The 71,516-nt window shown below is 36.3% G+C and overlaps 4 protein-coding genes and 1 long non-coding RNA gene across 13 annotated transcripts; 3 read left to right on the top strand and 2 right to left on the bottom strand.

Annotated features, from left to right (window-relative positions):
* Positions 1 to 13,685: 13,685 nt before the first annotated feature.
* On the top strand, positions 13,686 to 29,666 carry LOC18428782 (uncharacterized). 8 transcript variants are annotated; one of them, XM_088856445.1, is made up of 7 exons: positions 13,686 to 14,622; positions 18,571 to 18,650; positions 19,023 to 19,124; positions 19,924 to 19,966; positions 27,599 to 28,720; positions 28,826 to 28,903; positions 29,048 to 29,666. In XM_088856445.1, exons 4-7 carry the CDS (start codon positions 19,952 to 19,954, stop codon positions 29,393 to 29,395), a joined length of 1,563 nt encoding a protein of 520 aa, XP_088712571.1. In that variant the 5' UTR covers positions 13,686 to 14,622; positions 18,571 to 18,650; positions 19,023 to 19,124; positions 19,924 to 19,951; the 3' UTR covers positions 29,396 to 29,666. The 8 variants fall into 8 exon arrangements, with proteins under 8 accessions (XP_088712571.1, XP_088712572.1, XP_088712574.1 ...); XM_088856446.1 differs by having other exon boundaries at positions 18,568 to 18,650; XM_088856448.1 differs by lacking the exon at positions 19,023 to 19,124 and having other exon boundaries at positions 28,841 to 28,903.
* Positions 29,667 to 33,701: 4,035 nt separating this feature from the next.
* On the top strand, positions 33,702 to 39,005 carry LOC18428783 (peroxisome biogenesis protein 19-2). The gene is made up of 5 exons (XM_011623057.3): positions 33,702 to 33,878; positions 34,006 to 34,051; positions 36,645 to 36,939; positions 38,200 to 38,513; positions 38,862 to 39,005. The coding sequence occupies exons 1-5, from the start codon at positions 33,839 to 33,841 to the stop codon at positions 38,905 to 38,907; spliced, it is 741 nt and encodes a 246-aa protein (XP_011621359.1). The 5' UTR covers positions 33,702 to 33,838; the 3' UTR covers positions 38,908 to 39,005.
* A 3,159-nt stretch (positions 39,006 to 42,164) lies between these two features.
* PME5 (Pectin lyase-like superfamily protein) lies at positions 42,165 to 47,658 on the bottom strand. Of its 2 annotated transcripts, XR_016048087.1 has the most exons (6): positions 47,185 to 47,583; positions 46,839 to 47,028; positions 45,248 to 45,454; positions 44,704 to 44,787; positions 42,798 to 43,036; positions 42,165 to 42,570 (listed from the first exon to the last, which is right to left on the bottom strand). XR_016048087.1 is itself a non-coding variant. In XM_011623092.3 (5 exons), the coding sequence occupies exons 1-5, from the start codon at positions 47,430 to 47,432 to the stop codon at positions 42,414 to 42,416; spliced, it is 1,041 nt and encodes a 346-aa protein (XP_011621394.1). In that variant the 5' UTR covers positions 47,433 to 47,658; the 3' UTR covers positions 42,165 to 42,413. The 2 variants fall into 2 exon arrangements, 1 of the variants encoding a protein (XP_011621394.1); XM_011623092.3 differs by lacking the exon at positions 44,704 to 44,787 and having other exon boundaries at positions 47,185 to 47,658.
* Positions 47,659 to 54,412: 6,754 nt separating this feature from the next.
* LOC18428785 (L-ascorbate oxidase homolog) lies at positions 54,413 to 57,113 on the bottom strand. Its single transcript, XM_006838083.4, has 4 exons — positions 56,993 to 57,113; positions 56,585 to 56,825; positions 56,168 to 56,277; positions 54,413 to 56,074 (listed from the first exon to the last, which is right to left on the bottom strand). The coding sequence occupies exons 2-4, from the start codon at positions 56,711 to 56,713 to the stop codon at positions 54,673 to 54,675; spliced, it is 1,641 nt and encodes a 546-aa protein (XP_006838146.1). The 5' UTR covers positions 56,714 to 56,825; positions 56,993 to 57,113; the 3' UTR covers positions 54,413 to 54,672.
* Positions 57,114 to 57,322: 209 nt separating this feature from the next.
* LOC105420240 (uncharacterized) lies at positions 57,323 to 68,133 on the top strand. Its single transcript, XR_966490.3, has 5 exons — positions 57,323 to 58,014; positions 66,540 to 66,598; positions 66,689 to 66,750; positions 66,856 to 67,149; positions 67,800 to 68,133. It is a non-coding gene; the product is annotated as an uncharacterized LOC105420240 (long non-coding RNA).
* Positions 68,134 to 71,516: the final 3,383 nt, after the last annotated feature.

Here is a 71,516-nt window from a genome sequence, read left to right as displayed (position 1 = left end):
CCTTCTCAAGAGATATATATCCATCTTGATATACATATATATTGATATATATCCATTCTAACAAAAAGTTGACTTTAAGCACTCTATATCTCAAGTTCGAATCCTACCATTGATCTATTTGGGACCTGGCGAATCAATTAGAAACCCTAAATTCTTAGTCTAAAGACTCTAAACTGTGTTTTTCAGCTGCTGATATCAAGTGTTCCAACCAGTTCTATTTTGAATTTTTGGATCTGCCATGGAAGTTATCCGACATATTTCTAACGATTTCGAGCTCTCCACCCATCAAAGGGCACATTCACGGGCTCGACATCAGAATCAGCCACTCCTCTTCTATGACAATGGCCAATGATTGCATTAACTGAGCAAGTGTTGTTTCCCGCTAAAAAAAACAGTTGCGAAGAACTTGACCTAAACAGAGCACCATGGCCTAGTGCAAGAACAGTAGGCCGATTTTTAATGATTTGCAATCAATGTCGCCTCTTTTTCAAAGCTCCTTAAATCAAGGTTAAAAAACTCGGCTCGGGCTTGGCCCGTAGATCCTGCCCGAGCCAAGTAACTTGGGGGAGTCCAAGTGGATCACGCATACATTTCAAAAAAGGGTTAGAAATGAAAAGATAAAACATTTGTTAGAATAAAGAACAAGAAAAGGTAAAAACCAACTAAACAATAAAAACATTAAAACTCCGACAAAAAATGAAAAGATTTATATAAGATTGAAATTTGGAATAAATTGATTTATAGCTGGAAACAATTCACTAAAATCTGAAAACAGCGAAAATAGAAAAGTATGACAAATGACTAAAGATTCACAAATCATCTTTAAGAACATCAAAGTTATATATAAAATATTATATAATTTTTATATATTTTTATATATTCGGCCTGGTATTTGAACGTTGCTCTAAATTGATAGCGCCTTCAAGAAGGTGTTAATTTTCAGTAAATTTCTCACCAATCAAGAAAAAACTGAACGTTTTTCATTCTCTTAATTTGTTTAGAAGTTGGACTATTGAAAACCATGAAAGCGTAATCAATTAAATAGCAATGGAAATTTAAAAAGGTGTGTTCAAGTACATTGACACTTAATTCAGTCATAAATAGGATCAGTGGTGAGGATGTAAGCGCAGAAATATGGGCATCAAACATGTTGATTTATGCTATGGCCCCTCTGTTAGAAAGTATTTCAAAACCCAAATTATAATAATTCAAATTATTGACTTAAATTTTGACATTCATTTTAAAGAAGCCTGCGGTTTGTATAAATCCGAGGCTCTAAACAACCAAAGTAAAGCACACTTTCAAATAGTGTCGTGAATTTGGTTTCAATATTAGAAATCTCAGTGATAGCTTTAAAATATATTTCATCTCTAGTTATAAAATTTCAACCTTAAAAAACAGTGTAGGTCGAGCAGATCTATGAAAACATGAAAATTTTAAAAATTGACCATCCAAAAGTTCATCACATGACGCACTATTTTCAAAAGCTGAAATCCTTTTTTTTTTTTCTCATGTTCATGCATCATGATGTCGAAATGATCAATTTATGGATATCTGGGCATCAAAACAACCTCTTATAGTGAAATTTTTGATGTGCACCTTAATTTGATTGTTTAGAGCCTCATACTTATATAAACTTTTTTCTTTAAAAAAAGTTCAAAATAATTTAATGAATTGTCTACAAAGAAACCATTTATATCTTGTAGCATGCACAAAGGTTTTTGGCTTCGGCCTAGTGGAGAAGTGAGTTGTGGGCGATGGGGTGCGTGAGGCTGGCAATGGGCCGGTTGGCTTGGCCCTAAAAAACTAGGGCATTGGCCACAAAATGTGGCCTTGGGGCCGGGCTAGGGCCATGGCCACCATGGCCCAAGGAAAGGGTTGAGTCGGGCCTGAGCCAAGTCCAGCCTTGTTCGGCCTGGCCTGACCCTGTTCAATCCGGCACATCCCCTTTCTCTTATTGTTCTTTCTATTACTTTTATTGTATTTGGCCCTAGCCGGATTGGTCCTCATAGGACTAGGGCCTGGCTTGGGCTAGGACCTCTTTGGCCTTGTAAAGGCTGGGCCAGGCTAGGGCTAGGCTAGGGCGGAGGACTACCCGACCCAAGTCTGGCCCATTGCTACCCCTACACTACTTAACTCACCTGGCCCTAAAAACAAGCAAAAAAATATATATATAAAAAAAAAAACTAAAAAATATAAAAATTAGAAAACACCAATATGTTAGTAAATGTTTCAAGATGATTTTTATAGTTTTTAATATTATTTTTGAAACATTCTTTCTTTTCTTTTTTTTTCCTGTTTTACTTTTTGAGATATTCAATGATGCGTCAAGTTTTTCAACAAGCGATCTTTCATAAATTTTCTCTATTTTCTTTAGTAATACACTATCACCTCTTTTGAATTTATTTTTTTTGGGTACTAATTTTTACAACTATTTTATTTTTAATTTTTTTTTATAATATTTTTGGATGATTTCACTCGAACTAAGCTGAGTTACTTGCCTCAAGAGTACCTGGGAACCGATTTCCTAAACATTGGTCATGCATATGCATAAACGGTCTTTTCAACTTACTTGCCTCAGCAGAGGCTGAGTAGCTTGGGCTAGGCGGGCGATTTTCTTGACATTGGTGAGGCATATGAATAAACAGTCTTTTGAGTGACCATCTAGCGTTAAAATTTCTAATGGAATAGGCTATGGGCTGAGAAGATGAATGAACCTAGACTTTACTCGTTATGCTTAGCATTCTCTCATTACCACTCTTCAGGCTGACATGAAAGCAAGGGTTCATGTCACCAAATAAATGTGGGGGGAATTAGATAATTCAGCATTTCGTGGGTGAATGGTGGTTCTGAATCATTCCTCTCTTCTCTAAATAGGCAAGGCAGGCGGGTTAGAATAGAATGCTTCAGATTTGTTTTTGTGCCCCGTTCTTACCAATGGCACCTGGAGATTCTTCGCAGGTTGAGTTTTACTGGTTGAAGTTGAATCTTAGGGCTTAAATCTTGTTGGGGTGCAGGGGGAGACTTGCAAATGTCAAATTACTGTGGTTTTCAACCATCATTTAACAAAAATGGAGAAAGATTTTGAGGGTGTGGCAGAGGAAGCTTCCCCAAGTGTGAATAATATGCATAAATTTAGCCTATGTCAAGATTAGGGCACCCCTTATTAATAGATGTTTCTTTCTCATCTCTCTCCTCCTTTGTAACACACACCTGCATATGAGAGAGAGAGAGATGGTTCTAGAGAGAGAAATGGTACTGGAGAGTTTAATCCCTTCTGTGTCACGCGTACAAGGCATGTCGCAACAAAGAATAACAAAGAAAAGATGCGCATGCACATGTACATGAAAGAGAGAGGAGAGAGAAAGGAGAGAGAGGAGAGAGAGAGAAAGAGAGGAGAGAGAGAGAGATCCTGCTGAAGTGCTCACCTTTCTGTCACGCGTTGCAAATAATAATGGAGTTACAAACAAAAGAAATGCATGCGCATCTCTAAATTTAAATTCGGAGAAAGTGGAGTTTAATGAAAAGATGTGCACAGAACATTAAGAAAAAAAAGGAAGGAAAAAGATGTGCATGCACATGTTTAAATTTGAAGAGAGATATTCAAGCAATAACGGAAATAATTGGAGTTTAGAGAAAGGAAAATGTTTTGGTAAGGTTGCGCCTCTCCACAAAACTCATAAAAATTTATATTTTTGGCATTGGAAAACCTTCGATCATATCAGCCTTGGCTATTACGGTCCTAAAAAAATATTAGGATTTCAAGCCCAAAAAAAAGGTGATCTCTACCTTTTTATTGAGCTTCAAATTTCATATCTAGTGTTTGAAATTGATTTTAAAGCTATCTTAAAAATTTCCTATTACCCAAAGTGCTTTCCAACCGGAGATTCGAGATGAGACTTTGCTTTGTTTACATAAAGATAAAACCTAGTGCTTATAGAAACTGCATCCTTAAAAGAAAAGACATTCATTAAATATTAAAAAAAAAAAAAAAAAACAGAAGCCAGAAAATATGGGCGTTTAAATTTACAGAGATATTTCAAAGCAATAATGGAGTTGAAAGAAAAAGATATGCATGAAACAGTCATTAAAGGAAAGAAAAGATGTGCATGCACATGTTTATACTTAAAATTTGAGAGAGAGAGGGAGAGAGAGGAAGAGGGCAAAAGAAAACGATCTTGCATGTGGGCTTAGCTGTGGGCCTAGAGAGAAGCTTCATTTAGCCCATGGGCTATTATGTATTCGGAAAGTATGCAATAAGAATGTTCATTTTTAGTAGGAGAAAGTCCAGAACATTTGTAGTTGGGATTTGCCATGGATTCCTCAAGGTCTAAAAGAAATGCCTCAAACTTTGTAATATATCCATCCCTAGTTATCATGCCAAAAATGCTTTGTTATAGCATGAGTTTGATATGCCAAAAATGCTTTGTTATAGCATGAGTTTGATATGGCCATTAAGGGCGACCAATGGCCTATTGCGGCTGGCCTTGTTAAATATGATGATATCTAAAATCACCTTTATAAAAAAAGCTAATATTATTTGGATTGATATTGATATTAGTATTGATGAGTATCTATGTTTATTGAAATTCTTATTTTGTAGGAGGTAAAATATCTTGTTTTTTAGGTACCAAATAATACAACAAATAAATGTATTTTCTAATGACCTAGGGATTTTTATTTGTTATAAGACTTCAAACCTTTTATATATATATATATATATATATATATAATGATGGGATAAAATAATATGTGTGCAATACTTAGGTCACGTTATAGAAAAGCTAAGATTCCATCTAAGGACAAGGGCCTCCTCAAGGAGCTTTTAGAGAGAGAAATGTGCTTCTAGTAAGAAAAAGGGTTTGCATGCCTCACATGGATAGAGAAGTTTGTTTCTTATAGAGAAACAGTTCCCATAGAAATTATGGGTGGTATCCCCTTTGCAGAGAGAAAGTCGGTTTTTCATTGCTCTCACATCTCTATCTAATGTATTTGATATTAGTTGCATAAAGGTAAGAGAATGAAGACTTACATGTAATTTCAGTTGGGAGAGTGGTTTCAAAGGGTGTTTGGTTGGGTATTGTCGATAATTAGTAAGATGACTTTTGTTTCCTAAAATATGTGATGCACTCTCATTAATATAGTTGATTTCAATTTGTCATGCCATTAATGTAGTCCTCTTTAGAGTGAACTATATAAAATCCTAATGTTTTTTTGCACGGCCTATGCCAATGCCTCATGAAACCCATCCAATATATGCTATATTGGGACACGCAAGGCCCAAGCCCGGCCGATTGCCAACACTATGGTCATTTTACAAATTAAATCACACAATAATATTCAAGGATATCGATAATAAGACGAAAAGGAGGAAAAGCAAATGCCCCGTCATAACTAGATTAGATAATCATATTTTGTATTTTTTCGTTCTCACTCTTTTTAAATGCACCGTCACAACTAGACTTAGAGAATCATGTTTTGTCTTATTTTTCTCTTTTGTTGTCACATTTTCTCATTCTTATTCCTTCCTTTTTTTTATTTTGTTTCGACCATTATAAACTTTCCAAATTGTTACGTGCAATCATAGTTTCTTTTGTTTTTGATAGTTCATGAAATAAATAATAATGTGATCTTGTCGAGGTATATATATATATATATATATATATATATATATACTATTTTTTTTTTTTTTTCTGTTCTTTTGACAAAGATCACTTACAAGTAATCTTACTACAATGAACTATTGCTTCAAAGACTAAAACTAGCAAATTTAATATCTTAAAATCCGTGATACCACTAAACCAATTTTTTTTAAACAAACAAAATAACCACAATTCTTATGTTTGGGAAGATAAAGACGGTATAATTAAATATGACAAGAAACAAAAAGAAAGTGCCGGAGATTATCTCAACCGGCCTTATTACACCCCACACCGAGTCACCACCATCAGATGGATGGGGATCAACGATCAACCTTCAATCTCAACCGAGAAAGCAAATTTAGGTCAAACTCTCTAATGGAACTATGAGCTCCTTTTGATTACAAATCTCAAGCTTAGGTATAACCCAGAAAACCTAGTTTAAGAGAGATGGTATCTATTTACTACTACCCAAACCTTTTAGGATCAACATAACATAACATAAGAAAGATAATATCATCTAGATGGGGCGTGCCCCGCAGATCTACTTTAGAGAGAGAGAGAGAGAGAAAGATAATCAAAGTAGGGCGTCCCCCTTACCAAAATTGCTCCTAGGGTTGGGGCGTGCCCCATATTCTTACCAATAAGAGAGAAATATTTAGGAGAGAAGATAGATAATTTGGTGTAGAGATTTATGGATATGAAGTTCTCTATTTATAGTGCAAAAATGGGATTAGGGTTTCTTACGGTGTTTCATGGCTTGTCTCTTCTTGTGAGATTGGATATACACCATTAATCTTGGGTGACTTGTGGGGTGAGAGATTTGAGCCCATCAAAATCATATATAATGTGTTATAACATTTATCCCCTATTTCCTAAACTATTTTCCTATCATTGGAAATTAAATAAAATAATTTCCATCATAATATTGTGCTTACAAAAATTATATACAAGCATTATCATAATTTCCAATAATCCATTCAAAGGTTCCTTAAGGCAAATGCTTTCTAAAACATCACAAAGTTTTTTCTTCAAGCCAAAGCTTGATCCAACAAAATAAGGAAAGTCTTTGAAGTGGGGCATGCCACCCTAGGTGGCACTTATAAGCCCCACCTACATTGCAATGGTAGGCCCATATAGCTTATTGGGGCTTCTATGCAATAATCAAATTAATTAAAATATTATAAGATTTTTTAAAATTTATAAAAATCAATTTAAATAATTAAATCAATCTAAAATCAATATTTCTGTTTTTATAAATCTAAATTTTATAAATTAAAATGTTCAGAGATCTAAAACAATTTCAAATAAGAATTTTAAAAATTATATATCATTAAAACAAACATAATTAACTTCATTAGCTGGGAAAATGATCCATATGGTATACGAATTAATTAAATAAACACTAGAGCACACCACCTACAACTGCGGACTAAGGTCCATAGTTGCTTTCTCAAACCAACCTAATGTTGCCCATGACTAACAGTCGATGTCGGGGCTCATTAGCGGTCACCAAGGGGTTGTAATCCTAGTTTGTGGATTTCAGGTTCTCCCCTAGAGACCTATCAATATCACCTAGACCTGATGCGACTATAGCTCATATGGCACATAGGGATATCTCTTGCACATGCATAAGCTTCACCCTAAAACGTAATTCGCTTTTCTGAAACAACTATCATATATACATATCGTGCGATGATACGTGGATGAGGCTTTGACCCCTATCTCTGAAGGCCACCATCACAACAAGAGCTACACAATCGCTTGACTCACTCATCTGGGCATACTCCGACCTCATCAAGAGATGACCTATTAAAACTTTTATTGGTTAGTTTACTATGCCCAGGTAATATAGGTTTTCTCTACCGACTGACTCAGTTCGTGAAGCTCAGTTCGGTATCAGTGAATGCAATTTGCTTAGTATGGTTCACAAATGACCACATTCTCACTGAGTTTATATTTCATTATATCAAAATATTTATTACAAGCACTCACAATGCCTTTATTGGCCACCCCCACCCAACCGTTCAACAATAAGAATCAAACTTGATATGTAGTGCTGCTAAACATCACCTGCTCACCGCAATCAATAGTTTTGATATTACATTGACATCTTTTAATTTTCCCCATTTTGACTTTATTATATATTAGTTTGGCCTAAAATCATATTTACTTACCATCTCTTGGTTTGAATACACATTATTTAAAGGAAAAGCTTTCTATACTTATCTTTGGACCCAATCACAATATCACGCTTCTACACTATTTTATTTCAATTTTTCTATATAAAACATTCTGATATCAAATTTTGGGGGTCCACTCTTCTCTTGCATTCGCATCTACAAAAAAGCGAAAAAAAAATTCTTCATAAAATAAAATGATCAAAATACCCCTAAAAGTTTTAGAAGTATTTTGGTTATTTTATTTTTGAAACTTATTTTTGAATATTTTTTAGGTGTGCCTATTGAGATGATTGTGAGTACCAAATTTCATCATATGGTTTGTAGAAAATAAATTGAAAATAAAATACTTTGAGACGTCAGATCTAGATCAAATGGTAAGTAGCTCACTTGATCTAAATAATTTATATACAGTAGGAGAAGTATAAAAAGCTTTCCATTATTTAAAATCAACAGCAAAACTTAAAGTAAATGCCAACGAAATCAATTAAAAAAAAGTAATATTACATGAAACTCCCTAAAATACCTCTTAGTAATAGAGCTTTTCATACATGGAAAATTTTGAGTGGGATTTACTTTCTAATTTTTCTAAACCTCGTTCCAAATCAAATTAGAGTACTAATATATCATAAGAAACCTCCTAAACTTATTTAAATATTAATATAAAATAAGAGAAATTATTCTATAGGGCCCTCTCCCATCTATGTATGTAGGATCTCAAGGATCATCATTAAATTTGGCACAGATCTATTGAAAAGTCAAGTTCCACACCCATATGATAACTTTTTTAAAGATCTGTATCAACTTTAATAGTGATCCTTTGAAGTCCTACACACATAGATGGGGGAGAGTCCTATAGGATCATTACTCTAATAACAAATACCAAATTAACTTCGAATCCATGAAATCTTTATTGCGAAGAGTTATTGTGACTCTGTGAGAGGCAGCCATGGGAGAATTTTCATATGTATGTTAGTGATGTTTGGGATCAATTTTTAGTTGATCAAAGATTTCTCTTTTGGTTGTAAATTTTATTCAATGTGGACAAGAATAATTAATGATTGGAGCACTCTATTTCTCTCTCTTGATTGTTTGTGTGGTTATGTTGTAGTAAGTTCTTTTTGTTTTTATAGGTTGATGTTATGTATTATAATCCTCTTTTTTCTTTTTTTTGACAAATGATATTATGCAGTATAATCCTCTTTTATACTAGTGGTGTGACTATTGGGAAATCCATTGCCAATCTCATTTAGATAATTAAAAAATGGATATTAGGATTCCTTTAGTTGGAGAAACAAGACAATGCAATCAAATTTAGAAATTGATATCTAAATACTAATGTCAAGGTTGCATTGAAATAACTCTATATTGAGGTAAAACTAGTGCGGCATCACACGCCTTCCAGGAGGCAAACATGGCTGCTGATTGTTTGGCAAAGAGTGTGGCATCTATGGCTCAACCATAGTATGGTGGGCTCATCCCCCAGATTTTGTAATTTTTTTCATTATGCAGGACCTTGCCAACATCCTCTATGTAAGAGTCATGTAATGCAGGTATATAATAACCCTCCAGAATGTAATCTTTATCGGGAGTATTAATAAAAATTTAAAAATGGGTCGGAGCTCATCATCCCACTTATTTACCCGCAAAGTAAATAAATAAATAAATTGTAACTCCTCATGGTTCAGTATAATCAGTGGAAAAATGTTGGTAATAATAATTGCGTGCCTCTGTAAATAGATTCCTGGCTATCAGCAATATGAATCTCATCAGGGACATATGGGTAGGAAAAAAGGCACACATTTTATCATCATTTTTCAAGCTCCATTGTCATCAAATACCAAAGAACTTCTGGGAAAACTTTTTCAAATAAATTATTTATGGTGACTTGGAACATATTATGGTATAAATTTTGCAAATAAATTATTTGTGGTGACTTAGTATGTGTTCCATGTTCTAAAGTTACACTTTGAAATATTGGGTGAGTGAATTTTCATCAAAATACACATTGATGTCTATAAATGGCAAGGTGAATTATCTATTTTGAATGGCTATGTACGGAACAGACTACAAGTGGCAATAATATTTTCTCTACTACGATCAAACAGTTAAGACTTAAGAGCACATCCATTATTATTATTTTAATTTTAATTTTAATTTTTTTTGAAATCCAATAGAGCTGAAGTTTAGCATCCACACTTTGAGAAACTAAAAAAAAAGATACCACAATATACTTGAAAATTTAAGAGGTATTTTGGCCATTTTTAATTATTGAAAGTATTTTTAATATTTTAGAAAACGCACCGTGCTTGAAATGTGGATGAACATTTCAATTTAATCATGGTTGTATAAGCTAAATTATTAATAAAGTAGTCAATCACACTTTAAACAAATGCAAGGAATATAAAAATAAAAATAAATGAATAAAAACGTAAGGGAAAATATATCCTTTCTCAAGGTCTACATGGAGTTCATCCTAATTTTTTTTTCACAATATCAAAACACTTTCTTTCTTCTCAATTAACCAAGTTCTTCAAAAAACCATCTTCCCTTAAAATAAAAACTAAATTAACTAATAAAAAATTAAATTAAAAAATATAAAAATCCCTCTCTCACTGTCATGCTCTCTATCTGTCTATTTTCATGTGACCCATAAAGCTCTATCTAAATCTTTTACTCCTACGAATATAGGAGTGCCCCATTATTAACTGATGGCTACTCCATCCATTCCCTTTCTCCACACAAGCAAATCTAATAAATAGAAATCCTAAACAACTAAAGCTCATCAATCCTAAATTTTGGAGACTCTCATCCTATTCAATACTTAGAGCTAAAAATAGATAAATAAGAATATTAAAAATAAAATTCAAATTGCATTATCAACCATCAATCCAGGTTAGATGGTTTAGAGTGTATGAGTGCACTGTTAGGGTATGGTATTTGATAGAGCGGGATGGCATAGTTATGCACCCAATCCCAAATAGTTGGGACAAAGCTCGGATGATGATATACACAGTTACATATATTCTTACATACATGCATACGAAAAGGATGTGAAAGCCATTTCTTTATACACCTTTTCCATTGGGATGAACAATCTAAAAAAAATTGAAAATGCAAATTGGAAAGTGTTTTTTCTTTTTAACCCAGTGAATATTGGTAATTCATTTAATGAGATGACTAGATGTAGGCTTTATAAGGATTTTTTTTTAATCCCAGAAATTATAGATGGTCTTATCATTGTTAGATGGAAGATTTTAGGAAAGAAAAAAATTGATGTGAGTTCTCAAAGGCATAGATCTCAATGTCCACCAAATGGACTGTCTCAACCTAGATAGGAACTTAATTTACCCTTTGTTAAGAACAAATTCAATTTTTTTCCTATGGGGATTGATTGTAACGGTTTTTTTCCCATGGGGATTGATTGTCAGTGAAGAGTATGAGTCCAAAAATCTGGGATCATATAGATGCCATGAAGATGATTTTTTTTAAAGGGTGTGGTTTGCATAAAGTTGGAACCTCAAACCATCCCATTAAAGCACTCCTTTAAATTTTATCATAAATGTAATTTTGATATAAAAAAATATTGGGATGATTTGATAATCTATTTTGATCTCTAATTATAAAATTTTAAACTTTAAAAATGGTTCAAATCAAGTAGATCAATATATAGTATTTTGCGTATTCAAAATCTTTTTTTCATACATCTCGATATCGAGATGATCAATTTGAAGGTTTTCCATCATCCAAACAGCCTTTTATGATGGATTTTTTAGATTGCAACTTTATATAAATTTTATCATTTTTTAAATAGTTATTTTATTATCTTATGATATATTCATGACATGAAATTGCCCCAAAGTTTGAAGTTACATTCTTTCCATTCTAACAATAAATGTCAAAAAGAAAAAGAAAATAAATTTTCACCCTAGAAAATATCAAAATAAGTTAAACTCTAATAGTGAATCTTAGTTGTGCATTTTGTAGATAATGAGATCAACACCTTTAAGAATTCAAAATCAATTATTTGTTTTTTTTAGGATTGTTCATCTAATGTCCACAAGAGCATCTACAAAAATCAGGATAAAAAATGATCATTTTAAGGCGTATGTCTAATCATCCCATCAAATAGATGGCCTGTATTCATTTGGTAAAAAACAATTTTTATGACGCTTTTTGAAATTTTGTTTCTCTAACATTATTCGTCCTAGTTAATTGAGCGTAGGTTAAAAAATTGGAGACAAACATGTTCTCATAACACGGTTTTTGAAGGTGTGTTTCATTATTTATTAAAATCCAGTTGCATGAATTATAAATTAGGTGGTCAACCCATCCCAATTAAATTTGATAATGTTATTTTTAAATTTCATTTAACTCAAACACCTCTTTAGAAATTTCCCATGTTCAATGATTGAAACCTAAACGAGCACAATCATTTGGCAATTTAGCATCAATTAGCTAGCTTGATTCAAATGATGAAAATGCTATAAAGACAAAATTTCTAAATGATGAAGTGCCGCTGATTGTTTAGGGTTAGCAACATAAAACTTATATATATATATATATTAGTTTTTATTTTATAAACATTTGACCATTATTTTGCTAAAGAGTAATGATCCTATGAGACCTTCCCACACCCATGTGTGTAGCACGCCAAATGACCACCATTAAATTTGGCACATATCTCTAGAAAAGTTCTCACATGGGTGTAAGACTGACTTTTTTAGAGATATGTGACAAATTTAATGGTTATCCTTTGAGATCCTACACACATGGATATGTGAGGGTTCATAGGATCATTACTCTTTACTAAATAACCCATACTCCAACTTGCTAACTTTAATAATCGAATAATATTTTCATCATTTGGGCTGCTTAAGTGAACTTACATCACTAAATACATTCAAGTATTTCTAGAGCAATTAGTTATTTACAATATTTTTAAAAGAGCTATGTGAGTGAAATGAAACTTAAAAACAACTCTAATTTAAGACTTCATGATTTGCAAAAGGCGTTGGGGTATTTAATTGGGGAAAAAGTTTACCTTAAAATTTTCATTAGAAGAAGTTGTTTTGATGCTCAAATATCCTCAAATTGATCATCTCACCATCGAGATACATGGACATGAAAAAAAAAAGGATTTCAAGTTCTATTGTAATGCATTTTTGGATTGTCAATTTTCAATATTTTCAAAGTTTCATAGGTCTACTCGATCTACACTATTTTTAAAGCTTTAAATTATAATTAAAGATAAAAATATATTTTAAGGCTATCATAAAGATTTTCAATATTGAAATCACGTTTCTCTACATTATTTGAAGGTGGGCATTGTTTAGAGCATTGGCTCTATACAAACTGCACCCTTTGGAATATAATACCAATTAAAGCATGCGGTTTGTATAGAGCCGAGCTTCTAAACAATCAAAGTAAAGCATACCTTCAAATAGTATCGAGAAATATGGTTTCAATACTGAAAATCTTTGTGATAGCTTTAAAATATATATTCATCTTTAATTATAAAATTTAAGGCTTAAAACATAGTGTAGAACGAGTAGATCTATGAAAACTTGAAAATCTTGAAAATTGCCGATCCAAAAATGCGTTACAAGATGCATTATCTCGAAAACTTGAAATCAATTTTTTTTTTCATGTCCATACATGTTGATATCGAGATGATCAATTTGACGATATTTGAGCATCAAAATAGCATCTTCTAGTGAAAAATTTGAGGTTGGCTCTAATTTGATTGTTTAGAGTGAAGGCTCTACATAAACTTTTCCTTTTATGAATCGACCGAAAGAAAAGAAATAATGTGAAACATACTCCCCTCAAAGGCTAAAAGTAGGAGCAGATACCCAAAGCATTCGGTTTCCTCTTTCGTGTCACACGTTTTGTATTTCGCCTACGGAGATAAAGGGTAGGCCTAAATGTTGTCGTCCCGCCATTTCTCCACAATCGAAAACCCTAATTCCCCCTCGGCAACTCCAATAACAAAACCCTAATTGCTTCTTCCTTCTGCTCTCTCCCCTTCTTACAGCATGGAAAAACCCTAGTTCTTCTTCTGCAACCCCCGAAATCCTACTTATCCGATCTCCTCCACCTCTTTCCGCCACTTTTTCGAAGGGAAAAAAACACCTAACCCTAACCCTAAATTGAGCACGCTCCTTTGGTGCTCCATGGATTACTCCGCTGTTGGAGAACCCCAAGTTCCCGGTCAACCCCAAGCTCCACAACAGCAAGAGCAAAATCAAACCCTAGAACAACAACAACAACAATACTATGAGCAGCAGCAACAAACCCTTAATGAATACCAGAACCAGCAATACCTAGACCCTCAAGCTCAGCAAAACCAGGCATATTATGCATACTATGCCCAAAACCAACAATATTATCCCCAGCCCACAGAAACCTCTGAAACTTATCAGTATTACCAGCCTGAATATGGAAACCCTAATTCAAATTTACAGGCATGGCCTAGCCATGGTTATGGACAACCTGATCAAGCAAATTTACAGGCAAACCAAGCAAATTTACAGGCAAATCAGCCAAACTTACAGGGGAATCAGGCAAATCAGCCGAATTTACAGGCGGCAGCGGCTCTGGTTGGTTTGGCTGAGCTCTCTCAGATGGCAGCCATGGCTCAGGGTATGAACCAGGCTGCAGGGTCGAGTATGAACCAGGTGGGTGGGGATTTCTCTCAGATGTCCCCTTATAGGGAGCCACCGTGGAAGAGTGGGGCTTTTGTTCAGGGGTCGGTGCCTAGGCCTCCAGGAGTGGGATATGGGCACAGGCCCTTTGGACCAGTGAGTACACGCATACTCTCACTCTGTCTCTCGTCCCCTCTCTCTCGCTCTCTCTCTATATTCCTCCGTTTGTTTCATTCTCTATTTATCCCTTCTCCTTCCCGTCCATGTCTCTTTGTTTATGTCAATTTTTACCTTCTTCGTTGATTTAACTGTGTGGGTTTTCCTTCGGAATTGTAACCGGGTCATATCAATGTCAGTTGTACTAGTACTCTGTGTGTGTGTGTGTGTGTGTTTGCAACTATATTGGTCTTATCAATCTGCGTATTTGATTGTTTTCCGCTATTTCTCATTTACTTTTCGCTTTCCTGTTTTGTTCTATTGATTTGTTTTCTTTGGCATGAAGTATTGCAATTGTGTCTACCTCTTTTGTTACAGTATTTCAAGATGCTGGTAATTTTTCTTCTTGACTAATTATCTTTGCATAACTGGATACTTGCTCGTGAAATTTGAAGATTCTTTTTGTTGGATGGTCTGGGCAATGATATTACTTTTCTCTTTTGAGCTTAACTGAGGGAAACACATTGAATTATACCCCCCTATTTGCATTCTAGCATTTCCAAATTCCAATTGTTAGTTACATGTAGAATTACTATATTTGTTTTTATCTGAAATTTGGGAAGCTAGATGATATATGATGATGAAATTTTTTGTGATGACTTTGGCCCTGTGTTATGTGGAACTTCCACATCAAACATGCGAGCTCGAACAACTCCTATATTTGTCTTCTTAGACCATTGTTTGTGTTGAATGAGTTTCCTAGTTTGGTGGTGGTGGTTATATTATTCACTGAGGTGGATGCTTGTAAACATTAATTATGTATACTATTTTCTTGGTTTTAAAGAGAGTATATCATGAGAGGGTAAATTTTATGTTGGTATTCTTTTGCGGCCGTTAGAGGAGATGGGTTTTTGGCTTTTCATGATTTTCCCGTGGAGGAACATCTGTGAAGGCTAGATTTTACTCTCCCAGTCTGTCTTGTCATTTTTGTAAGAAAATGACACCCTCTCTTTATGATTGACTTATGAAGAGAATGATATTATATTGACTTAAATGAGTACTGAGATATATCTATTGTCATACTTGGTATGCTTTCTCTGTTATTTTTTATCTGTATATTGTATTATTTGAAGGGTTAAGATTAAAGATGTGGAAAGGCAAGATATGCATTGCAACAGACCCTTTTGTTTCACAAGTAATTAACATAGAGAACAGGTGAAGAATATAGAAATAATTGTTAGCCAAAAAGAAACAAAGGCAGTGACAATTTTGCTCGTCTTCTCATGTTTTCGTTCATGTACGTAAAGTCCCCATTTGTTTGCACATCTGCTTCTGCATGTGCGGCGGTTGAGGACATTATTGTGCATGCACATGTGTAATATTCATTTGCATGTGTTCATTGCACAACATGCAAAGATTCTGGTTCGCATGCAATGAAATAAAGAAATGAAAAATAAAATCTATTGGTCCAGTTTTTAAGCGATGTTATCAAATGCGGTATGCAGATTCTATGTGCTAGGGGTGTCTAAATTACTTTACAAGTACATAACGTCCAAACCAAAAAAATCCATGATGTTAAAAATGAATGTGGTTTCAATATGAAATTCAAAATCAAAAGAAATTCTGGTTTCTAATTTTATATCCTTGCCCCTTGAAACCAGTTATTACTCGATAAATCTTTGCTTGAATCCTTCAAAGCATAGCACAAAGTCTACTCGAAATTTTGCCCAAAAAAAATCTATAGTTTGTCGAATACTTAGTATATATAAAGGAATTCGATTTTCAATTATTGAGTTTAATCCCCTTGGAAGCAATGAGTATTGGTTCCATGGTGCTTTGTCCTCCCTCCTCCCCCTTGGTGGTTCCAGTTTTGCCCCTTCTCGTGGGCATCATTTCTGCTTGCGAGCTGGGGCTGAAAATGTGGGCACATCATAGTGTGTAACTACCATATGCAGCCGATGTGCCGCATATGTGGTGCATCTAGTTACGCATAGGTGGCTATATGCAGAATGGTCTTTGATGCAGCCACATAATGCTTTACCCCACTGCATCTCTTAACTATGATTTTAAGAGTACTTACTCATATGGAATATTTTTTCATTAGATCCATATGGTGATTCTATACAGATTCTCGTAAAAATTAGCTCCTTGTGCACATATTTTCCTATTATTATTTATTTTATTCTTTTTGATTAAGCTAAGAGAAATTGGATTACATCATGTTGTTCGCAAGGCAGAAAACCATTAACGTTCTTGGTTAGAGGGTGATGGGTGAGGCAGAAAGGCAGAGATGGTGGGAATAGAGAGAGTAGACTGAGAGTGTGGAAGAAAAATTAGGGGGAAAAGAATCAGGCATGACGTATAGTATATGACCTCTTTCAGTCTTTCCCATTTAGGCAAGTGGATTAATGGCATCTTTAGGCTCCTAGGTGTATTCACAAGGGTAACTGCCCTATCATGACAAATGTCCTTCATAATATATGTGAACCTGAAGGTAGTGGCTTTCTTCTGGGTTTATCTTATAATGTTTAGCTTTTAACCTGAACCATGGGAACTTAGGACACATTGGAACTCGACTGGGTCTTGAGCTCATGTCAGATCCGACAGACTTGGCTGAGTTTGTGAGAGACTTGGCTGTGTAGAAAAAGAAAAAGAAATATTGGAACCCGATCAGACTTGGCTGGTTCTGTTGTGTTTGGTTCTGGACCAGGCAGTCTGCCAACTTTTCATTCAGTGACCTGAACATTATTGGATTTGAAAAGTATGAAAATAAGGTTTTCAGTTTGTTGAGGAGGGCCTTGGCTTCAGCATATTAGTGTTTCTAAAACGTGCTGATCTTGCATAGATCAATACATGTGTTGTCTCTTCTACATCCCACAAACCCTGAGGAATCCAGGTCTCCTACAAATTTCCAACAAAGTTCGGCTTAATCATTACTTATGGAGGTGCCTGCCTTGAAATATGCTTGCAGTTTTAAGGTATCCAACTATTTGATTATTACTTCGCACTCCTCAACACTTATTGTGCATTCATATTAAAAGACTTCTTGTTCATTGGTGCTTATGAGTTCATCAAGTTCCTAACCCTCTCCCCAATCTTTAAGACTCTCGAGTCTAGAGTGTTTCCCTTCAACAATAGGTTTCTTATCCTTTTGAGTCCCCAACACCTATAGCACAGCGGCACTGTGCAAGGACCAAGACGTTTTCCCTAGCTGTTGGAAAGGACAAAAACTTGCCTGCCACATAAAAGATTCAAAATGGTGTTAACTCTAAACAGTCCCAGCATATAGCTCCAAATTGGTCAAGCAAACTTGCAATGACGTAGCCAGTGTTGGATAGCTGCATCCAAGGGTGTGAAGATGATCCATAGCACGTGCCTTATCAAGCATTTCCAGCATTTTGTGTATTTGTGTGTGTGTTCATGGGCGTGTTGGAGGTAGGGTGGCAGGAATCCCCCATATGGACCTTGGTGTGCATGACCTGTGGCGGTATTACCAATGGTCTTAGCAAACTGTTCCTTATTTTTATATGTTGAGATGCAAGTTGTCTGTTTATTTACTTGATAGAACTTGGTCTTTTATTCCTATATTTATATTTGTGTGATTACCACTTTACATGCCTACTCACACTTATATATACAAGAGAGCATAGACATACTTAACTTTTAATCTATCGAACTTTGAGGGCTTAATGTGTTCATCTTCTATTTTGAAAGCGCTAGAAGTGCGTCACTGCCTAGATACCTGCCAACAGAAGCAACAAAATTTTATTAAATTATTTTATTTCTAAATTTTCTGGGGGTATGCTTTGAAAATGGAGCGTTAGTCCTTTATGTTCATCAATTCAAATAATTGATGATGATGGCTAATGCTTCTGGTTTGATGGAACATATGTATGTACTTCACATCATTTTTGTTGCTACTTGGTTTTTTTGCGTATATTTCAGCAGCAAAGTGAAGCCTCCTGACCTTGAGGAACCTCCATATTGTTATGCTTTGGTCTCAAATGCCTCTGTGAGATATTGACGAGGTACCCTTATTGTTTGTTCGTCATTCTTCTTTTGCCATATCAATCAAAGTTTAAAAACTTGGGCCTAGAAGGTCCAAGCCGGGTTGACTCATCTGGGCTCAGTCAAGACTTGGTTGTTTACTAGGAGAAAAAAAAATGATAATCATAATTTTAAGACTTGGCCAAGCCTTTGAAACGTAGCTGGTTGCCCAGTCGGGTCGATTTGGGGGAGTCCTGAGTCTTGTGGCTAAGTTTTTAAACAGTGATATTATACAGTGTGGGAAGAAAATGTCCAAATATTGGCATTTCTTGACAATTCTGGCGATTAGGATTAGTGGATGTGCCATGGAAGTACATCTAGTGTTTGACTTGGTGTTCTTTCTTGTTCTTCAGCTGGCCTAGAAAGTGGAGCCAATATATTGTCTCACATTTGTAGTTTTGGACATCTCTTCAGGATGCTCATTAGGCATAGCATACCCAAGCCTGTGGTCTCTGGTACATATTCTAACACAATGGTCTCTGGTGACTCTGGCCCATCTAATGAGGTAGTGGTGCAGACTTTAGGTTGTTGCACTGAGTAGTGATGGTTAGCTCATGAAATTTATATATGTGAGTTAGTCCGTCATGTATGGATTAGATGGGCTTGTGTTTACCTTGTGTTATTCTTTCTATCTTATTTGGATTGCCAGAACAGAGGCTTGGCTTACCAAGATCTTGAACTTTGCAACATTAAGAATTTGCTAGGTGGATTAGTTAGATCTCCCTAGTAAATTTTCTCTATCTTTCCCTTGGTTTCAAGGAAAGAGCACATGAAAGGATGATGATGAGGCTGGGTTGGTTGGGCACGTGTGTTTACCTTTTCCTAACATGTTGGGGGTCCATAAGGGTTTTTGTTGTGTATGATTGCTGTATCTGGCCCACAGCAATGACCTCTCATGGATTACCCATGTTGGGCACACAAGTGGTTCCCAGGTTGAAATGCAGTTCCACCTTTGAGTGGTTCGGACTGCTGCTTCCTTGTAGGCACATGTGTCTAGATCCCCCATTTATATTTGTGTTTCATCTGTGCTTGGGCATCCATAAAGGTTTTGGGAGGCGGCCAACCATAAGAGCCAAGCATGGTTGCCGTAGCCACCTCTCATGGATGATCCATTTTCTGATATATCAAAACAGGTCCAACAGATCCTAGGGCTTAATCCAATTCTGCCCTTGGATGGTTTGGATGTCCCCAAGTGTTGAGTCGAATTTCAACATTGGGCATGCATAGATGTTTGAGTAGCTGAATGCTGTGCAGGTTCTGAAGATGAGCTATAAGGTGTGGTATGTTCTTTCTTGAGGTATCTGGTCTTGTACTCTAGCTCTTTTTTTTTTCTTTTGTTTTTAAGCTTTATAACTTTCTATGAGTGTTAGGTATATAGATTGTTAAAAAATATTCTCGAAGGTAAGCATTGGGCTAACCAATAAAAGAAGTTGACCATTGTGCTTCTTCTGTATATAAACAATATAAAACATGCTCATAATGCAGAATTCAGTCTTGTTACACTCTCAAAAGGGAAGAGAATCCAAGTAAGTCATTGCATAAACAGAAGTGTGATGAACAAAAACTGATATAGTGTTATATTATCTTCAGTCAGTAATGATTCAAAAGCTGCATGTGGTTCTTGTTTGCACATTGGGTTTGTGATTGTAGACATAAGTGTCTTTTAAACTTCGGGACCTTGGCTCTTTGGTGCTATTTAAGCAAAATGAAAACTTGGTTATTTGGAAGGAGTTCTTACTGGCGACTAGATTGTATTGTGTTTAGAGCTCCCTAATTTTATTAGGGGACTAAATCCTTCATGTCTATCATAATTTTATTAGGGGACTAAATCCTTCATATCTAGCTGTAATGGATTTTTAACTGGTGTTTGCTCGGATGATGCTTCGAAGGTTGGCATTTTGTCATTCTTTCCTATTGCCTAAGGGAACTTGGATTTTTTGGTTATGAATAATTTATTTTTTGGAATAAAGATACTTGGGGGAGGAATTTGGAAGTTGCCGACCATGGGTTTTCCTTTTTGAAAGACATAAGCAGAGACCTTAGTTTGGGTGTATCCTTGGAGTAGAAAGAGTCTAAGGAGATTTCCATCATTGTTACTGTGACATGCAGTCCTTGGCCTTATGTAGTGGTTTGACTCCTCAACACGTGTCCACACCTTGGTGCACCGTTTATGCACACCATTAAGAAATTTTAAATGGATGAGCATTGGGGGACTTGAACTCAGGTCATATTGAGCCACTGCTACTCATTCTACTGCCCATCTTCCGCATGGTGTTAAAAAAAGCGGAACTATATTATATATTATTATTATTGAAATATATAATATTTACTTCAAAAAAAACATATAGTGAGAGAGACCTAGTCTTTGGGTTGATTTTATTCTATATATTTTTTTCTTGCATTAATACCTGATTTGTTTATGTTCATTCCTGTGGTAAATTCCATTTTAGCAGGTACATGGGCAGTACATCCATGACCATTCACAAAAAAGGATGGTGGAAATGAACAGATGGACATGACAAATCTATGTTCATACAACATTTCTTCTTGGTCGTCCTTTTTCTGAAAAAGCTGTTGATGTACTGTTGTATGCCTTTACACCTGTACAGTTGGCATTCTAATTATTTATCTCTATGGTGGACGCACTTAATATTAAATATTAGAGGGAATAAAGTTTTAAAATGTCTCTAATAATTTATGTTTATATAAATTATTAGAGCTACATGCATGGAAAGGTTTTGGCACTTTACAAGATTGGAAGAAGACTTTCCCCCCACCTTCTCATACATGAAAGATTATTGACATGAAATACAACATTTCTTAGGAATCAAAAGTTCTGTATTTTGTATTTGAAAATAAGGCCAAAGTAGTATTTCTTAAAAAGAATCTCATAATATAAATCTCTTTAAAATAGAAATTCCACATACCTAGATGTCATATGAGAGTTTTAAAGTATATTTACGTTACCTAATGGTTAACATTAGTTTCTAGCTACTAAATTGAAAAATAAAGATTATATACGTCTTGGAAAGTGAGTCTCAAGGAGAATTGTGAATTTTTTTAATTTCAAGTTGTAGCCCTTTAGAACAGTGAGATACATCTTCTGTAGTTAGACTTTATTTACTCAATCTGAAATATATATCATTTACCCAAAAAATCTGAAATATATATCATATTTCTCTTTGACATTTTTCATTTCAATTTTATCTTTAGGCTTGATTTTTTGAAATCATTACGTTTTTGAAATTTATGGGACCGATGTAAACTTGAATTTTATATTTTTTTGGAAGAAAACTTATTGAAAGCACTTTTCTGTTTTAATTTTCTCGTTTACTTGCCTTCTCTGTGTTGATTTGGAAATTTAAATTTTGGTGTTGAGATAAGCTTATTGAAAATGGGGCTAAATCATCATGATTTAACAAAGAAATTTCAAAAGCTTTGTCCCCATATTTGCAAAAAAAGGGTATTGCAAAGAGAATATTTTTTCTCTAAAAATATTCTCCCAAAGAATCATATTCCCCAAATATTTGCCCAAAAAAAATGTATTACAAAGAAATATTTTTGAAAAAATTTTTTTTCCCAAGGAATCATATTCCCTAAAAATGTAGAAGTTAAGGATAACCCAATGGAAATGCTTCGTTTTATTTGAATCAAGTGCTCCACTGCAAAGAGGAAGAGAGTAATTTTACTCACCCAAGTTTTCAGGCAGCTGGGTGAGGTTTGGATGTTAGGTTTCTTAATACCCATGTTAGCCTTATATTACTTTATCTCTATATATATTTGATTGATTTTTCATCTTTAGAATATTTTGTTATTTCATTGATGTACACAACCCAACAGTTTGGATAGACCACTGTTTTGGGTTTGTGGTTTTTTTGAATAAAATCATACCGAGATTCCTTTTTTTTTCTCTAAGATCAATCTTATTCCTTGGTTTGCTATTCTTGTTATTTATTAATTTAATTGTTGCATTTGGTTTTGTTATTGTGGTTGCACAGTATGCTCACTGTATGCTCCCAATAAAATTATTGTATGTTTTGTGCCATGACAATGGAGAAAGCATATCATGTTGTTATGACATTGTTGCGCTTACTGAAAACTTAGACAAAACTTTACTTAGTAGGACCTTAAATGCTACGAGTCATGACATAAAACTAGTGTTCAATGACTTTATTGTATCCTTACAAGAACTTCAAATGGTAAGTTAAAATTGTGTTATCTATATATATATATATATATATATATATATATATATATATATCTAATTTTTTCACACAATTGTTTTTGAGCGAAATCCAAAGTATTCATATGTTTTTAACTGACCTAATCTTTGGTGATCCATCCTTGTGCTTAGAATTTTTTTTCTCTAAATTTTTGGGCAAAACTAGATCTATTACCGATTTTTTATTTTGTCGATATATAGGTCTTCACTGGTGGGTTGCTAACTATACGTAGAATGCCTAATCAACATATTGTAACTATAGAATATTCTAATAATTTGTAGGGAAATGTTCTAGTAGGGCTTCAATCTTAGCCCAACAGGGAAGGTTGCAGCAATATGCACTGTTCAGGAAAATGGATGGTGCAGATTTTCCTTTATTATTATTATTATTATGCAAGAAATCGGGGCACGGACTGTGCACAACCCATTTTCAAGTGTTTATAGATCTGCTTGATTTTGCATCGTTTTCTGAGCTTTAAATTTCATATCTAGAGGTGAAAATAGATTTTCCGGCCATTGTAGGGATTTCCAGTGCTGGAACTGTGTCTTCCACCATGGTTTAGAGGTGTGTGTTACTTTATTTAGGTTAGACGCCTTATACAAACCACATCCATATATTAAAGGTGGTGCGGTCTACATAAGATGGCAGCCTTACTTTCAGTAGTAAGGTGGGTGTTTTCTACACCATCAATTTTAGTTAGACTATGTCGATCACTACTTAGTTAAAATGGATGGTGTGGATTGCTCTGAACCTTACTTCTACAAGAAAGGTTGCTGCCTATATAACTTCTTTATATATATGGAAAAAGTTTATATATGGTTGAGGCCATAAACAATCAAACTAAGGCTCACCTTAAAATTTCACTAGAAGTTGTTTTGATGCTGGAAAATCCTCAAAGCCGATCATCTTGACCTTGAGATACATGAACATAAAAGAAATCGGACTTTAAGACGTGGAAATAATGCATCTTGTGATGCATTATCTAGACTGTCAATTTTTAAGATTTATAATCTATACTACTTTTGAAGCTTAGAATTTTATAATTAGATATGGAAATAAATTTTTAAGCCATCATAAAAATTTTCGGTATTGAAATGATATCTTTCGACACTACTTGAAGGTGCACCTTACTTTAATTGTTTAGGGCCCCAGCCTTATACAAACCGTACCTATATATATACCCCTTTCTCTCTGACCTTCCTCTCATTCCCCAATTGATTTTTGTTGAACTAAGAACATAGTCTTGACATCAAAGTTTACGGTTTTATTCATCTTAAACCTCTACTCAGCAAAAGTTAAGACCGCTCATCGCCATTCCACCTACATGAATCCACTCATTCTCTACCGAATAATCACTGATTTTAGTGGGAATTCTGCTCATCACCACTTTCTTGCCATATTTTTTTACCAGTTGCTCGATTCCAACCATTCAGTCTAACCCTGATGCACGAAATAAGAGTTTGTTGTGCAATTTGAATCTTGATAGTGACCAAAATATTTATTTTCTGACTCTGTATATGGATCATGGAATCGACCGAAATACCCATTTCCCAACCCCATGTTTGTTAAAAAAAAACAGATTTTAGAGAGTTATGGCATCTTCTGCCACTTCTAGCTTTCTTGGCACCCTTTCCAACCAAAAAACAATAACCCCCCCCCTGTCAATTAGTTGAAGTAGCTATTCCATCTCTCTCTCGACACCTCACTAGTCTATCTCGCACTAAAATTTATAGGTTTTTCTTTTTGAATTTTCTGTCCTAAATCACATGGAATCTGCCCACCTCACACTTTCGCCCTGCCCCTTGTTAAGGTCTGTCCCCGCTACAATGATGGTGGACTTTACCACAAATGCATATCAAGAAGACTCTTGTCCTCTTCAAAGCCCTGGTTACAGCCCAGTTCATCCCTTGCATATTTTGGACCAATCTCTAGGCCACTCAAATCCCTGATTTTTTCTGGGATAAAAACTCTCAAAACCCATCCGAATTAGGGTTTTTGAATGCACTAAAATTAGTGTTTTCAGAATTTTGAAACAGCAATATGGCTACCATTTCCTCTCAAATGTCTCCTTGGAACCAGTGGGAAGTCTGTATAGACTGAGAAACTCTCTGGCTTTAGATGCAGATGTTGAACTCAAACCAGAATTCTCTTCAGTTGATTGGGGCTTAGATGTGGTTGCTAAAGCAGAGTCTCAGGAGCTTTTTCATATGCACTATTAGTGCTCTAACTCAAGCTTTTCCTCCAAGTTTCTCGGGGCGGGATCTCTATATTTTTGCTGGAAATTGGCCCGAATAGATTTTGGGCAGAATAGATGCCTTTTCCATAGAATTTGGGGTTTTGCAGCAAGTTTCTGCAGCAGAGAGGGAGGGAGGGAGCATCCCTTATGGAAGAATTGTCGTTCATGGTAATTTACATAAATTATTTTAGAATAGGAAGTATTAGATTTTAAATTATCTGACCACCCATCCGAAGTGTATACAATACTTGCCAGTGTTTTGATGAAGTTCATAGAGCAGTACTTTGTGTTTTTGTATAAATTCATAACATTAAGTTATTACATTTGGTTTTATGGTGCAAAAAATGTTATTTTTGCTTTAAATCTAGATGGAAAATTCTCGTTTCCTTGCCTGCAAACCTTTGGAGTCTTGTATTTTTGTGATCTACACGTGTTTTGATATAGGTAAATAAGGGCCCAAATTGGATGCGATAAGTTACCATATTGCACTGCCCTATTAGGGAGGGAGACAAAATGGTGTTGTAGAGCTCTATCCTTATCCCCAGTAAGTGGCTTTTTCCATAACAGCAGGGCCAATTTTCTGTAGCTATTGGCCCTACACTGAACACTGGTAGAATGGGCTGCATGTATAAAGGGGTATACCAGCACTATAGACGTGATCCAAAAGGCTCATGATGTGATGCATTCTACTAGACATACACTAAGCTACACCTTACATCAACCATCTATTGTTGGTAACTGATGGTGGTGAGCCATTCCTTTGGTAGAGAAACATTCATCTCAACAACGGACGGTTGAGATGATGTGTAGTTTTATGTTAGTAAACTACATGCTTCATTGTGTATGGTCCCTTTATCATATGGGTAATACCGCATCACATCATGCACCCATGATGTGATGCATTGTACTAGACATGCACTAAGCTACACCTTACATCAACCATCTATTGTTGGTAACTGATGGTGGTGAGCCATTCCTTTGGTAGAGAAACATTCATCTCAACAACGGACGGTTGAGATGATGTGTAGTTTTATGTTAGTAAACTACATGCTTCATTGTGTATGGTCCCTTTGTCATAATTGCTGAAGTTACTTCTGTCATATTTCTAATCATCATCATCATCATCAAAGCGTTTTCCAACTATTTGGGATTGGCTACATGAATCTTGGTCCGTCATTTTACTCTGGCAAGGGTCATACCCTCATTATGGCCATAAATCCCCATATATTTTTTAACTACTTCCAATCATGTCCTTTTGGGTTTTACCCCTTTCCCTTTTTGAGACTTCCTTTTGGACCAACTCGTGCATCCTAACAAGTGCTCTATTGGGTTTGCCTTGTATATGGCCAGCCCACCAAAGTCTACTTCCTCTCATCTTATCGCCTATTGACGCTACACCTAAGTTCTTCTGAATATATTCAGTTCGAATTCTATCCCTTCGTGTTTTTCCACTCAACCATCTCAACATACTCATATCAATTACACTCATCTTATAAGTATGTTATTTCCCGATTGCCCAACATTCCGCTCCATAAAGCAAAGCTGGTCTCACAACTGTTCTATAGAATTTCCCTTTCAGCTTCATTGGTATATGCGGTGATCACATAAAACTCCAGTTGTACATCTCCACTTCGCCTACCCAGCACTAATTCTATATGCGATATTTTCGTCAATCTTTTCATTTTTCTGGATTATCGGCTCAAGATATTGGAAGTGTGCTCTTTTTGGTATTTCTAGATCATATTTCTAAATGTTACTTGGAAATTGTGAGGCAAGGGAGTGCAGACTAGGACAATTTGTCAGCTACATTTTCTCTTACTTGGCAATGGTTTTGACATAAAATTGTCAACCTTTATTTGACATCCATTGCATTTTGCTTCTTGTGGACCTCATCAAGCTGATTTCAAATCATGCTTTCTTACATATTTTTTCTCTTCTTCGCAGCTCTTTTATATTTTGGATGAGAAATCCAAACCTATTGGACACATCATTTACGTATATATGTTTTGATTATTCAATTTATTTATGTGTTTTTGTTATTGTCTAACTTCAATAACACCAATTACACTGTCTTCTTGGCTACATGACCCTGATTATACTATCTTATATTATGTTTTTATATGTGATATGGATACTAGTTTACGGATATGGAAGTTCTTTCCCTTTCCACGTTTTTACGTAATATCAGGGAAAATATACCATAAATTGATTTCAGCATAAAATGATTTGTACTCCAATTGGGTATCTACCATCTGTTCCGAATTAGGCATCGAGGAGGTTAAAGTCCCACTGAGCCCCACATGGATTTGTCTCTACTGTCCATCTTCAGGAATAGATGGGGGATACTCTTTGTAGGACCATATTACCTTATTTCATTGCATAGTTGTATGATATACTACTTAATATTATACAATCAAATGTCTTTATTCAGTAATTAAGTTCTCTGAGGGTTTTATTGACTCTTCCTCAGGGTGGAAGACCCCCTTTTAGGGGCGGTTTTACTGGAGATGGAGGTGGCAGAAGGGGTGGGGCCGCTCCATATAGAGGCGGTGGAAGAAGGGGTGGTGGTCCATTCAACCACTATGCTCCAAGACCAGAAGGTGTGGCCCCACCAACCTTCCCTAATTTTGGTCGAGGTCGGGGCCACCCAAATTTTTCTCGGGGTGGGACCTTGAATTTTGCTCGCGGTGGGGCTCCCCCTTCTATTGCTCAGGGTAGAGGCCGATTTATTGGGGAAAAGGGCAAGCGGGCCTCACAAACACCAGCACAACCCCAAATATTTCCATGTGACATATGCAAAGTAGAATGCAACAGCCAGGAAATTCTCAATCAGCACCTCAGTGGTAAGAAGCACAAGAAAAACCTTCAAAAACTTCAGAATGACATTCAGACTCAGAGTGCTCCGACTTCCCTATCTCAGCCATCGATTCCTGGATCACAAATACTGATCTCTGAATCTGGACCACCCATCTCAGACTCTCAACCCAGGCCCTCCCTGGAGGGATCTCAACCCTCCATCACTGAGCCTTCTTTTCAACTTGAAAACAACCCCTCAAACTTACAAGAGACCCAACAAGAGATCATGAAAAATGGAAATGAGACTGAGAAACCCTTAGGAGAGTCGGTACCAACCGAGCAGCTTGTGACATCAGTTGAGCAGCCTGTAGGCTCGGCTGAGCAGTTGCCAAGTGAGAAGGCAGAGCCATTGGATACAGATGCTAAAAAGCCAGAATCTAATTCAGCTAATGCTAGGCCTTTTAGGCGTGGTAACTTTAAGAGGCATAATCCTAGGTTCAATCCCGACATGCGTAAGGCTAAGCGACAAAAGCATAGCAAGAAAGCTGAGACCATTAGGGAGCAACCTAAAGTGTGTTCACTGTGCAATGTCACTTGTGATACACAGGCTGTTTTCGAGGTACATCTCGCTGGCAAGAGGCATATGTCAAGAGTGAAGAGGTTGCAAGCCCAAGACCTCTTCAGGAACCAAGGCCAGCATTCAGGTGCCCCCCCGCAAGCGTCACAAGCTGTTTCATTGAATCCACCTGTTCTCCCAGCACAGGTCAACCAAGCAGGTTCTGCCGAGGCCCAACAGGTTAGGGTTCACCCTTTTTTAATTTATTTATTTTTGGCTTCTTGTATGTACCTCTGCAACCCTTCAAAAACAAAAAAGATGATAGTCATCCATGCTGATCAACAGGTGATTTTCTCTCAGCCCCAACAAGTGGTTTCTGATCCCCAAATTCAGCAGGCAGTTTCAAAGCAAAGTCCAGCACAGGTGGGTTGCTCAAGCCATCATATCCTCTTTTTATTTAATTCAATGAAGTATCTCCTTTCCATTAAAAAACAAATGTTGGATTTAAGGGGGAACCTCAACTGTGTGGTTTTAGATCCTCAACTTCGATGCTGGTCTTTTGTGCAGGGTGGTGAAGTGGTTCTCGAAAGTCAAACCCAACAAGTGAGTTCAGTGGTTTTAGGGGAACAAACCCACCTAGCAGCTTTGGACCCTCCCACCCAAAAGGTGGTTGTGGAGAATCAAACCAAACAAATGGTTTCAGATGCTAATGGCCAGACCCGAGATCAGGTCCAGCAAGCTTTAAATGAGAAGCGGGGCCCTTCAGAAGTTTCGAATGGAGAGAAGGCAAGTCTTGGGGTGGAGAATTCAGTTGTATCTATAGAAGCCTCAACTCCTGGTGTAGATGTCAAAGTTGGAGAGACTAGTAAAGCTGGAAATGGAGAAGCTGGCATTCGAGATATTGAGGTAGAGTAGTGCTGGCATTAGCCATTCTGGTTTCATGACCACCTCTTTTTCGCTGTTTCTTTGTTTTTTGTTTTCTTGGTTGATAATCTGCTGTGTCCTGAGATGATTTCTGGGCAGCAGTTTTGACATGCGGGATCAAAAGTTTATTGATTCAATTTGAACTTAGTTACTAGCTACAACACTTAATGACAGGATATTTGTATGCCTATGAATATTCGGGGATTGGCATAAAGCTTTCTTTTGGAATTAACATTTTCATGCATACAATGTTATTGAACAACCCCTCTCTTTTTCACAGACACGCTTGTGCGTGCACACACACATTGCATATCTGGACATGGCCTCTGTTAATTTTTTAGTTTGTACCAGTTTACAAAGTCTAAATGAGGCCTTATACTTGGACCTCCAGTACTATGTTTTCATGATTCTTACCAATTGAGCATCCTGAAAACATCATTGAAATGGTCCCAACAACCTCAAGAATTTAGATCGTCAAATCAATCAACCTATACTTTTTAATTATTCATTTCACTTCAGTACCTTCTCAATTTTTTTTGTTAAAATTGCTCTTGCCTAAGCCATATGAAGGATGGTTGCCAGCACCTCTTCCTTCATTTCATCTTCCCCCTTCCTGTCTATCAAAAGGCCAACATCTCATGGTACTATTTGAAACTAAGGCCCTATCTGGTTCTATGGCTCCTTGGTAAAACCTTATCTTTATTGTCCTAATGGAATTAGTCTATAGAATTCTAGGGCTCTACTACAAAGAGAGCGGAACATTTCAGTGAAGCTACCTTGTATTGCCATATCAATGAAGGTTCTAAAGGTTTCTAGTGTCGTTCTATTGTCTTTTGGTGAGTGTTTGGAATCTTGAATAAGTAATGGTATTTAATAATTTTATTTGTAATATAAGTGACTAAATTACTACTCAATGACTCTTCATCTACACGATGAAGAGGAAGAATGACACGGTTTTTAGTTTGGTAGTAGGATGTATTATAGTAGTTTATGCTCTATTTAGGATCGCGTATTCATATCCATCATGATTGTAAGCTTCTTATTTTTCATCGATGCGAATGTAATATTCTATGTATTTTGCAAAATAATAAAAGCTTAGTGTACTGCAGTTTGTTTTTTTGGAAACTCAAAAAAAGCTACTTTCAGAGATATTTAGTGACCTTTTGACAATTTTTTAAGGCCGAAATTAGCCCATCCAGATCGCTAATCCATTCTGGTTTTTCAAATGGAAGATCCACATGATCGTTCCGTTTTGTAAAACCTTGGTTTGAATTGGAAAAATAACGGAAGAGATTTGAGCTCTTGAAACCCTAGCTCTATTGTCCATGCGGGTATTGATTAGAAGCATTTTTTAGCATCGAAACAATTTTTTCTTATAAATTGAATTTTGGATATGAATGAACGAATGAAGATAAATTGAGAGTTTTGTGGTCGAATATACCCTTATATGGTGTTTTGGCAAGAGCTACGTGATGGTGCCGCTGGACAACCAAGCGTTTAACTAACTAGGGAGAAGTTGAACCTAGAGAGGTAAGGAGCAAATGGCTAAAATTTGACGAGGTGGTTCGGAGAGACCATGACGCGTAGATACTATGGGATTTTCAACATGTTTTGAACCATTAAGCTTAAATTTATGGCAAAAAGGACAAAAGCTTGTGTTATATTTTAATTAAATGCCATTAACAGTCGGGGATCTTTAATGCAAGTGCCCTGATGCGCTTCCTCTTGTTTGAATAGATGTGGTGAAGAGTGCAAACTACGCTCCCTCGGGAGCATTTTGTACATTTACTCCCTTGGGCTAAAGACTTTCTTTGGAAGGATTTTTTACTCAATTTGAAATTTTGGGACCACCTCCTAATAATCACTAGATGATTATCGTAAAAGAAAAAATTTGAATTTTGAGTTCACGAACACTTATTTTTCACCTTTCTAAAGCTTGGGACGTTCTCTATTGAATCATAGGATATTATTTACTGGGAAAAAGACATACACCCCCATTCCTATAGTAATAATATGAAATAAATCCTTCATCTATGGAAAGCCCATGGATCCTCTTCAAGTTATAACATTTATTCTTTTTGTTTTTTCTAATGTCCCCATCATCATCATCATCCATGAACCCCTTCCTCCCTCTCTCTCTCCCTCCCTTGAACCTCATATCCCTCTTGTCTCTTGAACCTCACAAGTAGGTTAAAAGAGGTATCCCACATTCAATTTATATCATGAAGTCATTAGAAAAACGAAAGGTTAAATGTCATAATTTAGACAATGAAAAAAGTACGAAAGGGGTCAAAGAACTTTTCTTTTAAATCGGAGGTTTGAGATTATACTTATAGAGATAAGGCTCTATATCTTTTTCCCTTATTTTTTTCCGAGTGGGTAAAGAGTGAGATTTAGAATTTTTTTTCCATTGAGGCAAGTCTACAGGTTAAAGAGGTTAATCCCCGAAATTTGGGTCATAAAATTACTCCTCAATTGGGTGTTACTCGAGAGAGTAAATGGATGATAAGCTTTCGCAGGAGCATGAAATGTTTTGCTTAATTAAATAACTTTCCTTACAATTATCCTTGGTTTAATGGAGCAAACTACCTCGGACCCCTAATTTCTGTGTTATTTGTGAATTTTTTCACTAATTTTTGTGTTATTTCTGAAGTTTTACGTGGTTGGATTATGAGGAGAAGAACTCAAGTATTGGCCTTAAGTGACAATTTTCCCGTGGCCATTTTCGTATTTTTGCACATATTTTAACACATTGTCAAAGTAATACGTCTTTTAGATTTGATACTATCGAGAGAGAGAGAAAGAGGAATTTCCAATAATGTGATAACAGGGGTAATTATCTACTAGCCAGTGGTAGTATTTAGGAAAAGCGCTCGGGCTTAATTGTTTAGCGCTTGACGATTTACAACGATTCTACCCACTTACTCAATAAAAAACAAAAAAAGCCAAAAAACAAAAAAAAAGGAAAAAAAAGTTGCACTACTTTGCACACCAACTAGTGTAAAAAAGAGAGAAAATAAATCAAGGAGCTTTAGGCATAATGGAGCATCTTGTTGAGTAAAACTCTTTTATTAGGAAAAAATTATGTTTTTTTTTCTTTTGAGAGGGCATCTCATCCTTAACTTGTTTATGGAGCCTTGATACCTTCTTGTCCTTAACTTTAAAAATGCAGAGAGAGAGAGATTCTGATGGTGGCCAGTACAAAGAAACACTATCTCAAGTTAACTAAGGAAAAGGAAAAGATTTTGATGGTCTGAGACCATTTTCAAAAGACAAAACATACTCACTCCCTGATAAATATTAATGGAGCTTTTTTTCATAACCCAGATTTAGCGTGGTACTGGTGTCATAAGAAATAATGATGGTGCATTTATTGCTGCTGTGTTTGCAACACCCTTCGGTAGGGTTTCTAAAAAGTACACAAATTTTTTTGGCTTGGAAGGGGTTAAACTAGCCATTCAGCTACATTGTTTTTCTTTTCAAATTGAATGTGACTCATCCCTTATGTGAAGGTTATTCCATAGCGTTGCAAACCTCTGTGAACGTTATATATAGTTGTAGTCAATTGTCAATACAAACTATCTAATCGCACATGGTCTATTTCCTACATCTTTTGTGAGGCCAACACGGTAGCCAATATACTTGTTAAGAGGGCTACATCTCGTTCTGAAGCTACAGTTTGGTGCTCTTGTCTGTTAGATTCTATTTCAGTTCATTTACTTCATAATTTGGCACAATTACTTTATTGTGAAGTGATTTGGTACAATTACTCTATTATGAAGTTGTAAGATAATGAGTTGTTATTCCTTTATTATTATTATTAATGAAAACTGGTAGGGGGCTTCTCCCACTTATTTATAAAAAAATGGTCTCTCCCTAAGATAAATGATTTTTTTTTTTTTTTTTGGGTATGGATAAATTCGTTTATAAGATGAATATTAGAAAACAATATTGGATATTTTTTATATTAAGAGAAAGTCTCATTTTTCAATTCTTAAATCACACTAGTTCATAAGTAGGGTCTCTTTTTTTTTGTTTTGTTTTGGAGAGAGAGAAAGGGGTCGGATAGTGGGTGTTTAAAATTTACCCATTTGTTTTATTTTTAAAGTGGGAGATAAGTTTTGTCCTCCCCTAGGCGGGAGACCGTGTAATAGAGTGATCATGTGGGACCACCAACAGTATCCATAAATAGTTTGATCACTATGATGCCGCGGGAGCATAGTGTGCATCTCATCTAATTTCCATAAGTAGTAAAATGAAGAACAATATAAAAACTAAAAATAAACTCACAGGCGCTAGAAGAGATGAAGTGCTTGTGAAATCCAGAGCTTTGCTACCTAGAGAGAGAGAGAGAGAGAGAGAGAGAGAGAAGAGAGAGAGAGAGAGAGAAGAGAGAGAGAGAGGCTGAGAAGCCTTAGAGGAGTTCCCTTGTCAATGACGAACCCCTCTGATGATTTGGACGATCTCCTTGACAGTAAGCAATCCTTTATACAGAGCCCAATCTCTCTCCCTCTCTCTCTCTCTCTCTGGTTTTTATGGAGGAAGATTATCCTGATTGAAAAGCAATAAATTGATTAAATTTCCTATAAAATTTGACGTAGGTGCTTTAGATGATTTTGAGAAGCTTGATTTGGGTTGTGGAAAGAGGTATGTCTATTATTTTCACCAAAAAACCCTTTCATAATTTCATATTATGCTCCTTTAATTTTGGCTACCTTTAATGTTTCTGTTTTTATTTATGCTGAAGACTTATTGGGTTTTTTTACTTGGAGGAATTCAGACGTGGTTCTCTGCAAATTGATGAAGTCCTTTGAGTTTCTTTGCAATTTCAATGTCATAGAGATTACTTGTTTATATTATGATTGATACATCCTATGAAATTATTTTCCATCTTTTTTTGAAGTAGTATCTCTCTCTCTCTTGTGTTGTCCTTCATTAGAGAATAGAAAAGTGGAGGTATGCATATAATATGTTCGTCTTCTTTTAACTTCGATGAAATATTGAAATTCTGTATCAAAATTTGGACAGTTTTCACCCTCAATTTATCAAAAAAAGAAAAAAACTCTTAAGTTACTGCCTTTTTTATTTTTTTCCATAAAATAAGCTTCTACCTTTTTTTCTTAAATAGTTGTGTTAACTACAAAAATTGGTGATGTTTTGTCATCTGTTTCTCTTTTAAGCTTAATTGTTCATAATTTCAATATTAGTTAAAACCAAAATTCAGCTCCAATTTGTACATTGGAGGATGAAGCAATATGGGAGGAGTTCAATCACAACGAACAAAATAAGCATATCTGAGCACACATGATTACTATATGTGGAATACTGTATGGAACCAACAAGTGATTCTCCAGTTCTTCGTCCTTTCTGTGTAAGACAAACATGTCAGCTGTAGGGGTGCTCTTGTGTTGAAATATTGGTAAATGTATGGGGCTTCTTTTCACCGAACACTTTTGAGTTTGGAAGGTCATTTCAATTATGTCTCGCAACTTCCTGGATATAGATTTGACCAAAAATATCCATGATTTGTATAAATTCAATGCAATTTTTCCTAACTGCCTCTCCGCACATAACCCTTTTTGAGCAATATGAATCACCTCATGTAATTCTTCCGGGTTTCCTCCATAAATCTTCTCCAAGGGCCAACATTCATCTTTTTTCGGGAGTTCTTATGTAATAAAATTCATCTACTTTGGTCCCTCTGGATCAAATGCCTTAGCTCTATGCAAGCCAAAATTAATTAAATATAAGCTATCTAAGTTGACTGGTTGAAATAATCTAATGTCAATGGTCCACTAAATATGGATAGACTAGATTAGAAAAATAATTAATTTCAGAAAAAGGCTTATTTCATCGGTTATTTGAGATTGCATATGATGGAATTAGTGGCTGTGAGAACTCCATGACCTAACCCCTAAATTTGGTTGGTATGAATTAAGAAATGTTTTCATGGAGTTCAACATTTTCAATATTTCACCAATAGAAAGTTTAAAAGATTATCAGAATTGTATTGCTTGTGAACATGTGTCAGCTATGCCTCTAAGGGATTCTGTCGGGATGAGATTATAAGGGTTCACTCAATGGGTGGAACACATGGAGTTTGATATGGGGCTTATAGAAGAAAGGTTTGCATGTTATGTTAAGGAGTTTGATGTCTCCATTGCATCAAACAAAAAAATGAAATTGGTGTTCTCCTTGATTCATACGTAATTGCTAATGAAAATTTTTCTTCTAATACAGATTAGTTAGAAAAGAAGACAAGCCATTGATGAAGAAATGATTTGATTTTGTTCCTTCCTTTTCATTGTTCCTTCTAGGAATGAACCGAATGCAATATGGATCAAAGTAGGTTTTTTCTTTGAAATCTCTTAGGAATGCAATTCGAGATAGTCCATGACAATAGATCTTTGTATCATGCCAATTCTGCTTTCAGAAGTTGCTTCTCAAAACAGTTAAGATTTCCATCAACATACTCTTTGAGGACTGCTTTAAGCGATATATCAAGAGGCCTTCTATTTGCTTTTCTTGGGTCCATTTGAATAAGCAGTGAGTTGTGAGATGTAATGAATGAGACTGAATTCTACACCCTCAACATCCAAGTCTCTGGATCCACCCTCACACCACTTACATTTTCACATATCTGAGTGGTATAGAGATATTTAGTTCACTCTTTAGGTCATTTTATTGCATCCGGTACTTAATCTATTTGTTGATGTGTATGAGGATTGCTAATGGTGGCATGACCCAGCTGTGTATAGATATTTTCTTGACAGTCTTTTCCAGTGCATCTCATGCTTACCCCATTTTCTCTTTTCTTTATTGTTTGTGGAATTTATTTTGTTTGTGGAATTTATTAAAATGCACGAGTTCAACTTTTTGACATTTTACCCATATCTTTTGAATTAGTTTCAAATTACCCATCAAAATGCTTATCACCATGAGTTGGAATAGTTGAATAAGGGTGAAGTGTTAAATTGTTAAAAAGCTAGGTGGATCTTGAGGAATTTCCCCTTTTGTGTGTGTGTGTGTGTGTGAGGGGGGAGGGATTCTCTTTGCTCTTCTTTAAGAGTGATAGAGAAGTGAATTTTCAGCGAGGTCATTGTTGTGACTGAGATATCACCCAGCATTTCATTGATGCTGTAAATTAGAGGCATTATGGTCCTTTTCGCCTGTTGGCTGCTCAAGCTTAGCCTAATTTTGTAGCTTATGGAGCAATTCCTTTGGTGTCTTGATTTTCCAGGACTGACGAGTGTAAAAATGGGTCATTAAAAGATGTGGAAAACAAACAAGAAGGCCCTTCTGTCCAAGGGCTAGGTCTTGGATTACCCACACTTCGCCCTAAGAAGAAGGGTAAACAAAAGGTTTTGAGTGGTGGCTCAACGGGAGTGGATTCTTGTATATCTGAGGCCCTTGACAAGCTTACTCAGCAGACAAAGGAAACAATTAAAGGTTTAGAGTCATCAGCCCCAGAAGACCCAACTGAGCAGATGATGGAGAACTTTGCCAAGGAGTTTGCAGAGCTTTCTGGGTCCCAGGTATGCTATCATTTCATCTGGGAGTTCTTAATTCGTCTTGTAGATTATGTTTTTTTTTTTTTTTTTTTTGAGAAATTTTAACATCTTGTAGATTATGTTTGTTCATTTAACATTATTTGTGGTTCCCCAGGAACTGGTTTGGTTTTCTTCATATTTCGATTGGTTGTGTGGATTTCTGTCTTATAAATTGTTATGATTCTTCTTTGCTACTTTCTTTTTGGATGAACATTTTTTGTTGAAACTTAACTGTGAAGAAAAGGAAAAAAATGGGCACAGCTTTAGTTATTCCCTTAGGTTCAAGACTTACAGTTCATGCGCCTGGAACTTCACACATTTTGGTTGGCATTGTTTTGTCAGAACAATCCGTACATCTTAACTTGAAGAATAGAGTAGAATAAGAAGAATGACTTGCACATGCTTAAAAAATGAAGTCTGCATGTATCTGTTTCTTTTTGTGAACATTAGCAAACATTGTGACTGGACCAACATGTATTTGCAAATAAGCAACATTTCAACTTTTCAACAAGTGCGGTCATTCAAGCCCCTAATATTGTGGCCTGCTCTCAGAGAAATCTACAAGCCATATGTGACATCCAACAATCTTTTTCCATTTCCTTAGCTTTGTATCCCATGCCTGTTGTGGTCTTGGTCTTTGTTATTTTCAAATACTCCTTTATCGAAGAGGCCACTAGAAACTATTTTGGGATCTCCTCTACTCGTGAGTCTTTTCCCGATGACCTCTTGTGTTTCAATTGTGTTTATTCCTTGTGAGAGTCTCTAGATTAGTTTTCTTGAGAGAATGGGAAAAGATTCGGGAACAGAGTTTAGACATTGTAAATATATTCATTATCAACAATATTTATTCTGTACATGCATTTTTAATGCAAGTGTTGTTGTTGCTAAATGCTTAGGGTCTTCATCAATATGCATGAACCAATGGACGCTTTTTTTCTTTTCCTTCTATCTTTTTTTTTTTTAATTTATGTTTTGACAATTATGGAGCATGGCATATATATGTATTTGGTGTAATCGGAGACTTGAGATCCTACAACCTTATGCAGGTTCATTGGATTTTGGAAGTATGGAACCCATTATTAGGGAGTTATCCGACATATTTTAATGGAACAATATCTGAAATCAACTGATCCAATAAGCCAAAAGAATAAGAAAATATAATTACTCCTGTTAGCATTTGTACGTATGTCTTATTCTAGAAATTTAGGTTACTATTTGTTCATTTTGTTCTTTGTGTTTTTGTAGGACATGGAGTCCATGGTAGAAACCATGATGCACCAGCTTTTGTCCAGGGAGATTCTTCATGAACCTATGAAAGAAATTGGAGGTAGATACCCAAAGTGGTTGGAGGAGCACAAGGCCAGTTTGAGTAAAGAAGATTACGAGCGCTATTACCACCAGCACCAGCTTATAGTAGAACTCAATGATGTCTATGAAAATGAACCCAACAACTTCACCAAGATAGTTGACCTTATGCAAAAAATGCAGGAATGTGGCCAACCTCCCAGTGATATTGTACATGAACTTGCCCCTGATCTTGACCGATCGGACTTCCAACTGTAAGTGCTCACATGCGTTTTTACAGTTAATTAATTTTGGGAAAGTATGCTCCCAATCGCTTGCAGAGAACCACAAGTGCATTGGGGTCATCACTATTGGATGAAATGAATCGTAGCGTATTTGTGTCATTCCATCTCTCTCTCTCATACACACACACCATCTATCATTTCATCTGACAGTGATGGCCTAAATGAACTATGGTTTAGCCAAAAGATTTCATGCTCCTGCAAGAGCATCTGCCTATTTACTCCCTCGAGTAAAATCCAATCTACGAGTAATTTTAGGACCCCAAAATTTTGAGGATATGAGCCCTTTAACCCATGGACTGAAACACAATTTTTTTGCAGATCGCAGGAATTGGTTGATCCCACATCGAATTGTTGTGTAATGTAAACCATTGATGGCTGATGCCCTAGTGTCCAAAAGTACTTTATTTCCTTTTTTACAGAAGTTGGTATATATTAGGATTTTCAATAATATTCGCATTAGCATATGTGTGGATCGAGATGATTTTTGGGTGTAGTAGATTCGCTGCCCCTCTGCCGAGCATGCATTTGAAAATTTGTGGGCATCGATTCTTCCTGATGAAAGCTTTAAGAGCCATTCTTGAGAAAGTAGAGCAATCGATGCATTTTAACCCATATATTGTGGTGCGTGTAATTGTCAGTTTCTTTTAGATGAAGAGCATATGAAATGATACAGATGATGAATGTGTGAAAGGTGATTGGGTTATTGGTTGCTTTTGCTGTGATTAGGGCCATTTGTGTCATGATACCTGGATCATCACTTTTTTTTAATGATGGGATGCTTTATTAGAAATTTTAATAGGGGGCAGTTTGGACCAGTGTTCGAAACCCTGGATTGGATGGGTGAAACGGCTTTCTATAAATCCGATCTAGATCGGCGACTTGCCAATCCAGATTGGCAAATCATAATGATTCTCTGGTGTGGGTTAGGTCGTCTGAGAATTAGTCTACAAAAATAAAAAGAATGAAATATGAAAAAGGAAAAAAAAAATATGATGTGTGGAAACTAGCTTATGGAACTGGGCGAGTCCATAGGAACTAGCCTGATTTTGGTTCCGACAAGGAATCGCATCGGTCTAGACCGATTTTCGGTCTGGATTGTTGATTCCGATCATGACTGTGGGATTTTAAAACACTAGTTTGGACCTTCGAGTTTGGACGAACCACTTAAGCCCATTTGGACTCCCTAATTATGTGGTAGAACTAGAACTCCCTTGCAATGCATTGGAATGGTTGGGGTGCTATTTCACAAGCGCGACTAAGAACTGTTTGAACTCACCACTTAGGCCTATTTGGACTCCACTTATTTAGCTGCAGGACTAAAACTTCCTTAATAGTTGTACAATGGATAGGGTGCCATTTAGTGCTACTAAGATTAGATTAGATTTGAAAAAAAAAGCATTAATATTTAAAATTATAAAATACATTAAAAGAGTTGTGTAGCTTCATAGTTGGTCGAATTGCTTAAAACTGGTTGGTCTGATCTGTCAAATATTGGTTTTAGTGATTTTTTTTAAGTTTAATTTTTGTTTTGGATCAAACCAACCAAAACATCGGTTGGCGGAGTACCAATTATTGATAGTTATGGAAATATTCACTCGTGCGACTTGAGAATTAGAACTTCGGAGTTTCAATGTCAAGCTAAAGGGTTTTTACTTGTGCGACTTAAGAATTAGAACATCGGAGTTTCAATGTCGAGCTAAGGGGTATCGTGTGTATAGCATGTGGATGTGGACAGGAGTTTTTGGTGATATTGTAGCATGTGATCTCGACCGATGAAGAGTGCCTTGATGGGTCAACGAATCTAATTTTTTATAAACCCCATTTGAACTATGGATAAGCGCCTTTTTTAAATGGGGTGGCGTAATCCTTTGTACTAAAAGGAAAAAAGTTGTGGTATTATTGTATGATCTATATTTATTATGTTGAGGGTGTTTTTTTTATTTTTATTTTTATTTTTCTTTTTACTCCCATTTTAACTTGGAAAAAGTTTATATAGAGCCCAGGCTCTAAACAATCAAATTAGAGCCTACTTCAAAACATTAATTAGAATAGATCGTTTTGTTGCCCGAATATCATCAAATTAATAATCTCGACATCAAGATGCATGGACATGAGAAAAAAATGAATTTCAAGTTTTGGAAATAAGGCATCTTGTAACGCATTTTTCGACCGCTAATTTTTAAGATTTTCAAGTTTTCATAGATCTGATTGAGAACCACTATTTTTTAAGCTTTAAATTTTACAACTAAAGATAAAAATATAATTTAAGGCTATCACAAAACTTTCCGACATTGAAACCATATTTCTCTACACTATTTGAAAGTGGGCTCAAATTTGATTGTTTAGACCCTGGGCTCTATACAAACCGCACCTTTTTATACAAACCGCACCTTTTTAACGTTAGAGTTAGTTTTATGAGTCCCCCGACTCATAGTATTCTTGTGTGGGCTCCCTCTACTACCCATTTTTATGCAGATTGTGGATCTACATTTGTAGAGATCCATGATCTACGCAATGATGATCGTGTTTATAAAAAATAAAATAAAATAAAATTTTAAAACATTTTCTTTTAATTTTTTCTTATCCTTTAGATAGGAATCTTTAGTTGTGGAGGTTCATCTTAGAGATGGACGATTGTGAGTCAATGGGCTAGTGACTCTGTCGACTCACAAAACACTTTTCCTTTTAACTTAATGTTAAAAGAAAAAAGAAAAAAAAAATAATTTTCCTTTGAACTATAGTTAGAAAAATATTATTTTTCGAAACAATTGCTCATTCAATCAAAACACGTTAGTGTTAGATCTTATTTCCGCTCCTTTCTGCTCCCCGTCTGCAACTAGGGGAGTAGTCCAAAGTATACATAACCATCATTTCATTATGTCCTCCTAAACAAAAGAGTGAATCTTTCATGTATATGGAACTCAACTCGTTCTATTCGTAACAAGTCTAATATAAAAAAATAAGTATGTATTCATCACAAATAATAGAGCAGAATGGTTCGGAGTACAAAATGTTTTAACGACTAGGATAAAGATTTCAAATTGAAACCTTAGATATATAGATGGATCATATCCCATAAATTCTTCTTCTTTTGTCAATCAACATCTCTTTCTTTTTATTTTCTACTAAAGAGGATTGTTTACAAATAGACTATTTATCTTTTGTACATGAAAGTCACAATTATTCTTGTCCCTTAAATTTCAAAGTGTGTCATTGAATAGGTACAAAGTTTCAAAAAAAAAAAATCCAAAGCAGCCTAAAGTGACAACAAACTGCCTTATGCATTTGAGTAACATTCTTTTGGATGACTTGGAACAATTTTATGTAAAGAACAAAAGCCAAAACCAACCCTCCAAGATGAGGTTCATTTTGTGGGGATAATTTTTCAAGAGGGACAAATTATTGAAAAAGTTTATTGGATGTCTCATATAATTGTTTAAATAAATAAACATATGGGACGTCCAATAAAATTATTTGAATAATTTGGCCATCTTAGCCTAACATAGGGGTAGCCCTAACATGATTAGCAGTTGACATTAGCAATGCTATGTCTTAAGTTCGATTTCAATTCCTATCACACACAAAAAAATAAAAAAATAAAAAATAAATAAATAAAGGGGCTAATGAGAAAGAAATTCTATAATAGATGGTCAAGGAGGGTATCTCCAAGACCGCTAATGGTCAACTTATTGTTTACAATTACTCAAATTTAAATCAGCCTAATTAATAAAATAGTGATTAACTGTTCAAAAAAATAAGGGGTATATCTCATACAATTTCCTTTAATAATTACAAGGAACCAACCAAGTGTTAAAAATAAATCAATAAAATGAATAAATGATACTATAAATAACTAAAAGTTAAATCTTATCACACATCTGATGGGGAAATCCAGTGCCTGCCATTGACAAAACTCTTGACAAGAAAAGGCTTTGCAGACATGAAGTCAAGCTCTCTTGCCCATGACACCCCTCTTGCTGAACCAGCACCAGGGCCCCAGCATCTATAAACTCCAAAAAATGCTTCCCTGTAAATAAAAAATAAAAAATATAAAAAAATGAAAAAAATAAAAATTAAAAGGAGATTCAAGAACAAAAGGGTAAGGTATGTTTGTAGTTCGGTTATTTTTTTAAATGACCCAAACTTTAGAGAATACAAAGATTGTCCATTGATATGAGTAATGACTCATTGTGACTGTTCATGGTGCATTGACAGTAGCTAAAACCAAGCTCACTCTCAAGTGATCAAGCTTACTTTCTCTGGTTGCTTCTATGATCCCAATCATCCCATCCTTCGTTGGAGACAATGTCGTCGAAGTATGTGTACGCAAAGACGACTCTCGAGTACTGGCCTAAAGCGCGACCAACGTATAGCGGCCCAGTTCCGGTTACCTTACAATTCACGAATGCAAATCCTGTCTTCTCAAGTGGAGATTGCCGGGCTTGTGCAGCTATAGACCCGAACTTGGTTGCAATAGAATGTATTTCGCAATCCTACAATAAGTGGAAATGCCTGAGATTCAGCTCCATGTCACAATGATTCGTACCAATGGTTTAAAAAATGGATCGGTGACTTGGATCGGGTTTCCAAAAAATCGATTCGGATCGACGAATCAGCGATCCGGATCTCGAATCGGGTAAATCGGTCAGAATAAAGCTTAAAAAAAATCCGAAAAAATTATTAAAATTCATTATAAATATTGTTTTTTAGGAATTCAATAAGAAATGAAGGTACTCCATTAAGAATTTTCATGTTTTTGAATGAATATGCGAATATTGATATGTTCTTTTCCTGCATGAACCACCATTCAGCATTTAATTTACATCACACAAAAGGATAAATATATAATTATCATGGAATAAGTATATCAACATACATGGACTAAAATAAAGCATAAAATTAGTAACATATGATCTAAAAATAAAATGATAGACGACGTTATTGTTCTTCTTGGTCACGCTGGTGCCATTGATTGAATTCGTTTAACAATTCATTGATTCGATCTAAACACGAATCATCGATATTAGCAGGCGTCTGACTATTCTCAAATCCCTTAGTGTTAGTGTTTTGTTGTGTTCCCAATCTAAAATCCCCGAATATTGTCCATCCTTCATGCTCACCTGCACTGTCGTGCTCATCCCTACACTATTGCTGTTGGGACTCGATATGTGAATAATATGGCTGGGATAGGGTGGCCTCAGAATCATCATCTCTCTCATTTTCTCTTTGAATAATATGGATTAAAAAATAATAATAATAAATTTTCAAAAAAATCGATCATGGATTAAAAAAAAAAATCACAAATTTTCAAAAAATTCTATCATGGATTACAAAAAAAAATTCGATCATGGATTAAAAAAAAAAAATCACAAATTTTCCAAAAACTCTATCATGGATTACAAAAAAAAATTCGATCATGGATTAAAAAAAAAATCACAAATTTTCAAAAAATTCAATCATGGATTACAAAAAATTCGATCATGGATTACATAAAATTCGATCATGGATTACAAAAAAAAACAAACAAACAAAAAACAAAAAATTCAATTGTGGATTACAAAAAAAGAAAAAAACAATTCAATCATGGATTACAAAAAATTCAATCATGGATTACAAAAAACTCTATCATGGGTTACAAAAAAAGCAAAAAACAAAAAATTCGATCATGGATTACAAAAAAAAAAACAGACATTTCGATCATGGATTACAAAAAAAAAACAAACATTTCGATCATGGATTACAAAAAAGTCGATCATGTATTACAAAAAAAAAAAAAAAAAAAATTCCATACGGGACTCGTTGATTCACTGTTCGGACTCGCCGATTCCGTACAGTGAATCGGCGAGTGACTGTACAGAATCGTCCGGTTCTCTCTAGAACCGGACGAATCCCATTTTTTTCGTCGATTTGATCCGTCCATGGCGATTTTCGAGTCGAATCGGGCGAGTCCGGTTCGATTCGGCGTTTTTTTAAACGCTGATTCGTACTATTGGAAAGTAAATTTGAGATAAATTAAGGGGCTATTGATTATCATTGATGGAGGACTCAGTCGTCATATGCTATAAAATAAGATTATTATTTTTTTAAAAGGTTATAATTTTTATTAATTAAAGCAAAATAAAAAATATTTTAAAATATATTATTTTAAGCTATAACTTACCCCATATAATTGAAAAAACAACTCGGCCTATTTTAAGCAGCACATAGCAATTGAAGCTCAGTAGGAGGTAGCTTTTCGGTCTTCCTGCAAAAAAGCTTAGAAGTGGATATTTGAGGAATTTTATACAAGAGAGGGAAATGTATAAGGGCATTTTGGAGGTTTTTTTATGGGAACCAGTACAAAAAGTTTGCAAATAGTAAGATACACATTCATCTCACGGTTCATGTGACACGATCCACTGCAACCATTTGACATCCACCGTCCAATTTTTATGATGGACAGTTGAGATAAGATACAGACTGTTATAAAGTTTGTAGAGTGCAGGGAAGCAGGAAAGAAAAGGGACTCCCGTTGATGAGTGCCTAAAAAGTTGGTTTTCTCATTGCGCACCGAAAAGAGAGAAACTTTTGGAAATGACCGACCACAAAAAGATACAAAAGTAAGAGAGAGAACAAGGAAAATCTAGAGAGAGAAACAAAGGAGAGAAGAGAGAGAAAGTTTGAGCAGGGGAGAGAGAGAGAGAGATGGGACATTGCATGCTTACTTTGTACATGGACCTGCCGTTGCCGAAGATGAAGTCGATGGATCCCTCGATGTAACAGTCCTTCAAGTAATGCCGCCCCGCATCGTCACAGAGTGTGTCCTGTGCCCCATAGAATCCGCACCCCACAAACAGAGCCTTGTCTCCCGATATCCGGAATGCGGCCGCCTGCCACCCTTCCATCCCTGGCATTGGGGCCGGAGCCGTATTCTACAGACAAGTAAGATAATCAGCAAAATGACCCTAACCATGAAATTTTAGAACAAAAACCCTAAATTATCACAGTGCACTTCACCCGAGCCCAGCCCAGCCCAGCCCACCCAACCCTCTCAGGGCTGGAGCCATGGTCTACGTGGATGGATGCCTAGCCCCACCTCAATTTACCAAAATGACTTTATTCGTAAAATTATTCACTGGATGCATGCCAAGACTTCCACGGAGAGCGTTCCACACAACCATGACCAGGGCTACTGAAGTGGTCACTTGGATCCAGACCCAACCCATACCCTTTGTTGGGTCCAGTGAGCTCTGGGCCCCGATAAAAAATAAATAAATTTATTATAAATATTTTGTAATACATTAACAATATTACATATATATATATATATAAGGTTGGGTGACCTTGATCCAGATCCAACCTGACCTGACCCAATAAGGTAGACCCAATGTAGGTTGGATCTAGGTTATTTGAATCACAAAACCCAACCCAACCCAGTGGGGGTCTGACATATGAATCTAGACTCGGACCTGTGTTACGTCAACCTGTCAACTCGACAGTCGACCCAATCCAATTGCCACCGCTATTCAGGACCCTTTGTGTTTGTGTTGACCCCTAACATGGGCCTTCTAAAGCCTAAAAGTGCACCATTCAAGAGTGTCTCTAGGTTCAGCGGACCTGGATCTTGCAGGTTCCAGGTCTATTCCAAGGTTTGTTCCGGACCTGCTGGGTGAAGACCAGCTGGAAGCAGCCATATTGGCCATGTCATTAAAAAGACTCTACTCATACAATTACCATAATACCCTTGATGACCCAGCCTCAACTCTCGGAGTGGATGTTGGAGCCGTATTTTATAGAGAACCGAAACCGAAACCGAAAACGAAATTTATTAAGTTACCTAGGAGAGATCAACAATTTAATAATTTTATCCATATATTTTCCCTTATGTATAAAAGAAAAAAGAGCGCTCTTTCGACCGAGCTCACTTTTAAAGCATTTGGAGATCCTGACCACTCTTTTCCTCCATGGAAGTGCTCGGTTCTAGAGCGGTCCGAGGTCTCCATCGATCTTCAGACTGTGTTAAAGAAAAACTAAAAAATAAATAAATTTGGAAAAACCTTGTGTGTAATTATCATAAAAAATTAGCCATTTCATATTTTCCTATTTGTTTTTGTGTTTGTACGAAAATTACTCTTTTCTTTTTGGTGGGTGAGAGATGTAGAGAGAGAGAAGGCACACGTTTGTTTATGTGAGAGAGAGGTTCATGGTGATGCTCAGAGCTGAACAATATGATAGCCACAAATCTCCTCTCTCTCTCTCTCTCTAAAACACACATACGAGCAAGCAAAGAAGTGAATGCATGGTAATAAAATAGACCTTAAAGCTCATATTTCTAGCTGTGAAATGGTTAGAGAAGACAGTAACAGAAGCAGTGTTATAAGTTCGTAGTTGCTGGCCCGTTGGGCCGAGATCACTTGCTCGGTTGTGCCATTCGATAACCGTAACATCACGCCCCGCCCCTTGAAGCGTTATGAAAGCTTTACTTGCAGGCACCACTACCTTCTCTCTGCAAAAAACACACACCTCACCATTAATAATCTAGAGAGAGAAAACCCACATGTAATAACCAGCAATGTGTGTGGGAGAGGAAGAGAGAGAGAGAGAGATATATATATATTCAAAGGGGATTATAGCAAATTTGAGGAGAAAATAGAGAACCCACACGTAATACCCAGCACCAATTTGAATGGTGACATTCTCTGTGTTGCCCTCAGGGATTGAATCAATGGCTGCTTGAACAGTTAGAAAGTCGCCGAAGCCTTGGCAATCGACTGTAATCGTGCGTTTCCCGAGCGGTTTAAGCCATGGGTGGTGGCCCCTTGGTCGGGATTCAGACCCCAATCCTCCTAAAGTTGCCGAATTCAGCAGGAAAAACAACCCAAGAATCGTGAAGACATTGGGTTGCTCCATGAGAGAGAGAGAGAGGAGTTAACAGAGGGAGATGAAGAGAATTTATAGAGAGAGAAATGAACAATGGTGTAGAGAGAGAGAGAGAGAATAATACTAAGGAGTTAATAGGCGGTGGTATGAATGTGAAGGTATGTAAACCAAGAGGAAGGTGACATGAGATTTTCACGGGTGGTTTTTATTGATTCATTTCGTTTTAGCGGCGTCCAATTATCGTTCAACGGTCCGTATTCCGTTATCTTTTCGGTGCTTATTAAAAAGGACCACGCCCTTTGAACGTAATTACGATGGAGTCCTCTTGTTTTCAAATCATAATATCCATAGCTCAATGGAACACTAAAAAAACAAATAAAATAAAAATACCTAGTATTTCTGAAGCGCAATTACTAGTAATTACTACTTAGGGAACCTTCTTGCATGTCCCTGCATATTATTTGCAGTTTTATCCCTGTTTGGAGATCTGTGCCATTTGGACTTGAATGGATGGTTAGGATTGCATCGAAAAAAACGTCACAAGCATAATTATAAACTTATATTTGCTAGGAGAAACATAGATGTCCATATTTGAATAGATGGCTAGGATTAAGATAAAAAAAAATGTCACAAGTTGACACCCTATATGTTTATCTGGCCATGGATAATGCATGACATTGTTTGGGGCTCGTTCTCAATTTATGTATCCGATGATCAGATTGTTGAATATTTTCAAACATACGCTAATTAGTTAGGAAAATGTTTTGACGATGATGATGGTATACTACGAACAATACTAGTTAAGCGGATTTATTGGGGCAAAACTTCTAGGAGACAACCATGGAAACGGGTCTTTTAGTAGTAATATATTACTAAACACTTTACCCCCCACCCCTATCTTTTTTCACTTCTTTTTGGTAGAAACCATCGTTTCTTAAAATACCCCTTCCCGTACCTTGAACATGCGACCAAATCCTTCGGACGGACCCCAATAAACCTTTCACCTGACTGAGTTTCTAAACTACCGGAGTGCTTATGAGACAACAATATGCCGGGTCGAATATCTAAAACACTGGATTGAACCCACTCCAGTAGTAAAATTACCAGAGTTATATTACAAATCACCGGTCTCCAAAATAAACAAATAGCCAGACCGCTCGTAAAGATGACCGGACTGACCCGCCAGGAACGTAATTGCCGGATTGAAGCTCCAAAACTCCAGACTATTTGACGTAGCCATATTCAACTATGCCGGACAACCAGTGCATTCGTAGGAGTGCTTGTGTTTCCAGGAAGAATATCATCGGGGTGATGTGGTGAATTGTCGGATTGCAAAATATCTAGGGAGAAAACTACCGGTTCGATGTTCTTCACATGCCGGAGCGCTCTTCACAAGTGTCGGAGTTGTTATTTTACAGTGAACTACTCGTCGGAGCGAGTTCACTAAATGCTGGAGTGCATTCTAATGGTGCAGGAGTGCGTTTTACAAGTGCCAGAGTGCCTATTTTATAGTCAACTATTCACCGGAGCGAGTTCATCAATTGTCAGAGTGAATTCTAAAGATGTCGGAGTGCGTTTTACAGGTGCCGGACTGCCTATTTAACAGTGAAATATTATCCGGAGTGCATTCTCTACGTGCTCAAGTGTAAAATTGGTCGGTTAAAAAGGGAAGGGCAAACTTGTTTTTTTTAAATTTTTTTGAGGTTTGGGGTATTAGTTATAAAAGTTAAATTTTGAAAAAATTTAGTGAAAAAGAATTAAAGTGGGGCAAAGTGTTTAGAAACTACATTTTGAGGTGTTTTTAGTAATTTTTTCTTTGATATTCTATTTCGGAAGGAAACATTTGTGACGAAAAACACGGCAATTTAATGACAATTTGTTTTTTCTGTCTTTTAGGCCGAAATAACGGTCGTCTCTGAGCAGTTCAGTGGCGAGTATGGCGTATAGCGTTTTGTATTCTTGACGAGACATTCGAACGTTGGGGAATGATAAGGAGTGTGAAAAGTGACAAAAATTAAACTATTTTTTATTCGTAAATTAATATTTAAATAATAAAAAGTCTAAAATGCCCATTGTTGCTTTTCATGCTTATGCAACTTAAATATCACAGCATTTTTTTATTATATTTTACTCGGGAGACTTTTAATACAACTACTTTTACAGTCAGTTCCGCATACTTGCTTTAAAAGGAAAGGCAACTGTATTAAATTAGTAAATGGTTTGTTACGAAGGAATGATTAATAAATGATTAAGGAATGATTAATGCAAGTGCAGTGAGATTTATGACTGAAAGCTTTCCCCTAGCGAGATTTGTCATTTTTTTGTAATGTTATTCGAATCTAAGGGACAATTATCGTTGTGGGACCAGCGGTGGCAATGGACCCGGATCTGATCCGGGACCCGAGGGTCGACCCAATCTAGGTTTGGGTATGCGTCCAAAACTTGGATCTAACAGGTCGGGTCTGGGTCCAAATCTTAAACATTATTCGAGTCTAGGTCGGGGTTTGAGTCTTATAAAATTTTCTAGGCCCCAATATATTAAGTGTATTTAAATATAGTTAAATACATAGATATTTTATTTTTTGGGTTAGGTCCAATTGGGTATGGGTCCCATGATATTTTTTTGGGTTCAAGTTTGATTGGGTCCTAGTCCAAGTCCAGGTCCATATCATTTTTTTGGGTCCATGCTGAACCAGACTCAACCCAACTAGTTGCCACCCCTATTGTAGGTCATCTCATAAACAATTTTAATGGGTGCGTATACCACACTCCCATGGGAGCATAGTTCACATTTACTGCCCCAATACGAAGATATGCTTGGGAGATTTGAAAGTTTTGGAACTATTTAAAAATTATTAGATGATTATTCTTGAATAAAAAAAAAATTGAAGTTTGAGTTTTCTTTTACTTAGATCTCACCATCTAAAAATTGGACAGTATCTTTTAAATTTTAATACATTATTTTTTTCAAATGCATAGAGCTTGCAATTAGGAAAGCTTTTCAAGTGCAACGAGTGAGTAGTTAAGATTGATGGCTAAGAAATACCAAAAAGAGTATACTTCCGATATCTTGGATCACTAATCCAAGAAAATGAAGAGATTGAGGAATATATTGTATAAAGAATTAGAGTTGGGTAAGCGAAAGGGAGATGTGTAAATAGAGTTTTATGTGACCGCTGCATATCAATAAAGCTGAAAGATAAGTTCCATAGGACAACTTTGGTAGAGTATTTGACGGTCAAGAAATAATATACACATAGAATGAGTGTAGCAGAAATAAAGATGTTAAGATAGATGAGTAACAAGACAAGAAGGGATAGAAGTTGAAATGAATACATTCAAGAGACTTTAGGTATGACACTAATAAGCGATGAGATGAACTAAAGTAGACAGCTTGGTTAGTCATGTGCAGTGTAGACCCAGTACAATAGCTGTTAGGAGGTACGCGTCAGTTCAAATGGAAGGCTAAAAAATGACAAGGGATAGGGCTAAAAGGATCTGGTTTGAAGTAACGAAAAATGATGTGGGGATAATGATCTCAGTAATGGTATGACCCTTGATAGATTGGAATGACAGAGTACGATTCGTGTAGCCAACTCCAATTAGTTGAAAAAAACCTATGATAATGATAAGGATGATATTGAGGTCAATCCATGATCTAAGAGGTTATATCTCAAAAATAAATTTGAAGTCCTAAAATTAATCCTAAGAGGGGTTTTACTTGAGGGAGCAAAAGTACAGTATACTCCCGAGGGAGTATAATATATTTTTCTTGGCTCACCAATTATAAGCATGATATTATCGTCAACAAATTTTATAAGGATATTATCGATTATGTCTTATTTAACAATTATTTATCAAAATTTTATGTGAAAGTTTCTTTTTTATTTGGATAATGTGGTTTAGATATTGATGTGTCACTTTTTACATTATTTTGAAAACCGTGTTAAATTCATACCATCCAATTAAAATAGACAGTGTAGAGCATCGTGACTTTACTTCTACAAATAATCTTACAACCTTATTCAAATCATATCTTTCTGACAACTTTATACTAATCATATCTTTATTAAAAAATTATATTATCTTTCTTTTTCAGGGAATATGACTATGTTTGAACTACTATTGCTCCCTACAACTATACATCTCTCGGTGAAGTTTGAACTTATGGCACATGTGGTCAATTGGCTGCAAAATGGTGTGAAAAAATACATTGGAACCAATTGATGAGTGTTGATGAGGTTTATAAGCATCACGGTTACCAAGACCGTGATGATCTTTCATGGCACAATTAGATATGTTAAAAGTATTTTAGGTATTAAAAAAAGTGAACAGTGAAAAAAAGGGTATCGTTGTAGTCTTCAAAAAGGTTGGTTTTTTCTTTTAAAAAAATATTTTTGATAATTTTCCAAATTTAATTAAATTAAAGAATTTAAAAATTACTTTTAATCTAAGAGAATGCAGGTCTGTCTCTCCTTCACATAATCATTCCTCCCTAAAATATTTCTTTATAAATCTTTGTGGCAGTTATCAAAATAAAATGACAAAGTTGTCAACATCATATACATCTATCTCGCTCTTTAACACGTACAAGGCTCAAACCAAGCCCTTATAAGTAAGGGCACACATCCAAGGCTTAACCACTCTTGACCACCCCGATAACTGTGTGGGGGTAGTTTTTCACACCGGGTTGTTGTGAAAATATTTATGTGAAAATATTTTCAAACGAAATAACTCTCATATAAAATGCGACGGGACCAATTAGTATGAAAACACTCGTACGGATGAGGTTTCTGCAAGGCTTAGACTATAAAAACAAAATAAAGCGTCACCTCAAATCCTTGTCCAAAGGCAATGAAAATATCTATGATAGCTCTAAAATCAATTTCCAACACCGACAATAAAATTTGAAACTCAAAAAATGGTATAGATCTTGCGGATCTATAAACACGTACTTTTAGGGCGAAATGGATGGTCTAGATAATTTGTTGTAATAACCATACTTTAAGAGATTGAAATCCTAATGTTTTTCACAACCATAATTTTCAAGCTAAGATGATCGTTATAAAGGTTTTCTAATACTTGAATTGCAATTTTAACCGGAGGCTTTACTTATTCAAACCATTTTGCAACTCTTACACCTAATCATCATTAAATAAATAAAGAAAAAATTTATATAAGGTTGCAGCTTTAAAATGTAGAATTACAAATGCATTTAAAAAATCCATTGGAGAAGGTTGTTTTAAATTGAAAAACCTTCTAATTGATCATCTTGATATAGAGATATAAGAATATGAAAAAGAATAAGATTTTGAGTGCAAGAAATAGTGCATCTTGCAACACATTATCTAGATCGTTTATTTTCAAGATTTTCATATGTTTATAGATTTACTTGATTTTAACTACTTTTGAAGGTTAAAATTTTATAATTAAATTTGAAAATATATTTTGAGATAATCTTAAGATTTTTTGACATCAAAATTATGATAAAATTTAGTGGTGCGCCTTAATTGGATTGTTTAAGGTTGCTCCCTATACAAACCACACCCATAAATAAATAAATAAATAAAACCCACACATAATCATTTGGGAGAGTTCTTTTATATGAAAATAACTATTTTCATACGAACCCAACGTGCCCCAGAGTTCAAAGGAACTAATTGAGATTCAGTACAAAATAATTTAAAAAATGTCCCATGCGACTTAGCCGTGGTGGAAAAATCGATAATTGTGGTGGATAATATAAGAGGACTATGTCATTTGCAGCATGGCAAATGCTCCTTCAAAAAAAAAAAAAAAATAAATAAAATAAAATAAAAAATAAAAATAAATAAATAAATAAATAATAATAATAATAATAATAAAACCTCCCTGGAGTGGCCTCCATTAGGTCATTGAGACTGGATTATAAGGTTAAAAGGGAGAAAATTCGAAGTTTTAATGAAATCAGAGCATTACGGGACTCAAAGTGTCAGCTCAAAGCATAGTTGCAACAAAACTTTGGGCGGGTCTGCAGTGGATGGATTTCCGGGCAATAAACCACAAAATCAGCCAATAAGAGATACCAACGGGTTGGGTTGGGTCCGGACCTAAGAATATTTCTTTTGAAGTTTGTGTTTGGTCAATAGAATAATGTATCCATCCAATTCGACATCTAATAGTCAAGATTAATTGTGACCACTTTGTACCAAAAGTAAATAGTCTCATTGTATACTTTTTCGTATATATATAAATATATATACATTCGGTTTATATAAAGCATCAATATTAAATAATCAAAGTAAAGCACACCTCTATATCCACCTGGAAGATATAGCTTCAGTGTTAGAAATCGCTTCGATGGCTTGTGGATCTATTTTTTAACCCTAATTACAAAAATCTAAAACTCTAAAAATGATGCAGATCGAACATATTGACAAACACTTGAATATCACATGGATTAAATCCACTTTTCATATCTATACTTGTTGAGGATGTGGAGGGTTTTCTAGCATTGAAACAACCATATTTAGTAGGTTTTTAAGGTTCGCCTAACTTTTATAGTATGAGGACCACGCCATATATATATATATATATATATATATATAGAGAGAGAGAGACACAATTGCATAAAAATTATGGTTTAAAGAAGGTAGGAGATATTGAGAAATGGAGCTGATTGGAGAGATAGAGAGCTTCTAGTTATGGAAGGAAACTAAGAGAGCCCAAGTAAGTTTGAACCCTGGAGAAGAAGCTCAAGAGAGCTTGGATCTTGCCCAAGATAATATTATAAAAATAAAGAAAAAATAAGTTTTAATATGAGATTGTGTTATACGGGGAATAACTAAGAAGTACATTCGTATTTAGTACACGTGTCGAGTCTCGAGTGCCTAGTACATCAACCCAAAATTCCAGTAGGGCGCCGACACGTCCATACAGATATGGGTGGGCAGGTCCCTCTAAATGAACCCATCAATCTATCCATGAATAAATGATTTTTGTTCAACAAACAAGCAAAGAAACAAACAATAGAAAAAATTGGATTGAATTGGATCTCATTTCCAAGATTAAGCAACTTCCCAACAAGTAGTAATAGTAGTTAGTTACACTGTTGCTGCTGCTGCTGCTTCTTCTTCTTCCTTGCCTTGTTTTTATTCTTTCAGTTGATTGGTTTGATTGAGTTAGAGGAATATAAGAAATATATGATGAGTGGGTGAAGAATAAATGAAAAGTAAGAAAATATTAAGAAGTGGTTAGGTTGATCGGGGTGTAGTCTGTGTCTTTTTTCTCTTCAAGTGTATGGGGCGGGCTTGGGCATGCGCTTGACGATGCCACAAAGCCTGGCATTGTCGGGCATGTTGTACTCGTCCCTGAGGGATCGGGCCGGAGAGACGACGCTGAGGTAGAGCTGCTGCCCCAGGTACTGTCTCTCCCAGAGCTCAGACCGCAAGCTCCACATACCGGCGTTGTCGATGGTCAGCAGCACTGCTGTCCACGAATTGGGGTACACCTGTATGGTGTGCTTGCTCACAGCGTCGAGTAGGTTGTAAACCTTGCGGCTTGCTGGTGTCCACTGCCCGCCGCTCATCCCGACGGCGAAGAAGGAGTAGCCATCGAGGTGCCACGACTGGATGCTCTTCTCCCTGTTCTCGAACACGATCTCGATGAAGTCACGGAAGTTCCCCTTCACCACGGCAGGGGCCAGCTTGATTTGGGGGGAAGCAGGTGGCATGTCGGCGATCGCCTTGGTGTCGAACACGCGGGCGGCCACACCGTAGTACTCGGCGAGCTTCAGAGGGGTGGAGGGGCGCACGTACGAGACACCATTCATGGCGTAGCGGAGCTTACTTTTGACGAATCCAACGGAGTTGGAGAGCTTAATGGTGCGTGTTATATTGATCTGGCCATAGTGGAATGAGCCCTGGGGGTTGGGGCGGGCAGCACTGGCAGTGAGGTTCCACCTGAAGGACCTGAACTGGTTAAGGGACCAGGCCACACCGGTAGGGGCCGGTGGGAGCATGAGGGGTGCGGGCTTCTTGGAGCCGGTGTAGTGGATGAGGGCTGTGGCAGTGTGGGTGTACTTGTTGGTGAAGCGGGTCGAAGCCACAATGTAGTAGTCACGGGGGACCTTGTTGGCAGTGACTAGGACCGAGTAGCACTGCCCCACGTGGACGTCGAGGGATTCATAAATGTTCTGTACGGTATGGGAGCCCTCAATCTCAACCAGCTTCAAGGTATGGCCCTGAATCCGGAAGTTGAGTGATGTCTTGAGGCCAACATTGCAGATGCGGTAGCGGTAGGTCTTGCCAGGCTCCATGTTGAAGAGTGGCTTGTTCGCCTTGTTGGGTTTGTTCATCCCATTGATGAGGACACCATCTGGCTGGCCGATGGATCGGCCAGAGTCGAGGCGGCGCCTTAGGGTGTTGTGGTCAGAGGCGTACCAGTCACCAATGAGAACAGTGTAGTCGTCAGCGGGGTCGTCAAATGGGACAGGGATATAGAGGCGGCTGTTGATTCGCAGGCCGCCAAAGGCACCGGCAGCCTTGTGCATGTACATGGAAGGGAAGTAGAAGTAAGAACCAATCTGATCCTTGACCTGGAAATGGTAAGTGAAGTTCTGGCCCGGGGGGATTGGACAGTTGGTCCCGGGCATCCCATCCTGCCAAGAGTTCTTCCTCTGCTGGATACCGTTCCTGCACAACACAGCATCATCATCATCATAATAAAATTCAGAAACAAATAACATGAAGGAAGGAGGCATGGGTGGCTTTTATCAGTGATGTTACCATGAGAGGAGGAAAGGTTGGTCCAGATTGTTGAAGACATTAACGACGATGTTATCGTTGGTGGTCGAGTTGATGTTGGGACCAGGGAACTCGTTGTTGATCAGGATAGCCTGCAATTCCATGATACATTTATCACGTTACATTTTTCAAGCATAATTCAAATTCTCTCTCCAACAAAATACTCAATAAAGAACAGAGAAAATTGAAAAAAATTAAAAAAAGAGACTCAAGAAAGAACCCAAACAGAGTTGATGGGAAAAGACATTGAATAACATTACTGCAGAAGCATTCCTTTTTTGTTGGGGGAATGAAAAAATTATCATTTGGCGATAGAAAACACAGTGAATTGAATGTTACTATCTTTTTGGGAATGAAAAACAAGAAATTAACACAAAGAAAACACCATTTGAGTAGTACCTTTTGAGGAACTCCAAGAGGAGATATGGTGCCATAGGTGATGTTCCAGTTGAAGTATCTGTAAGGGTTTTCCGCCTCAACAGAGAGATACAGGAGCGGGAGCAGCACCAACAATGCAATCCGAGACATCTTTTTGTTTCTTTTTTCTCAACTAGTTCTTTTGGGTTTTTTTTTTTTCCGACAAACAAACAATCACAAGTCCGTTCAAACAATTAACTCGAATGGACGTAGAAAGAATGACCTGCAACCAACCAAATATATGATGATCATACAATTCTCAACGTCTCTTTCTCGAGAAGTTTCATATATACCGCATGCATTACAACATACGAAAAGAGTAAGGCCGACAACAGGCCGGGTACAAAATGCAAAACAAGAATAGGGCCAGCAAAAGGCCGGATCAGATACCTTACGACAAGGGACGCTCTCTCAGACTAGCGCGAGGCCATGGTGGTGATTCCCGACCGGCGCTATTATCTTTGAGGTGCGCTCCTTTGAGAAGATGAAAAGAGGCTAATCGGGAGAGCGTGATGCATCCATCACTCTCCCCGTGCCTTATATAACCGCACCGCACCTCCGCTCTATGCGCCCACCCAAGACACCCGTTCAAACCCCACCCATTTCATTTTTTTATTTTTAACATAACAATTCTCTTCACATTGTACCGTAACCGTCTTTCTCATCTGTTTTTAGAGAGAGAAGGAGAGGTTTTTAGAGAGAGAGAGAGAGTGGATTTCTTTGGTTTGCCGCGTTCAAACATCGCTGTCCTTGATACGCGGGGGCGTGTAAGGTTGAGGTGCAAACGCGGAGTGACAGGCGGGAGTAATGTGCATGGTGCGGTCTGATTGCGTTTTTTTTCCCTAACTTCCTCTTCTTCATACGATATAACAACCTCTTCTTTTGACCTTTCCTTCTTTTTCTGTCTTTTTGTGTGTGTTTTAGAGAGAGAAACAGTGTTTTCTCTCCCGCTCCCGCCTCATTCTCGTCCCATTTCTTTGTTTTATAGAAAGAAACAGCGTTTTCTTTTCCTCTCCCTGTTCCCCTGCTCTCTCTACCCCCCACTCCACGTCTCTCTTCTCTCTCATCCCTTTTCTCTCTCATCCCTTTTCTCTCTCCCCCCTCTCTCTCTCTCTCCCCTCTCTGCGAGCTTTTTTGTCCCTGTCTCACCTCACGCTCTCTTCCTCGCACCTGCCCTTTCGCCTCTCTCTCTCTCTCTCTCTCTGTTCGAGCTCCCGCAAAAAAAATCACCTACCTTCCTTTCGTATAACCCGAATCTGCAAATCAAATAATTTAGAAATTTTTCGGTCCATATATCAGTGTTGTTTGAGCTAGCATAGCTGCAAACCAGTGAAGCTTCTCGATTGAAGCTGAAGCGCCCCAATCGATTGAAGCCTAAGCTTAACCCTATCCTACTGGTAACCACAAACCAGGTATGTGTATTTCATCGATTTGGGATCTTTTTTTCCTGCTGATTAAACTGAGATTTTAATCCCTAAAGTTCGTGAAGACTTGGAAATTGGGAAAATCACATTGAAGCATCTACCCATGGAATCTGATTTTAAACCTACAAACCCTAAATTTTAGGGAATTTGTGTATTTTCTCTTGATTGCCTTTAATCAAGAATCGAGGCAAAAAAATGTTCTTTTTTAGGAAATGAGATTTCCACCATCGGTTCCACAGTATTGCCCTTGCAGCACAATTTTTTTTGAAACTGGGATTTTAGACTACAAAAATAAACCAATCAGATATCAAATTGCTATTTTATATATGGTAAATGGTGATTTTCATATTGGCTATCCAATATTGTATTATGGGCCACTGTCATTTGCATTCAAAAGACAGACATGGGTATTTTGGACAACATTTGACTTCGTATACTGATGTGAACGCTTCTTATTCAATTCCTGTAAATGGAAAAAATCTTACAAATTGTTTTGCTGTTATAAACATGGCATGACACCTCTCTTTCAAAATAAAACATAAACAAATGTCATGACACCTTGCTTTGTAGCATGAAATCAATTCGCATATTTTAGTTGTTTAAATTTCTTCTCACCTTAAGGATACACACAATCCTAATGTTCTGTGTCCGCATTAGAATTTGGTTAACTGGCATCAGTGTTTTTTCTCTTGTTCATGGCTGAAAAATTGATGAGCCTCATGCTTCAGGATGTAGAATCTGACAAATTGAAGTGCATTGCAACATACGAGATATTGTATTTTTTGGACTTTGTGCCCGACATTTTCCCCAATTACCCGATTTCTTATTTAATGGTTAATTGCGACTGTTTACTCCTTGTACCAAAAGTAAATACTTATTTTGTGTGTGTATGTGTGTGCATGTATGTATATACAGTCCATATAACTTGTTATAAGATACATTATTTTTAAGACTTGAAATTCTTCTCCATCTTTTCTTTATGTCCATGCATCTCAAAGTTGAGATGATCAATTGGAACGTTTTCTAACTTCAGAATTCTCTTTTCTTCTACATTTTTGAGGTGCAGTATAAGGTTGCAACATTATATGAACTTTTTCCTCTCTCTCTCTCTCTCTCTCTCTCTCTCTCTCTCTCTATATATATATATATATATATATATATATATATATATATATAGAGAGAGAGAGAGAGAGGAGGAATGGTTTCGCCTGGCATAGACCTTGAGACAAGGATATAGTAAAATAGGTAGCTATTAAACGTTCAAAAAAAAAAAAAAAAAAAATTTGTTACTGGGTACATATTCTCTTGTGTAGGCAATAGATGAAAAAGATAACTGTATTTATTTTGGCCTGCTTTCAATTGAAAATTTTTACTTGATACAAATTTTCTTCTTTTATATTACCCTTTAACTTTACACTTTTTTTTTAATTTCATTATCATTTTAGTTGGTTGGTAATATTTGAGCTTTCACCTGGATAATTTAGCTCTCAAATGAGATTGCAAACACTTTTTTGTTCTTATTTTTATTTCTCACTAGAATTATTCAATTTCTTACTTCTATTTAAGAAATAAAAATTTGAATAATACACATTATCTCTTTCATATGGATCTCTTTCTCAAATGTTCTTTATATTATCTCACTTTTTAAGTATGTTATTCTCTATGTATCTCAAACGTTGATTTAAGATATACTTTCATATTTGGTGGAAGAAATGTAGAAAATAAATGTTTGAATTGCTAAATACAAAGCACGTCTAAACTACAATGATCAGTATGAAAGGAATGCTTTGCACATTCCATTTAATTTATACTGTGACTTATATGAACTTTCTTAATTTTAACATCCTTTTTTTTTTTCTACTACTTTTCTGTGGTATTAAATTATCTCAATTTTAATTGCTTTTTCTGATCTTTTTATTGAAATGTACATTGAGCTGGGCTAAGAAGTATGCTACCTTTGTGTTTTATGCAGATTAACCTATGTTTTATATTGTTACAAATTCATCTATTTTTTATGGGTTTGGTTAGTTAAGCCCGCAACTTTACAAGAAAATGTACAGCCACAAATGAAACCTCACTGAAAAATATATTTCTGGTGTTGAAAACCCCTATGACGGCTTGAAATCTATTATAAAAATTGAAGCTCCAAAAAATGATGCAAAACTGATGAATTTGTTAACACTTCAAATTTACTGGTCCGGATAATGTGTTGCAGGATATACATTTTTGGGGCTTGTGTTTATACGCCAAAATTCTGGCGAGAGGGTGAAATTGCCTTGGTTCGATGTATAAACTCATTGTCAAGAGGGTAGAGATAAAAGGGTTCTATCAAGCTATAACATAATGAAATGACCGAAAGAGGGCCACTTTCTCGCAGATTACCGGCCGCACTGGCTAGAAATCGCCTAAACCAAACGAAACTTAAAAAAGAAGGGAAAACAGGGAAGGGGCTTTGAGAAGATGTTTGGAAAATGAGTAAGAGAACCACTATGTAAAAGAAAAAAAAAATAACAAAAAAAATGAAAGAACAGGTTAGTGGGTTAGTGGGCTTACTTTTAAGCTGGGCCCACAGGCCCGGCAACCTGAGTTGGGACTCAATTCAGAGATGTCAGTGTGAGGGAACCGTTCCCTTCGTATTTTTAGAGAGATGAGCCAGAGATGCTCGTAGTTGGAGATTGATCAGAGTTGGAGAGGGACCTTTGAGGCGAGTGTCGACCACAACAGTCTAGAGTAGTCCGATGGCGGTCCTTAGTCTAGGATTTAGGCTGTTTTGGGGTTTGTATGAGGGTCAAAGAGGGGGGCTGAGGCTATGTACATGCAAGGTGGCCTAGATGGTTTAAGGTTAGGATTATGTTATTTAGGGTGTGTGGCTCGAAAATCTGGATTCTAAGCGTTAGAGTTTCAGTATAAATGTCAAGAATTCCAGTCCTTTTCTTAGTGTAAGGGGACCTTTCTATAGGCCAGTGCCCTCTATAACTTCCCATCCAAGGTGTTGGCCCAATTAGGGCCGTCAATCTTTACGCAAGCCCACCTGGGCTATGCACGATCCTTGAGGGTCTCATGCGACCATGGTGGGCTTGCTAAGTCCTATGGACTCCGACTAGGGATGGTTTCCTGCCACCTAGCCCCATACGTCCATATGATTCTATTTGGGACTTTTTGAAGGGGGTTACAGGATTTTTGTGTTAAATGGCTTCATTTATACATATGTTTAATTGATTTTATTATTTAAATGGGTCAAACCTAGGGTCTTGGTTAATTTGGCTGGTCACAGGTGATTAGGGGCCTAATCTTTTTTGGGGGCTCCTAATCTAGGGCTTATTATAGAAATAAAAGGTCTTTAGGCATGTTTCTAACCTAACTAGGAAGGTTAAAGGGGGTTTAAGCTTAATTTGGAAGGCTTCATGGTTCCTAAGTGGGTTTAAGTCGTAACTAAGTGAGGTTAGGTTAGTTTGATTTGGATTTAGTTAATGATGGAACTGATTTCTAGGATGTTTGATATGGTGTATGGAGTATGGGGCTATGGTGCACTAGGGCGTAGGATAGTAAGCTTCAGGGTTCGGGGACTTAGAAATAATCCTAGATTCGGAGGGGGTGTCTACACCTTGGATTCCCTTAATCAATGTTCCAAATTTAACCATCTTGAAGCTCCACAATATGATCCCATGTAAACCATTAAACCCTAAATTCTCGAACAACCTAAGTGAGTTAGAGAAGCCCCCTTGGTGAGCATGCCACCCTCATTCCATCCTCAAGATAAAGAGAGAAAGCTTGAGAAAAAGAGAGAGGCATGTCCCCCTTATGGTGAACCATGAGCATAGACTGAGGAGCTACAGTGTCTAGTTCTTTGATGAGCCTTTAGCATCAAGGATTCCATCTTCGTCAAGATCCCTTTCTTGCTGTAAATGGTCCATAAGAGCAAGGTGATCCATCCATCTTGCTTCTTTATAGTTGATTTTCACCATAACATGCCTAATTGCTTGCCTATAGGTCTTTATCATTGTACATCATTTTGGCATAGTTTGAACAAGATATCCTTGAGCTATTTTACTTGACAAGAATTTCTATAAGTTCAACAAGGTGTTGAGAACAAAGAAAATGTCAAACGAATGGAGGAAAAGTATTATGGTACCTATTTATAAGAACAAAGCAGACATACAGAATTGTGCGAACTATCGAGGGACCAAGTGTATGAGCCATACTATGAAGCTCTGGAAGAGAGTGATTGAGCAACAACTAAGGCATGAAACGAGTATATCTGAAAACCAATTTGATTTTATGTCAAGAAAGTCTACAATCGAGGCTATTTTCCTATTTAGACAACTGATTGAGAAGTTTCAAGCGAAGGGACAAGATCTCCGCATGGTCTTTATTGATCTAGAGAAAGCTTATGATAGAGCACCTCGAGATTTGATTTGGTGGGTGTTGGAAAAGAAATGAGTCTCTAGACACTACACCGACTTGGTGAGAGATATGTGCAATGGAGCGTTAACTAGTGTACAAACTATAGTTGTTGGAAACATATGTGATTCCTAATCGTTTTTGGAATCAGAATCGCGTGTATCAAAAGTTTCTCAATCTAAGAATCGTTGTCTGTACGATTCGGATTTGAGAAAAATGATTCTCACTATTTCAGAATCACTATTTAAAAAATTAAGAATTGTGTTTCCTATTTGCAAGAATCGATATCCTTTCATGTTGGAATCGTGTTTCATACCGATATGGAATCACACATGACTCCACTGGTTTCGGTGGTTGCTGGAATCGTGATTCCTAAAACTATAGAATCGTGGTTCCTAAAAATAAGTAATCATGATTCCTAGAATTCTAGAATCGTTGTCCCCATCAACTTGGAATCAACATTCTCACCATTTTGGAATCGTGATTCTCCCCATATTGGAATCGAGATTCTCCCCTTACTAGAATTGCGAACCAATTCCCTCCGATATATGGGAAGAGTATTTAGAAAATATATAAATTTACCCATTACTACAAGATCGAATTTTGGTCTGTATATACTCAGTCCAAGACTCCAAATACTAATGTCAACCTTTATGATATCTTTGTGGACAATCCCATACAATGGACTCGATCCCTATTATGCCTAAGAGGTCTAAAGCTAGTCTATGGCATACAAGGAGTGAGAACAAGGGCAAACTCCCTTTATCTCCTTTCCTTGAATTATAAAATAAGTACATAACATAGTAATTCTTCTTTGTTTAATGTAGTTTTGAGTCTTTTGACTTTTGAAAATTGAGTTATTCAATTTTTAGTCAATTTCTTTGATATTTAATGATTAATTGAACCTAAGACACCACACATGGCACTTCGCTCACATCCTTATTATCTCTTAAAGAAAAGCATTTTTATCCTCTTATTCAACTTGAAGAAATGAGAGTGTCGATCATATATTAAACATTATTACATTAGTAGTTTAGTACCCACACCATTTACCAAACATTATTATATTTGAAGTAAATTGTTTTTTTAGTATTATTTATTCTTGGTAAGAGTTCTTAAAAAGTAACATGGAATGGAGGATGAAAATTAGTAAATAAGAAAATAAAATTCTCTCAAGCTCTAATACATGTCGCGCTCACTCATGATTGAGCACACATCAAACGGTTTCTGCTCTCCCTATGCTCACATATTACTCATATTTTATTTGATTGCCGTGTGCAACGACTTCAAATTCCCTTACGCTCTCATACATGTCGCGCTCACTCATGATTGAACACACATCGAAGGGTTTCTGCTCTCCCTACGCTCACATTGCTTCCTGACAACATGGATTCACAATTCCTTAATATTTTGAATCAACATTTAGCATAAGTGGAATCGCATTGTTGTGTAGCAAGGAATCACGATGTCTGCGATATAGAAACTTGATTACAAACAACATGGATTCGCAATTCCAAAAAAATTGGAATCAACATTTCTCACAAGCAGAATCATATTCTTGTGTAGCTAAGAATCAAAAAGTGCTCGATATGGAATCTTGATTCCGACAATCGAGGAATCGAGATTATTAAACTAAGTGGAATCGCGTTCCACTAAAAATGGAAATGTGATTCCTTTCTTTTAGAATCGACTTTTGCCTGAGGAAACGTCGAATCGAGATTCCAAAACGGAATCGCTACCCTCGTAGGCGATTTTGGTAACTATAGTACGAACAACTAGTGGAGAGACGAGTTAGTTTTCAACGACAACAGATCTACATCAAGGATCAGCATTGAGCCCGTACCTCTTTGTCTTAGTTATGGACGACTTAACTAAGTACCTACATGATGAGGTACCGTGGTGCCTGTTGTTTGCAGATGATTTAGTTTTGATCGATGAGACCCGAAACAATGTCAATACAAAGTTAGAACTTTGGAGGGATGCTCTAGAATCCAAAGGTTTTAAAATTAGTCGGATTGAGACAAAATATATAGAATGCAAGTTTAGTAATAATAGTAGTAGAGACGAAGAAGTAGTTACGATTGAAAGTCAGGAAGTACAAAAAAGATCGCATTTTTGATATCTTGGGTCAATAATCCAAGAAAATGGAGAGATTGAGGAAGATGTCTCACATGGAATTAGAGCTGGATGGGAGAAGTGGAGATGTACAACTGGAATTTTATATGATTGCTGCATACCAATGAAGCTGAAGGGGAAGTTCTATAGGACAGCTATGAGACCAGTTTTGCTCTATGGGATAGAATGTTGGGTGGACAAAAAATAATATACCCATAGAATGAGTGTAGCAGAGATGAGGATGTTGAGATGGATGAGTGAAAAACAAGAAGGGATAGAATTCAAAATGAATCCATCTAGAAAATTTAGGTGTGCCATTTCAATAGATAATAAGATGAGAAAGAGTAGACATAGATGGGTTGGTCATATGTGGCGCTGACCCACTCCAGCACCCATTTAGTTCAAGTGGAAGGATTAAAAAGGGCAAGGCGTAGGTTCAAAAGGACGTGGTTGGAACGAGTCCAAAAAGATATGGAGATTGAGGGTATGGCCTTTAATAGACCAGAAGGGCGGGTCAGGATCCAATTATTTGGGAAAGGCTATGATGAAGATGATGAATTTTCATGGTATCACCGCAAGCAAAAATCACTCTTAGTATGTTCAAAACCTCACCGCACTAGGCCTCACTATGCCATAATATTCCAACACCTAAAGGCCTAGTAGTTGCAGGAACTTTGTATTTTGTATCGCACTTCCACTCTAAAACCTTGATCCATCCCTTTTCCTGAACTTTGTTCCCTAGACCTTTCTACCCTACTTTTTGGAAATATTGATGCTTTCCAGTTGTTGCATCTGTTCCCCTCACAACTCCCACTTTTAGGGTGTTTTTGACACACGGAGTTTTTGAGAGTGGAAGGGAGTCTCCCACAAATTATGGAGGACTGCCCTTCTTTGATCTTTGATGGAAGGGAGACCTTCCAAAACTGGACCCATTTTGATGCTAAAAAAATGCTGCGAGGAAAGCCGCCCTTCCACTTTGCAGCTTCCATTCTGTAATATTAAACATGGAAGTAGGACGTTCAACTCTCACTCATCCAAAACGCCCTTAGTCTTTTAGTAGAAGTGCTTTACTACTGATTAAAAGAAATAAAAAAACTTACCTAATAAAAACTATAGAATTTCCATTAAGGCATGGTTTTATAGATGCTTTGCGATGATGCACAAAGTCATCAAGTATTCAAGGCGATGAGTGATCTTCTTTTAGGGTTTCTCCTAATTCCCATGCATATTTGGTGGGTGAAAATGCTAGGAGGGCTACAAGAACAAGAAGAGCAAGCATTGCTTGGGATGATTTTTAGTTTTTTTAAGGGTGATTTTCAGTTTTTTTAAATTTTTGGACTAGTTGGAATTTTTTAGTTTATTTTATTTATAGTGAGTGTCATTTATTTTAACAATCACTTAAGTTAGAATGTATGAGTAATTTATACTTTGTACGGATAATTATTGTCTTTTGAACAATTAAATAAGAAGTGTGTGGGGCCCTTGAGTGGTCATTCCATGTGATTTTCAGAATGGAAAAAGAAAGAAAAGCTTAAGTTTTTGGAACCCTAGCTTGGGATGTGGAGGAAATCCTAGATTTTTCCAAGTTATTGCTTGTGTTTGACCTGAATTATTGCTGATTCTTGTTCTTCTATCAATTTTCCTACAGCACTTGCCTAGGAGTCAGTGTTGAATGGACGCTAGTATGAGTGTCGGTTTCTAGCACGTCTAAAATGTCTTAGTACTTTTGCCCAGAGCGGCAATACATCCGTAGATTTAATATTTTGAGCAAAATATTATGTTTACAAGGAATTGAGGGATTGAGCTTGAGTGTTTAGCAGCTGAAGTTAAGTAGCGCAACATGTTCCAAGGGCAATCAACAAGTGACACCAACCCCCAAGTCGAGTGTTGAGAAAACACTACAGAGGGTTTAGCATTTAGGACTACATACTCATTTCGTATGATGAATGAGCTTTTGGCTGGCTGTGCTTGCTAATATAATGTTATCTTGTGGACAGGAAACATCTCCATCTCTGAGGCTCATGGTAGTACCAATAGCAGCACCAATAACAAAAAGGTATAATTCCATGACATGAATTCTAAGATACTGTATGCTTGTTATGGTGGTTTTGTTTCTAAAGCAATGTCCCATTTCTCAAATTAACAGGGAAGCCAGATCTGGTTCAACTGGCTGAGAAGCGAGCTGAGAGCACCATTCCTCACGTAAATGTAAGCATTTCTTGGTGAAAACCTTGCATCATTTTTCCTTGAATCTCTTAACATGATTTCAACAAACTTGAGGGTTTACATTTTTGAACTTGCAATTGGAAACAGATGGAATTGGAAATGACAAGGGAATTGATCCTGCTAATGCTAGTCTAAGCGACGAAATGGAGAAATCATGTGAGCATGTATTTGGGAGCTACTGCCTTTGGTCCTAGGAGCATAAAGAAGAGATTCATGATGCTGTGGTGAAGAAAAGTGAAAGATAATTTGTTCTTGAACTTACTATCCTAGTATTGCGATGCATCCAATGTGTAACAAGCTCCAACGTGAATTGAGGCAAAACATTCAAGAATTCGAACGGATTCTCAGTGAAGCTAGTGCAGATTCTGAACTTCCTCATAGGTGACTTACTATTGTATGCATGACTTTTTACCCAAGTTTTCTTGATTGAATCTTAATTTACCCAAGAAAATATTTGTGTGCAATGAAGTTTAGCTTGCTTGCCTGTCTCACCATGACTGGTTGAGAGGTGAAAAATCTCTTTAGTCTGGGTACAGTGTGGTATATATGTGCCAGGAGATCACTTGCCTATGAGTTTCCAGCATGCGTTTTCTCTCCCCCCTCCCCCCAATGATGAAACATATTTGCCTTGAGACAGTCCTAAATCTAAATGCAAAATGGCGGTGGAGGAAAGGCAGTTAGGAAAATTTATCAAAATACACCTAAAATTTGAACCTATTTAACATTTTACCCTTGGTGTAAGTTGATAAATTTTTATCAATTTTCAAACTGCATCATTCTTTTGAAATTTTATCAAAAGAATGATGGGTAGTCTGGAAATTATTCAAAAATTATGGGTAAAATGTTAAATAGCCATAAAATTTATGTTTCCAATATCCATCCTGTACTCCGAGGTCTACTTGATATTTGTTCATTTTTCCTTGCCATCGTTGGTTCTTTATGATTAAGTAACATATGCTAACAATTCAATGTTCTTTAGGTGATTTGGTAGAATATATTTGTTAAGTTAAATCGGATTTCTTTATTTTCAGTATTGAGAGGAAGCTGCAGAACATCGATGAAGCCATAGCCAAAGCAAAAACATTTTTTATGGATCAGTGTTCGTAAAACCGGGCGGTTTGAACCGGAACAGGCCAGTTAGATCGGAACCGCCATGGTTCCAACTCCGGTTAGGCCGGTTTTGGGTTACCAATACTTAGACCCATCTCTCAGAAAATTATCGGGTTTAAAATCTGCTGGTTTGGGGTTGAACCGGCCGTATTTATGTCTAATCGGCCGGTTTTGATCTAACCGAACCGGTTTTATGTGAAAACAGTGTTTTTTGGAAAAAAAAGGGCAAAACGAAATAATGGCTGTTTTTTTAAATAGAGCCCGCTATTTGCAGCAGGATTTGTGAATCAAATTTTCTTGCTTTTTTTATTTGATTTCCTTGCCATTTTTTGGTCTTTTTGATGCTTTAGTGTTGTAAACCATATTGATTGTCTATAAAACAACAAAATTTGAATCAAAGATTAAAAAAACAGTAGTTCTTGTGGATTGAAGTGGCTGATTTTCTACTCTGCCATTCATCAATTCCTTCTTCAATAGGTAACGATTATTTATTAAATTTGAGATTTTTGAATCATAATCGAATTGGTTACCATATCCATGTTTCAATTTGTTCAACAAACAAAATATAGGGTGTTGAATTTGGCTCGAAAATTTGTTCGAAGAACCTGTGTTCAAGCTGCTCAAAGAACCCTAATTTGATCCACCATTTCGTGGTTTTGAATCATAATCGATTTGTTTACCGTATCTTTGTTTCAATTGTTCAAAAAGCAAGATATAGGGGGTTGATTCTGGCCCGAAAATTTGCTTGAAGAACCTGTGTTCAAGCTGCTTGAAGAACCCTAATTCGATCGGCCATTTCGTTAATTTCATCTTTAATAGTTAACGATAATTGATGAAAAATGAGGGTTTTAAATTATAATCGAATTGGTTACCATATCCATGTTTTAATTTGTTCAAAAAACAAGATATTTGGGGTTAATTTTGGCCTGAAAATTTGTTGTGCGAAGAACTTGTCTTCGATCCAAAAAAAAATATTTTTGATCAATTTACTGGTCTTTTTTATCAAATTGATGTATGGAGTTTATTATCGGGAACTTAATATTATGAGATCATTTATTTTTGACATGAGGAGGTCACGGCTATTTTCAATTATTAGATGTTAAATTGGATGGTTTGGGATGTATCACAAAGTTCTAAAAAGAAAATTAAATTTTGAGTCTAGTCAATGATAGTTTTTTTTGAAATTTAATAGATAAAAGAGATTGTGACCTCCTTACCACAAAAATAAATGGTCTCTTCTATAAATTTTATTTGAAGATAAAAAGATTTTGCTCATCTATTTACTTTCTTAATAAATCTTACTGTAGGCATACTTTTAGGAACTCAAAATTTTTTATCGAAAGAAGTGACGAACTCCAAAAGAAAAAAGAAAGAAATTGAAATGCATTATCTATGAGCCTGAAAGAAGTGGTTCTAAAATTACACATAAACCACTTTGCTTTTATGTAGCCAGATCTAAGTATTAAATAATTAAATTCGAATTCTTTTATTGAAATAATCATCTGGTGGCTTTTAAGTGGTTCCACCAAAATTTCATATTAAAAAACCCTCCTAGGTAATTTTTTCACCTGAGGAAGTAAGTGAATAGTATGCTCGCACAAGAGGAGCATGGGACATGATCGAATATGAATCTTTTGCATAAATAACTCTGGACGGTACGGGCTCTCTTAATAAAAACAATAAGCAACATGCCCTTGAGCCCATTGTTATTTGATCACATCCATTTTAAAGATGTAATTTTTATAACCATGATGACTCCAAAATCAATTTCCAACATGATTATAAAGTTTGAAGTTCAAAAACTAGTACAGATCTTGTAGATCTGGGTACATTTATTTTTAAATTGAAATGATTGGACTAGATAATGTGTTATAATATAAACTATTTCTAGGGTTTGAAATCTTTTTTTTTTTCACAATTACATGGTGAAGGTGGAGATGCTCGATTTGAAGATTTTCTGATACAAGATTTACAATTTTATGTGACTTTTTGATGTGAGGCTTTACTTTTTTATAGGGATGCAGCCCTATCAAACCATTTTCCTTTTCTTATTGTTTTATGTGGAGTGCTACACAAGCCAGTCTTATGTGTAGATTGACTCATCAAACTCAATGTATGGTACATGCTCTTTGTGATATAATTGGTTGTATAAAATTGTTTATTATTAATAAAAAAATTTAAACGTTTTCAAAAGGGCAAAAAAGCAATGTATGGCCACTTTTGTCGTAGGAGGAGACTAGATTATGAATGGACGGTCCAGATTTGGCAAGCTTAGTACGCCATAGATATTTGGTTTTTATTATATTTTAAGTAAAATCAACTTCGTACTACGATAACCAAGAAAAATGGATGTTGACTATGAATACCTAATACTGCACTTGTACGATATTTTTTCTTAAACTTAACAAGATAATATATCATACTCGTTACCTATTATGTTTTTTTTTGTGTATTTCAATAGAGAAGACAGGCCCTATCTTCTTCTTTTTTTTAATAGATTGGAGGAGTTACATTTGAATGCGATGTGGTAATTGAGTGTGGGGATGCTACCGTTACGACTCCTTGGGTACCGAAACTACGTCAGATCTTAACAACATATGGCTGGCAATTAACCAAACTACTTCAAATCTTAACATTACGCCCCTTCCTCCATTCCCGCTATTAATATATCAAATAAAAAAGAAGAAGAAGTCATGATCTTGTTGTTAAGTAGAAGTCATGATCTTGTTGTTAAGTCTCACTAAAAAACAACATATGACCTCAGCCGGCCGTTGATAAGTACAGATAGTGGATGGTCGGTTAGGGTACCCCACACTAGTGTATAGTATATGGTCCCTAATAGCAATTAATTAATGCTCTATAAATATAAATACAAATAATAGTGGTCCTATATTGGGGATTTGGGGTTCTTGCCCTTTGGATTTAGGAAAGAGGGACTTAAAATCACCATCCACGCCTCAATAGTGAGTTATATTATTCTTTTTGGTGTCTTATCTCCCAAATGTTCCTAACCCAGTTGTGTGCCAGTTGAGATAAGTCAAATCTCCTAGTCCCATACAGCTAATAATTGTATTGAGGATATTAAAAATAATTATTTAGTCCCATACAGACAATACTTGTATTGGGAATATTAAAAATAATTATTTTTAGGAATGGAAAAGGATCAAGTGTCTAAACGATGCATGCCTCGCATCCACCCATAAAGATTTGAAATAAATTAATTATTATATTATTATTAATGAGTGTCATCTTTTTGGAGTTCACTAATCAATTATATTTCCCTTGGTCAATGGGAAAATAGTCAGTGTTTTCTTTATGGGAATTTCTTGAAGTATTCCTCAGAGGCTTTTTAGCAAATAAAACCTCCCCCACTTTTTACTCTTCTATTTTATTTCTTTCTTGCCAGTGCCCTCTTCCTCTTTTCTTGTCATACTCTTTCAGGCTCCTTAACATGTTTGTCATGGTGTTGTGACTTTGAAATTCATGGGGACCCAACTCCGATTAATTCGGAATTAGTTTGATTTTGATAGACTAACCTAATTCAGTCAGAGAATTGTACGAGCCACCTAATTCAGTCAGAGGAGAATCAAGCAGTTTGGATTGCCCAAAGCATTAGGTTTTCACCCATTTTAATTTTT

This window comes from Amborella trichopoda, chromosome 13 (assembly GCF_054954075.1).
Source record: "Amborella trichopoda isolate Santa Cruz 75 chromosome 13, AtrichopodaSantaCruz75HAP2 v2.0, whole genome shotgun sequence".
Taxonomy (NCBI): Eukaryota; Viridiplantae; Streptophyta; class Magnoliopsida; order Amborellales; family Amborellaceae; genus Amborella; species Amborella trichopoda.
Note: the sequence above shows the minus strand (reverse complement) of the source record. Positions and strands in the feature narration are given on the sequence as shown.

Excerpts from the sequence above, each read along its gene's own strand:
- LOC18428782 (XM_011623055.3), top strand. The coding sequence starts at position 13,996 with ATGGATTACTCCGCTGTTGGAGAACCCCAAGTTCCCGGTCAACCCCAA. Across the intron at positions 28,721-28,825 it reads GTTCTGCCGAGGCCCAACAG|GTGATTTTCTCTCAGCCCCA; the intron begins GTTAGGGTTCAC and ends GCTGATCAACAG. Across the intron at positions 28,904-29,047 it reads CAAAGCAAAGTCCAGCACAG|GGTGGTGAAGTGGTTCTCGA; the intron begins GTGGGTTGCTCA and ends TCTTTTGTGCAG.
- LOC18428783 (XM_011623057.3), top strand. The coding sequence starts at position 33,839 with ATGACGAACCCCTCTGATGATTTGGACGATCTCCTTGACA. Across the intron at positions 33,879-34,005 it reads TTTGGACGATCTCCTTGACA|GTGCTTTAGATGATTTTGAG; the intron begins GTAAGCAATCCT and ends AATTTGACGTAG. Across the intron at positions 38,514-38,861 it reads GACCGATCGGACTTCCAACT|ATCGCAGGAATTGGTTGATC; the intron begins GTAAGTGCTCAC and ends ATTTTTTTGCAG.
- PME5 (XM_011623092.3), bottom strand. The coding sequence starts at position 47,432 with ATGGAGCAACCCAATGTCTTCACGATTCTTGGGTTGTTTTTCCTGCTG. Across the intron at positions 45,455-46,838 it reads CTAGAAATATGAGCTTTAAG|AATACGGCTCCGGCCCCAAT; the intron begins GTCTATTTTATT and ends ACTTGTCTGTAG. Across the intron at positions 42,571-42,797 it reads CATAGAAGCAACCAGAGAAA|GGAAGCATTTTTTGGAGTTT; the intron begins GTAAGCTTGATC and ends TTTTATTTACAG.
- LOC18428785 (XM_006838083.4), bottom strand. The coding sequence starts at position 56,713 with ATGTCTCGGATTGCATTGTTGGTGCTGCTCCCGCTCCTGTATCTCTCT. Across the intron at positions 56,278-56,584 it reads CTCTTGGAGTTCCTCAAAAG|GCTATCCTGATCAACAACGA; the intron begins GTACTACTCAAA and ends ATGGAATTGCAG. Across the intron at positions 56,075-56,167 it reads CAACCTTTCCTCCTCTCATG|GAACGGTATCCAGCAGAGGA; the intron begins GTAACATCACTG and ends TGTGTTGTGCAG.